The 70,484-nt window shown below is 43.0% G+C and overlaps 1 protein-coding gene across 1 annotated transcript; it reads right to left on the reverse strand.

Annotated features, from left to right (window-relative positions):
• Positions 1 to 438: 438 nt before the first annotated feature.
• dab1b (DAB adaptor protein 1b) lies at positions 439 to 24,372 on the reverse strand (the record flags this gene model as incomplete). The annotated part of the gene is made up of 13 exons (XM_080034100.1): positions 439 to 528; positions 1,367 to 1,485; positions 2,693 to 3,346; positions 4,393 to 4,501; positions 4,814 to 4,861; positions 6,834 to 6,893; positions 9,155 to 9,220; positions 11,174 to 11,212; positions 11,654 to 11,773; positions 12,782 to 12,913; positions 14,880 to 14,978; positions 18,130 to 18,269; positions 24,303 to 24,372. The coding sequence occupies 13 exons, from the start codon at positions 24,370 to 24,372 to the stop codon at positions 439 to 441; spliced, it is 1,746 nt and encodes a 581-aa protein (XP_079890226.1).
• Between the last annotated feature and the right edge of the window lie 46,112 nt (positions 24,373 to 70,484).

The raw sequence follows: 70,484 nt of genomic DNA on the forward strand, positions 1-70,484 counted from the left end.
TTGAGCTTCTGTCTTGGCCTTGAGAGCTTCCATCCCCTAAAAGACAAATCAACCATATCATGAAGCTGTAGGTGTGCAGTTACAACTGTCACCACCAGGTAGCAACATTGTGCCTTCCTCATATTTCTTTCTTTTTTTGTGTGTGATGCAGAGGGGCATACACATTGAACTGAACCAAGGCTCCTCTCCAAATTGGCAACAAACCACTCATCCGCGAGGGAAAATGGAGACGCACTGACAAATGAAAATATATAGCTTATAAAGAAACACAAAAAAGGGTTATGGAGAATTGAGGGAGGGATGTGGCGAGGTGCTGGGGGAGGAAATACATGAAATTCTACAATGTGAAGGTAGTGAAGGTAGTGAAGGGATCACACAGGCAAATTAGATGGGGGGGGGGGGGGCGACATGAAATACTCACTCAGTGTTTGTTGTCTTCTAGCTGTCTTCCTGTGGACAGGTCTGATCCAGTGGAGGATCAGGGGCTTCACTGGGCACCGGAGAGATTGTCCTTTCAACAACAGAGTCCTGAGAGAGAAAGAGAGAGACAGAGAGAGAGAGACAGAGAGAGAGAGAGAGAGAGAGAGAGAGAGAGAGAGAGAGAGAGAGAGAGAGAGACAGAGAGAGAGCGAGAGAGATAGAGGGATAGAGAGAGAGAGCCATAAAATTACTATTTTGCACGTGACATGTTTTAGCAAAAGCATGTGATCAGTTGCAAAACGTGCATCTTTTTCTCCCACATTTTATGTCAGCTTCCGTACTAACATTAAGGATAATGAAAACCACTACGGCCTACGCCTTCAAACATAATTCTACCTTATTATAAATGATCTAATCAAGACACTTAAATCATCTGTGTGACCCTTCGTGTTTAATTGACTTGACATTTTTCTTCTGGGTAAAATCAATCCCATTTTCCCTGTATTAATCACATGGCATTCTATCCTGTGTGATTATACTGTATGTGATGTACTTGAGAACAGATCATCCGTATGACAGTAAAAGATAACAGCATATAGGGCCAGTCAGTTGGTACACACACACACACGCACGCACGCACGCACGCACGCACGCACGCACGCACGCACGCACGCACGCACGCACGCACGCACGCACGCACACACACACACACACACACACACACACACACACACACACACACAGTATATAACTAATATAATGTCCACAATGTATATATCGTTCATATTGTGTATTATCTGAATATTTTTACTTATTCTATTGTAATTTGATGTTTTGCTTTGGAATTTTTTATTTAATTTTTTTACTTTCATCCCCATAAAGCCCATTTTGAATTGAATTGCATTGGCAAAAGAAATTCATTCATTCTTATTGCATGACTTCTCACCGATAGGTCCTCCTTGGCGCTGCCGTCTGCGTCTACAGGGGAGTGATCAGTGGGAGGGTCACTGGCCTGGGAGGGGGGGCAGTCTGAGGACGAGCTCTGCTGAGGGGCCGGGGTGGATGCTGTGAAGAGAGGGAAGGTTCAGTATAAATGCATGAAGGAAAAATGATGCATTAAGACGAAATCTAAACTTAAAACTAATCTTCTAACCTTAACTTTTATGTAAGCTCATTCTTATTCTAGTGTGCAAGAACAAAGGATGTTACAGATAGTAAAGCGCCATGAGGCAAATGTATGATTTGTGATATTAGACTAGGCAAATGAAATGGAATTGACCTAGTCTAATATCGCTGTGTAGAGTAAAATAATACTAAGTATCTACAGCCATGCTAACATGTAGCTGTTTACACGTTATAGGGTTTACCATCTTAGTTTAGTGTCTGTTCAGACTATAGCATGTTAACACTTTCCAATAAGAGCTGAAGCGCTTCGGATTAAATGAACATTTTGACTGATTGGTGGCACTAAAGTCATGCAATTGCCTATGTAATGTCCGTACCATATTTCAAAGCAATCCATCCAACATTTGTGGGACATTTCAGTTAACACCACATATGTGAACCTCATGGTGGCGCTAGAGGAAAAGTCAGGGGATCACCAGAGGCAGTAAGATATATCATCTAGGAACCAGGAATGACTGTACAAATGTTTGTGCCAATTCATGGACTAAATGTTGACATATTTCAGTGGGTAAGCAAAACTTTGACAAGCTGTGGACATGGATCAGACATCAGGGGAATGGCCTCAGGCACCATGAATGTCTAACATTTCATGAGGAAGCATCTTATAGATGTAAAGATAGCCCCAGGCCAGTCTGGAGCAAAATGGCAGATTGATCGACAGGGTGCCATTCATAGAGCCACAGTTAGAAATGCTAATTAAAGCTATAGTGTGTAACTTTTTTCCTGTAAATGAATGTTGGTTACATTCAATCTCCACAAAACTCGCCCTGTATTTCTAAGTATCGCAGGGGTCCTGAAAAATCCCAAGAAGCGCCCAGGAAATGTTTCAGTTGTTGATTTTACTGCTAAGAAAAAACATGGACATACAGCAGAAGGTATAAAACCAATGTGCTATCACCAAAAGGATTACCTTATGTAGATGCCCCCAACAGTGTTATTGTAATTCCTCATGGGGGCGACACACAAAGTTACACATTATAGATTTAAAACAGTTCCCCTATATGCAGTCTTTTTAATGTGCTCTATGCAGATGGTGTGGTACCAATGATTGTTTACCAAGCTGTGACAAATAATGAAGCCCACTTACGTGATTCAGTAGACGGTGACGTGGATGTACCCGGGCTCAAGGTCATCCTAGATAGATCAAGGTCACTACAGCTCCCTTCCTCTTCCTGGGCGGTAGCAGCAGCTGAAGGCGGGGGCAGCAGCTGACTGCAGATCAGTGTGTCCGGTACGCTCATGAGACCTGGGGTCCCACACCTGCTCACTGAGGCTGACGCTAAGCCAGGTCCAACACCTGCTGCTCCGGCTCCCGATGTAGAGGGGCCCTCGCCTGCATCCGAGTCCATGCAGAGGCCTTCCCTGCCCAGACTCAGCTGCCTGTGGAGCAGGGAGGGGTCGGCCGTGTGCTGGGGGCTGGTGATGGCCGAGGAGGGGGCTGATAGATCGCAGGCTTGGGGGCACATGGTGGTGATGGGTACCAGGCCTTGGAGCATGGCAGCTGGTATGGCGTGTCCACCAACCCCTACGGCCTGGGTGGGCATGTAGGCCGCCATGGCCGCCCACTGCTGCTGAGTGGCGGGGAAGATGTTGGCCTGGCTCCAGATGAGAGGCTGACCACCGGGGAGGACCTGAGCCACCTGGAGGGGGCCCTGCACGGGGAAGGCTAGAGTCTGAGCCTGGCCAGGGAACGGCTGCTGAGCCCACTGGGCCGCCTGCACCGGACCCATGGTCATGTAACCTGCAGTGGAAACAAGAGGAGGGGGAGAGAAAAACCCATTACAGGATGTTCAAGCTAGAACAGGAAGTGGAGATTAATATGATTAAATGCACAGAATATATTTTGTGTCCTGTGATTCATTCATTATGTATCGATTTTCATATCGATATTCAGTTCCTCTATTAAAGATAAGCCTTTCTAGAGAACGCCTGTTGTCAAAATAAGTTTTAGTTTTAACACTGGAATTATTTCAGTTCACACACAGTACGGAGAGGTGTCAGAGGATCATGAGGAGATATTCACAGCTTTTGACAACAGGTATCCAGAATCTCCCCAAACACTGACTCCATCTTTAAGGGTTAATATTTCTGTGTTACAATCTTTGACTAACAAGGTTCATATGCAAGTTGATGTTGATTAAATCCATTAATCTCCATGAATATTTACATATCAAGTTATCCATGATATTGACAGCGCAAAACTCAATCGACTCCCTAAAAAACAATCCCCCTCTGAATATGTGATTCTTCTCATATTCATTCATTTCTGTCCAATTTCTCTTGCGTTTGTCTTTAAATTTCTGTTGCATTTGTATTGAAAGAGCTTCCTTGTTGGAGTTTGGTGCCGTACAACATAGGGGATTGAGGGAGTCGGCTTTCAAAAAGCACTGACTTCATAAGCTCAGTTATCATGCACAGGCACATTGTTCTTGCATTAAAAAAAAGTTCTCTCTTCAGTGGGCTTGAATGCTGTTGGAAGTTTCTTGAATGGTTCTTTGAAAATCTCTATGTCTGTGCTTTTTCTCGCTAAAATATTCAACATCCCCTGCATGGTCAAATTTGAAACTTGACTTTACAGTATATATCCGTGGGTTACAGCATAATCACGCACCACTGCACCGATGTGTGGTCCTAATAAAAACTGGGATAAATCCACAATCTGCATAATGTTGGCAGGGTTTTTCCACAAACTAGACATCAAAGGAAGACATCACCACCAGTCTTTTTATTCTCTTTCATGTGCTGCATTGTGGAGAAGATGCAGGCTCTCAGTCTGGGTTTAGCTACCTGATGGCATGGAGGTGGGGCTGAAGGGGGCGTACATCTCAGCAGGGTTGTGTTGCTGCTGGCGGCTGCTCCTGCTAGGGTCCAGTGTGTTGGCAGGCGATGGGGGCATCTGGGAGGCCGAGAGCACACACACACACACACACACACACACACACACACACACACACACACACACACACACACACACACACACACACACACACACACACACACACACACACGTCACCACCACTATCAAAGTCACCTAGAAGTCGCCCTGTGCTTATCTCTAACCTGCAGTGCTGCTTGATATTCAGGCAATTTAGATCTCTGCAACTGTCCTAATCAAATGGCCGAGCATCATCAGATCAAATATAATAAACTTGCATCAATTACACAAAATGAATCAGGGTTTTGGTTTGTGTGAGGTACAAGCACTCACCGAGGGAGGAGTGGACATATCGCCGAAGAGATCAAAGTGGTTGATATTCTGCGAGTGGAATCGAGGGACGAGGGAGAGAGAGAGAGAGAGAGAGAGAGAGAGAGAGAGAGAGAGAGAGAGAGAGACAAAGTCCAGTGATACATCAGGACAATGAGATTTGCACAGTCATGAAACCTTGGGTTCGTCTCCAGATAGGGCAATGGCGGTTTGCACTGGCGGGTAGGTGTGGGGAGTGAAATCTATTCACAAAGGCAGCTTGTGCTGCGCATGGCAAGAAACAAACTATCCCCTCGTTTCATTATCAGAAAATGGATCTAAAATGAATCTTTCATGGCTTGCTATAATTGAGTGGGTAAAAGGCTATTCAGTCCTATAAAACAGCCTCTGATTAGATATTCCTATGTCTGCCAATCAAGAGAGGGCCCCCAGTGAGAGCCTGGGCGGCTTTATCATGCTGATTCTACTCTCTGTGTTTATTTCATCGAATGAATGAAAGAAGAAGAAGACGCTCCTGGAACCACCCGACCGAGACAATGAGGCCACCTCACCCTATAGGCAGACGTAACCCCTGCACTGGTCCCCTCTGTCCTCCATTTGCACCACTTAAAGGAGAGAGGGACGTGGCTATGTAAGGGACGATGTGATGGCTAAGTTGCATGAAATGTCTCTGGGGCCAAGCACAAGCAGACAATGAATCACCGTAAAAAGCACAAAAACACACAGAACACACAGGACTTGCATGCTATAAATAAACAGATATATGTATACAAACACACACACATATTTAAAAGAAAAAAAGGGAGGAATGGCAGCAATCAAGGTTGCTGCTAAAAGGGTGTTTATGTCCTCCGTGAATAAGCCGGGGACATGGAGGGTCGCGCTATGCACAGCCCTTTGGGACCATTAAGGGGCACAGAATGAATAGGAATTTAGAAGGAAGGTAAACAGTGTAAACAGAGGTCTCTCCCTGCAGGCACTGACACACATCAGGGGAGCTTGAAGGCTCTCGAAAAAAAAAAGCTCCAACTGAATGAACAGACAAGCAGTAACACTTAGAGATATGGAAGCGCGGCTACTTATACCGGCATGGGCTGTTTGGGCGAGATAGCGAGAGGGGCCGGGACAGTTTATCTGTTTGATATGCTGAGCAACAAGCACTTTGTCAGGGCTGTTTTCAGAAGTTGTGCTGAAAATTCTCTCTGGGTGAATGTTCTGGCGACATGAATGTTTAATAGGCGATTTGAGAGATATAATGGCATTTTCACTGTATGGCGGTGAAGAACTCATAAACCCTATATCCAGGATAAGATGAAATATATTTTCAGTCGGATGAAAGGGGAGTGCGGATCAAAAATGCTTTTGGTGCTGCTTTCCTATTAAATCAATTCACTGCAGAAAAGTATATCGCTCTCCATTAAGGCACAGCCTTTACAAGTGTTTGGTGGCCTTGGTCGTTAGATAGCTGAGACTAGACTGCATGCAGCTCAACCCAACACCCAACCAACCTACAAACCTCTCGTCCTCATACTCAGAAGAAGACAGAACAGCCACCCCTTTATTCCTCAAGATGGTCCACTGTACCAGTCAGACGACACCGGCAAACAGACTCTGATCAAAAACGGATTTAGTCTGGACTATCTGGTCCCGATATGCATGAGATTTTGCACAGGATTTGATTTTGGATACGAAGCCCGCCTCACTAATGTCCTGTGAAATTGCTAACATGTCGGACTTTGCTTGACCAATCAATTAGTCATATGTACTGTATTCAAGCAGGCCAATGTAGGTCTGTTTCATCATCGTCACAAAAAAAGCAGATCGCTGACGAAGACCCGGTTCTTGGTTAGGTAAATGCCGGTTGGCTGTAATGCATAAATACAACTATAAAATACAAAATATAAAAAGTGGACGCTGTCAAAAGGGGGGGTTGTGGCACTTCCGACAAGATGATCTTTACGAGAGGTTTGTAAGTAAGAGAGTAAAGGAACAAATAATAAAGAAATTAAATAAAAACACCTACAGTCATGAAATGGCGTTTTGGGACATCATAGATCCCTTCCTTCTGCTGACCGGTTGGGACCTGCATTGGATTGGAGGTCGATTCAAACGTAAGTAACAGAGCAACACCTTTTCTTTAATGTTTAGGCTTGGATATTAAAAAAACAGGAGCTTACAGGACTAAAAAACTTGTCTATTCTGGGAAATGAAAGCTCACTGCACCAATTTCAAATGTGTCCTCTTTTATGCATTGTATCTTTTAGAGCAATGGGATTATGCAAATTCTACAGCTATTTTATTGAATCAATTCTGCTTAAATCAATATTGATTGCAAACAATGCTTGAGGACGGCGCTTGCTGGGTCTGCGAGGTTTAGAAGAAAGCCTATTGTTATTCTGCAACAGCACATCTTAAGTGGTTCATCTGACAATACAAAAATGCCTCAGCTCTGGCCTCTTTTTTTCTTTGCACGCTTGCCTCACATTTATTCAAACTGTACGCTGCTCCTAACCTAGCTGCCGTTCTCTCCTGTCGCTCCCTCCGCTGGTTAACTTTCCGTCACGTTTTCCCAAAGTCTTATTGATCTTGTTTCATTCTGAGATCAAATAGCATGGCATGTGATTAATCTCTCTCTGCATCTTTCATCTTCAGAGGAACGCAAGATACACAGAGGCAAAAAAAGGCTGAGGAGAGGGAGAGAAAGGGAGGGAGGGGGATAGGATTAAACCATCCGACAGGTCCCTGGAGTCCTAGCTGGTCCTTCAAATGGGCTAAAGCCCAAAGGTCAAAGTGTTGGGTATACTGTATAAAATGAAGTTTGAACTGTCAAGACTAAACAACTGACCTTGAGTCTTGGCTCTGTTTTAGACGCTATATGCTATACTTAAAGCCTTTTCATTACTAACATCTTATATTCCTTCTGATTATTTTCATGAAATAATTATTTCGGCAACAGCCATCCAATATGTTTACATTCTGTAATTACCTCTCGCCCTAGTAGTTTTAATTGGTCCCCTATTTCCATGCTGAACTCAAACTGCCAACATATTCAGAGGAAACAATGTGGCATGTAATCAAGTATAATTATCTTATCTCATTGCTATCAGCTACACTGTGTTGTGTGCACATTCTGTACAGCATATCGAAGGTGTATTAAAGGTGGAGTCAGTGATTCTGTAGAATGCTTGTCGTCAAAAGTCAGTGTTAATACACAGCCTAGGCTGTGTAAACTGGTATGTAAAGAAATATAAACAAAGGGGTCATCAAAAAGCTAGCTACATGCCCATTTACAAAGCTGAAGCTGTGTATTAACGCTGGATTATTTTCAGTGCTCACACAGCACCGAAAGGTAGCAGATCTTAAGGAGGTATTCACCTATTTTGACAAAAAGTGATTTTGACAATAAGCATTCTCCAGAATCACTGACTTCTCCTTTAAGTTAGGCTTACTGGAAATGCTGCAGCAGCTGCTTCACGTTAAAAGTGACAACTGGCAAGACATGGGCTTTGGCTTCGATTGTAAAGAAGCCATGGGAAAGGTTCCCCCCGTGTTTACCAACTACAAAACAAGACATGGTAATTCTTGCATTTTTTGACACCATATCAGTTTTAACTATTGCAAGGAGCGGTGGAACAAGAAGGAGCAGCGTCAGTGAGATGTGAGATAAGAAGTGTTTCAGGTGACAGGCAGACTGCTGCACACCTCAAACTCCTCAGCAACGCAACTACTGCAGGGAGTAATGCTAGTGTAAGGACCAGTGTCAGATAAGTCAAGTGACACGCTGCACACCAGCTTGGCTTTGTAGCATACTGCTGTTGTGAGCAAAACTACTCACGGTTACAATTATTGACTGACTTCTTTTTGCAAAACGAATGAGTTTATTTGGCTATATACTGTACACAGATACATTAGTTGCCCTTATATTGTATTTTAGATAAAGCAACTGCTCAAAGTGTTTGCGGTGTTAAACCAAACTCGCTCTTAACCACTGTTTTTTTTCATGTTTTTCCCACGTTTTCTTTTGACCTGTTTTTTTACCAGGACTAAAACGTTCTTGTCTTGGATATTAACCATTCCATAAACCGAAGCCCTTTTAATACATCTCAATAACTTAATTTGGTTATTTCATAAATGGCTTTTCATCTTCAGCCACATGAAAAAAGAAACCTTAGTTTGATCTACTGTTAAAAAACCCAGAAATCCCTTTCTTCAAAAAAAACAATCTGCACTTAGTCTTCTTTGAGAAAGGTTCTATAAAGTCATGTTGTTAGTACTGACACTATTATCATCTATCACAGGGAATGAAGTGGGAGAACAAAAAGGGGGCAATTCTTGTCTTTGTACCTGATACACGCTCTCCTCTGACTGGGGGCCACGGAGGGGTTCGTGTCCAGCCTCAAACACTATATACTAAAGAACAGAAGTAAAGTGGGCAAAGCGTAGAGAGTGATGAGATGGGAAGGCAGAGAGAAAGGGTTGGCATATAAAATAGAGAGATACAACGAGGGAGTGATACATGATAAGAATAAATGAAAAGCACAGGGGAGCGAGGATGCCGTCGAGTGGGGAACAAAATGAGATCAGGAATATGGGAGGTATACGAAATGGGGCATGGGAAAGAGATGTGGTGGAGATGAAGAGAGAAAGAAAAAAGGGTGGGAAAAGGAAAGAGCACAAGTATAATAGGTCAGGCAGTAGTTCAAGGCAATGTGGAGGTCACAGCTAGACGTTTCCCTTCGACATCAGCAATGTGACGCTCCACCTCTTGGAGAAAAAAAATATTGGCTTGAGTTCCATGAGTCTCACACATCCTCAAAAGGGACATTAACTCCTTAAGGTTGACGTTTATAGGAAAGATGCCCTTGTGGACCTCAAATTAAAGGAATAATTTGACATTTTGATCAGTAGGCTTATTCACTTTCTTGCCGAGAGTAAGACAAGAAGATTTGGTACGTTTCTTATGTCTGTAGAGTTAATGTGTCAAGGAGCTGGTGCTAGCTTGGCATTAAGAGAGGAAACAGGCAGAAACAGCTAGCCTAGCTCTGTCCCACTGAAAAAGAAATTGTCTAGCAGCTTAAGGTTAAAGTGTCAACAGAAATGATGACAATTTTTCTAGTAATATGGGAAAAACGGACGAATGGATAAGTTAACCAATTACGGTTTCATTGCAAAGTCTTATCAAACGACCTGTAAGCTAACTACTAATTTGCAGGATCACACACTGTAACCCCTGATTTTTGAGTAGTACTTACATATATATATATACATATATATATAAGAGTATAAGAGTAGAAGAAGAAGTGACAGTTAAACTGCTGGCACAAACTACATTAGCACACCAACATTTATAAAAAAGGTTAGCTAAGTTAAAATGATGTGCTGTGTGGATATAACATTAGCGTTACTTTCATTTTGGAAGGAATGATCATTAGCATTACAGCTACAGCTGGGAATAAACAAATTAGATGTAATATTTATATAGTATACAATACATAATATTAGTGTGCTTTTCAGATGCTGGCGGGTGTATATTTTGTTTCCTTTGAACAGAACAAGGCTAGCTGTTCCCCCCTGTTTTCAGTGTTTAAACTAAGCTAAGCTATTGGCTGGCTATCTACAGATCATAGACTGTATATACAGCTACATATTTACTGCACAGGCATGAGAGTGGCATTGATCTTCTCAGCAAGAAAAAGTGTGTTTCCCAAAATGTCAAAGCACTCCTTTAAGATTCTGGCCACACTCTGGAGTTTTGTCAACCAACATCAACACAATCGAAAGCTGCAAATGGAATGATTCAATGCAAAAAACACACTTCAAGAGCAAAGAACAGAGGTGATCTGGGAGGTGGTTGGACGTACCACTGAACATAGCATTCAGAGTAAGAGTTAGTGTTGTCTGTATTCAGTGTGAGCAAACACAGAGATAAAACGAAAAATCGTGTTCAGCCAAATAAATGCACGGGGCTAAAGTGGGAGGAGGGGTAACAATCAGTCAGGGGAGGGTTGGGGGGGGGGGGGGGGGGCATGTCGTTGGAAGAAATCAGAACATTGACACAGATCAACTGAAAAAAATATGGTTTTACAACACTGCACCGGCCGATGGAAGTTGAATGGTTGAACAAAACTGTCCACTAGAGATGGTCTACTGTGTATTACATGGAATGGTGGAATATAATGCATCATTAATTCAAGCAGATCAGTGACTGGAGGAGATATTTTTTTAAATTAAGGATTTATTTTGTGTTTGTTTGATGTTTGTTTGTTTGTATTATTCCAAGCTTTAAGAGTGAAAACAGCACTAGTTAAGCTAGAACAGCATGATGTGTGTTTGGTCTCCTGCTCTGTGTGCCTACAGACCTACCTGGTACACCGGATCATCCACTTCGTCCTCCAGGATGGTCTGTGAAGTGGTGGGAAAGAAGGCAGACGACACAGTTTTTTTTTTTTCATCAGTAAGACAGTGCAGCCCAATTTAGCGTCTCATTGGAAAATAAACGGAGGAAGCTCAGAAAAAAACGTCTGTCTTTTCCTGCCAGCAAGTGTAATTACAGGCTGACAGTGTGCTGTGTTTTAATGAAACAGTGGTTTCGCGGACACACCAAAAGCTTACATTTTCTATCATACGTACCTGACTAATAAAGCTGTTGCATATCCATTATATTTAGATATTCAACATAGAAATCAATGGCGCCGACAAACCCTTCAGACGAATCTTGAAAGCATTTAGTTTTCTGCTGTGTGAATGAATCGCTGGCTGTGTGGTGACCTGTGATCTCCCCTCCGCATAAGAAAGGAAAAATAAATTAAAAAAAGGGAAAAATGTGCCCTATAGGCGTCCTACCTGGTAGACGGCCTGCTCACACTGTTTGTCCTTCTGGGCCTTCTTCTCCATCTCTTCACGCTGCTTAATGTCATAGATGAGCGTGAAGAGGTCGCGCAGGTCAATGATGAGAGGTTCCGCCTGGGTAAAATAAGATAAGCTTCTTGATTTTCGTTGCACAAAACTTACAACGAAATTCAGGTGCACTCAAAGACCGGACTCAATAAAATAGATGATATATAAGTATGCATTAATTCCATTCACTTATATACTCACATTCTGTATCATACACTTATACACTCATTGCAAATGTATGCAGTTAAATTGGATAAAAGTGCTCATTGATACTGTTGCACATAATGTGTTATTGCACTTTACAGCTGTATTTGCATGTAAACAATGGGTATGTGAGCAAAGGGGGTCACTGTAGCTAGCAGCATGCTGTTTACAGAGCATATAAGTTGTGTATTAACACTTGATTTTTTTTCAGCACACACACAGTACGGACAGGTAGCAGAGGAGATATTCACTGACTTGGAAAGTGAGTTTGACAACACTCTCCAGAATCACTGACTCCAGCTTTATCTAGAGGCTATAGGATTAAAGATGACGAGTAGTTGCATGTTAAAATTAGCATTGGTTGGTTTCCGAGATTGTGCACAGGAGTAAACGCCAAGCACTCAACACTGAGCTGAACAGTTTCTTTTTCTCCATTTCTAGTCAAACCATCATTTGTTCCACAGCTTTCCAGAGCTCCAGAGCTGTGGTTTAAGGCTTGTCATGGAACAACTTGACTACCCAAAGACTGTACGGGAGACTAAAAAAGTAAAAGATTTATGTCTTACATTTTGAACGAAAGCTTTATAAAATATATTCTATCAGTAAATGAGAAATGAGACCATGTAGCCAGGCCTCGCAAATCCACACTGCTTAAATATTTCATTGTTAGGCTTGTGCACTTGAATGACTTGGTATCAGGCAGGGCTCATTACGTAAATACAGCTCGAGTCAAATTTCCACATCATATGTTCATTTCAGAGGTACAATTTGGAAATAAAAAAATGTTGATGACGTCGAATTTGCCTATGAACGCCTGTGGTCAGTTGAGCCTTGACTTAAACAGCTCCAGCAGAGCGGAGAAGTACTCACCGACGCTGCGGTCTTGATGGCCACAAACCTGTGGTGGCCCTCCTTCCCGCAGACATAGCCAAAGGCCCGATTGTCTCTGGTGTCCTTGGCGATGTAGCTGATCTCGTGGACCGAGTGGTGATGCAGTTGCACCTAGATGGCACAAAGTTGGAGTGGAAAATGTGAAATCCACAAAAGGCCATCGCGGCCCATGTGAAATACAACAATAACCACTTAATCTACTGTGGGTGTTCCTTTCCCGAATTCTCTTGTTTTATTTGAAAGTCTGCCTCGTCTTAGCATTAATGTTGTACAACTACAAGCACTATAAACTGTGTTGGAAGGAAAAGTAGGTCAAACCTGCTTTAAACATCTTTGCATATTGTTAAGGCAACCAACACAGAGCGAGCCTGAGCGTCTCTGACAGAGTGCGGAGAATTTAAGCACTGTTCAGATCTGTATATTATATATTATATATTAGAGGCTATAGTTTCTATCAGAGGAGTCCTCAACAATATAATTCAGTAGATTGATGCATATTTTATGCCATTGTGTCGGACAGCTCTATTTATGTCCTCCTTTCATATCATTGTGAATGTTTTGATAAAAAAATTAGTAAGCAAGAGATCATCTCGTGCTCTGACACATGAGGCGAAAGAAACAGAAACCACAAAGCTCACAAACGTGCACGCATATCGACACACACAGAGTAATCCAGCTGTCACTCAGGCACACCAACCTGCCGCTCCACTATTAGCAGAGATGAGCTCAGGCACTGAGGAGGAGCGTTCATTTGGATATGAGCTGATATTCAGTGTGGCGCGTCGCTTGTAACGCCTCGGATTAATGCAAAATACAAAACTAATATGACTAGTCTACCCGATTCAGCGCGGGAATCGTGTCAGCTTTACATAAAGTATTTCAATCTAAATGCCTGCTGACGCTGCCTGAGCTCGAGTGATCCCCCCCATTTCCACCATAATAACTCAATGGGGATATTAAGTGTTGAGTGTTATTTACTGCCAGTAATCAGTAAATAAAATGAGCAGCATTAGGGGCCTGATTTCCAAAACAACAAATGAGCTTGTCAAAAGCTGTTGAGCTGGTTGGTGGTGGTGGTGGTGGCGGGAGGCTTAATGTTCTCTTTCATTGCAGGCGAAAGACCCGCCAATATCACCGCCAGTCATATTAGAAAGAGATATGATCAAAGATAGGTTTTTTTTTGATAATTCTTTTTGGGTAAATAGGCGGTGGGTGGTAGGGGTGGGGGTCCGCCAGCCACGGGACAAAACACTGTTGCGTAATTATGAGTTTAGCGCTAACGACAGCCGAGGTGGAGCCATGGTGTAATTAGCATTAGCGGCAATGATCATTAAGGGGCGGAACTGAGTGCTAATTATCGGTTAGCGCTGATGAGCAGAGTGGGCCTATCTAGCCAACACTAGGCCCCAGGATGGGGGAGCGCCGAGGCCCCTCCATCATCCTGTAATGGAACAGCAGGCCTTCTGAGTCCGCCAGGGGGATGGAAGCCAGGACGCAGGCAGGAAACAGCCCGTCTCATAACATCACCATAACATTGCTCACTGCGCTATCATTAGCAGGCAGACAGGGGCCTGAGTGATTTTACAGTAAGTGGGTCCTGCAGCATACCCCAGCCTAATCTGACTGGGGTATGAGTTAAACCAGTTGACTCAGGGTCAAATATCAAATGAAAGGCTTGTAATTTAATGGTGTCAAGTTCAATCTTTATAAGCTAAAGGCCAAACTGTCCAGTGTAAAAAAGCGTGCTATGGCTTTTTTTACATCGATAAATTGCGGAGGGGGGGGGGAGGGGATCTGGATTCTTGCAAATGTAGCGATGGAAAAAGGGCCAATTTTACTTCAGCATATAACCTTGGTGAATCATCTTCCTTTCTGTGCAGGTATAGTAGTAGTGTGGCTGTGCTAATATGTCAACCGTGCCAGCCCACGCTTACAAGATGGCGGGCCCTGGCAGCCGCTGTGAACTGAACCGTGTGAGCGTCTGCCCTCTGGATGTCCTATGCTGTGGGTTCCACGGTGCAGCAGCTGGCCAAGGCCCTGGTGCCACGGGGCCCACATTCGCTGACATGCTACTCACCCCCGATCGTTCGCAGTAAATCTTGATGCCGCCGAACGAGACCGTCAAGAAGACTCTCTGCTTGTGCTCCCCTTTGGAACGTGCCGAGGAAGCCATTCCCTGCAGGAGATTAAAAGGAAAAACAACGTGAGGAGATGAAAGGATATGAGCTCGGCGAGAAAGACAAGTGAGCCTTCCTCTCTTCCGACTCAGGTGAGTGTGACAGTGGGAGATATGGGGTGTGGGTGAGGGGTGTGGGGGGGATTGTAGGCTAGGGTGACAGTAGTTACATAAGGTGTGATAGGACAGAATGTTCTTTCATGTGTCTTTTCATGAAGCTTCACTCCCGATGGAATTCACACGTTGCCTTGTGCTGCGACTTATTATTATTTCGGCCTTATTCTTTCTTTCTTGTTTTCCCCCCCAGGCACTTTTTTTCTTCCTCTCGCTTTTTCTCTCCCTGTTCTGGAAGTTAAGTCTAGTGCACTTCAACGTGACATACACAAGTGCTAGCTAACAACAATATGGGCGAGATTCGCTGACAGAACGGATCACGCTGCTGCTGCTGACCCAACCCCGCTCGCTCCCACAACGTCCCGTAGTGCTGAGTGAACAACCCATCCAGCCTTTGAAGTGTGCTTTTCCCATGGACGTCAGCAGCTCCCCTTTCTTACATTCTCTCAACTCTAATCGAGAAAACAATTAACATTTCCACCGTGCGCCTGTTTGACGCGACCCTTCTGCCTGACACGTCTTTCATAGAACAAAGCCTGAGAGAGAGGAGAGGAGGGAAGCAGGGAAAGGAGGCAAAAAAATGCACAGCCCAGTGATGTTGAGCGTTGGTCGACTTCTTCTGTGTATCAGCAAGCCTTTGCCTCATCTCCTATTAAAGCCCGCGGAAAACCAATTTCACAAAATCCTTCCAACTATGTAATATGGGAAGTTTTTTTTAAATGATAGTAAGCATCTGAAAAGAGTTGGCATATGTATCAATCCAAATGAAAGATATCGTCATTTAAGTTTGGTAAACTTTACAGAAATTTAGATGGGGGTGGGCTATGATCTAGTTCTTAGCACTCAATTAGTATTCAGCAGTTCTCTGCCTGAACGTTCTGTAAAAACAATGACTGTTGCCATGGAGACCGTTTGCTACTGCCACACCCACTCCTGTCAAACAGAGACAGTAAAAAAAGGTGTTTTTTAACCAACTGTTTTAATATTTATGATCATTTATTTTCAACCGGATTTTTTTGAAAGCTTTTTGAGACACCCAATGTTTGATATCATATATAGACTTTAAATCTTACGACCAGGTTTCCAGAGGCTTTAAAACCCGAGCCATTAATCAGCATCAAGCTCTGCCTCGACAGGGAGGTTTTAAAGAAAAACTATCCATTCATACTTATATACAGAAATGTACTTTCATATGAGAAAAGGGGGAGCTGATGGGATGGCAGGGGTACAAAGACGGAAAGGGTAAAGAGAGAGCGATACAGAGCAGAACAAGCAACAGGGATGAGGAAGAAATGAAGTGAGAGAGAGAGAGAGGCGGGCGGGCGAGAGAGTCGATGGATGTTGTCAATCAGCCATCGGCTTCTCCATTTGGTGGATTAGTCCTCAAGGCAGCAAGAGGCAGCTCAATAGAGACCCTCGTTCCCTCCTCTATTCCCTGTCCAGATAATAGCAGGTCTGAATCGACTGCTCCGTTGACTGTAACTGACTGGTGGTTACTATACTGGAGTCATACGGAGTGCAATGTTAAAATGTCAGGTGGAGGCGGGGAAAACGTTGTTCTATTGGACATATCACTCGGAATGGATATGGGTGAGGAGAGGCTTTGCCTTCTGGCTATACAGCTCTTCACTTTGGGGCTTCCCACACACTTAATCTCCAGCAAAGTCTGTGAGAGGATACTTAAAAAGCCATGCAGGCTTATATATATATATATATATATATATATATGTGTGTATATGTATATATATATATGTATACGTTCTTTTTTTAAGGGAGAAGGATTTATCCCGTAGACACCTACTGCAAAGATGCTTGTGTGCTACTTTTTTGCCCCAACAAAGAGAGCATTGTAACCTGTAATCGCAGTTGGCATTACAGAGGATGCAGAGTAAACTTTTGAGAAGAAGAAGCATGCAAAAGCATGTTTTTCAAGTCATACGTAATTTATATTTATTACTGACTGTTTTCTAACCCCAAGTCTTGGAGCGTCTGCTGACTTAATTAGGTAGCTAGCTACAGCTGATAAACCCCGCTAGCGTCAGCCGTCATTTCAGCCGACTAGATTGACAGTCTCTGGCTAGAAATGGAAAGCCTTTTGTCTACATCTGTCTGATATCAAGGAACCATTGTTTTGGAAAAGACTCAGAATTTCAAGTGGTAAATCTACCCGCGTTATCATTGCAAACGGCAAATGCGCAAGAATGGAAAGCTTGACAGGCGTAGCAGCAGTAAATAAGGGGAACATTTTATTGCACAGTATGCCGACTTATTGTGCTGTACAGTTACTCTGGGGCTGTATTTGAATTTATCTTTTTACTTAAAAAAACAAACACCGGGTAAAATATTTTCTGGGTCACGTTATCACAGTTTGCGAACGTGCCTCGAATTTAAAACCACGGTCGGTGTTGTAAATATAGAGGGCTGAGGCTGACATGAGAAGACACACAGGAGGCAGACAAATGGGTGTTAGGGTTGCATTCACATGCCGGAACATTTGAGACATACTGTGACATACTGCTTTAAGCATCTCAGAATAAGAGGCCAGTTTGCCTCCAAGGTAGAAAAAAGAAAAGGCGGTATGAATAAATGTGTATAGCTTTGAGCAACACTAAAAATACAACAGCTTCTGGAGGGAAAATAAAGGACAAAGCTGCTACCATTCAAAGCTGCTACCTAAGATATCAAACCGGCCTCGCAGTAGCTTTTTGTACGTGACAAAGGAGCTACTGGGATAATAAGGATGGACCTTTATTTGATCCCTCTGGTCAGGTTTTTACAGAGCTTTATTGAGTCAACTACAGGACTGGACAGCTCCCATGACTCATTCAACAGACAATACAGACATGCCTGAGCATGCCTTTTCCAAATCTGAATGATAAAAGTGAAGTGGCTCAATGATGTCCCAGTGCACACACACACACACACAGAAACACACACACACACACACACACACACACACACACACACACACACACACACGCGCACACACACACACACACACACACACACACACACACACACACACTGAAGTCCGCACCTTCAGCTTCATCATGGAGTCCTGGCACAGCTTGTCCCCACGCGCCGCTGTCACCTCATCAATCCCGATCAGCTTGGCCTTGTAGCGCACGCCATCTCCACGGAAACGCTTAATAAGCCCCCCCTCACTGCGGTCCTGACCTGCGGCGGGAGAGACGGAGGACAAAAAAATAAGAAGGAGGGAATGAAAGAGACTGATTACAGGAAACAAGGATGTGTGAGCTCAAGTGAATCCTATACTTTAGAAGTCTGCCCTGTGTGTGTAGAGGCAACTGTGTGTGTCTGTGTGTCTGTCTGTGTGTGTGTCTGTGTGTGTGAGAGAGAGAGAGAGAGAGAGTGTGAGAGAAAGAGAGAGAGAGCGAGAGATAGAGTCTGTGTGAGTGGAGTATGGAGTTGGCTTCTCTGGTATAAATATTTATGGAATAGGAAATACAGAATGAAAAGAAAATTAGCAGCAGTGGGCGAGATTTACAGAAAATTGGACTGGAAATTGAAAATGAAGCTGGATAAAGCCAGTGGACTAAATGAGAAAAAACAAGTGGAACATTGAGAACACTCTGTAACCATCACCTATTGCAGGGCATTGTGGGGGCATCGACACAGACAGCTCGGACGGAAGGGTACGGGGTGTCCGAGTGGGGGGGGGGGGGGGGTGCGCTCACTCCTACGCCTCACCCACGCCCATAGTTCCCATGGGTGCTATTGGCGGGTGACGAACCACCTTGAATGGCTGCTATTGAGGGGAATCATCGCGGTCCAGTGCTCACCCACAATCCACCAGGCCCTCCCTGGGTGATGGATGTTGGATGGTGGTGTGAGACAGGGGTTGGGAGGGGGGCTGCATTTTCCAATGTGTCTGGATGGCCTCTGGGCTTTCTAATGTCATCCCGTGCCTTCTCCCTCTCCCATTCCTGTAGCTGATTATTCTGTCTGTCAATCTCTGCTGCTGCCCTGACACCACCTTGACACTGACACCTTTCTCACTTTGTCCCTGCACTGTCTGCCGTCGCACGCTTTCTTGATTAAGAGGTGTGCGAGCCTCGAGTGCTGCCTTCGCGTGTCTGCAATGTATAGACCCTACTACCCTTTCATGTGCCAGGTTTTGTCAGCCTATAACACAAAAAAAATTAAAAATGTAACAGTTTGCTGCCGCATTTACACAAAGAGATTGCAGGATTTCAAAATCAAGGTCACCGGCACCTTGGAGAATTTAACAGTTTTCCAGCCCCTTGCTCACTCAATTCTAGGTCATGAGCCTGTACCGTACATCCGTTTAAGTGGCTGGCTAAGCTGTGTGTGCGAGGAGAGAACAAGGTTTATCAACCCTAATTACAAAAACTGTCAGGCTGAAATTAGACATACAAGAATACAAAATACAAAAATTCCATCCAGAAACAGACATTATTGCCATCCATACTAAATCTACTTAATGACATATGGAATTGCTTATTCCATCCCCGCGGCCTCAAAGGAAATATTTAAAAGAAAAATGAGAAAATTGACTTATAATGATCAAAAAAAAAAACGTTCACAACCTCCCTCTCACTAATTCATGAGTGCTCAATTCTCTGAAGGGGGGAAGAGGGGGCTCGAAGATGCTAAAGTCATTAAAGTCTCCAAGCAAGGGAATGTCAAATCTGGGTCTAATTCAGACTTGTTTCTCTGCCAGAGGATAATGAGTCTTATATACAGCCACCATGTTCCTCCCAACATTAACCAGACAGCATGGCGTGCGCACAGCTACCATGTAGAGAAATTAACATTCCCACTTTGATGACAAACTCACTAAAAAGACTCACTATACACACTGCTATGGTTAAACACTGCAGGACAGATGCAAGAGCAGGAGGACTCCGACAATAATTACCGCTGTACGTGACTCAACCCAACCCTCATACACAGTCTCTAGTCTATTCATACACTATTATGTATTCCAATCTGATTTTACTGACTCATACACTCTCTGTAATGTAATGTAAAATGCATGCTGCTCCAGTTGCATTTTAAACACCATCAGTTCCAATTCCAGTGCAGCTCTCTCGTATTCGCTTTAACCAGACTCTGCTCTGTGCCGTTTGTTTCTTTACATTTCGGCGTGCCATTTTCCCCCTAATAACACTTCAGGAGAGATTTAGAGGTTTATGCGCAGATCCTCCAGAAAGTAGGCCTTGCATACGGAATGAGAGCGTTGACATAGTGGCATAACTCGTACGCTACAGTACGTGCTCTGGGTTCAGATCAAGACGAGGAGCGAGTGTGTTTGAAAACTAAAGAGCTGCGGGGCAAGCTGTTTCATGTTGTTACACACTGTAAGAAAGGGGGGAAGAGAGAGGGAGAAGGTGTGTGTATATATCTGTGTGTGCGTGTTGGGGGGGGGTGACACATATTCCTCTGACTTTCTGAATTTACAATTACCCAAGGTTGAACGGTCCTCACAATATTTCTGGCCCATAAACCCCGATGCTCACATTTTGTCTGACAGAGGGCTGCCTGAAGCGTTGTCTACTGTTGGTCTGCATCTAAGTGGATCCTACACACACACTCCTGCCATTTGGGAATCTTGCCGGTCCGAGATGCACAAGTCCTCTGGTTTAGAATCCAGCCTGGGAACTTTGTCAAATATCTCCCCTCCTAATATCTCCTATTGCCCTCATTTTTCAACTCTCTCATAATGACTTATATGCCAAATATTCAAACATTGAGCTGATATCTAAAAAGCCAGGGACATCAGAGGGGCCTCAACTCAAACGCTATTATCACCCACCTGACATGCAGGCCCTGCACCAGGACCATGGCGGTGACAATTACTGTTCGCCCTGCACCATACTGTTTCATGGCTTGTCTGTGATCACAGTGTTGCATCCTCCCTCCTTGCCACACTAGAATGGGGACAGTTGAAGGGACAGATGGCAGCAGATGGAGAGTCAGAAGTGCCCCTCCAGATATAAGGACTTGGCAAGGAGGAACTTTTTGTCGGGAATCCGGGCATCAAGGAAGCTTAACCTTGTGAACTTCTCTGAGTATGTTTCCGTGTCAGCTTGTGTCTTCCCGTCAATATCCCTGTGTGCTAGTAGTAGTGGGCCAGTCAGAGACGCCAAACAACTGAGCCATGATGATTGGATGAATGTACGGCGATGCCTACTGACCTACGCGTTCACCTAAATGCAATATTGTTTACCATTATTTTGTGCGTCTCTGCACAGGGCACTGATATTTCTAAGCAGCGGTAAAGAGAATGGATGTCTGAGGAAGGCAAATCTGTCCTCGCCATCTGCCTTCCCCATGTGCACAAAATAATTGTCATAAGCCTCAGCAAGCACACAGATACACATTTACAAACGTTAACAGCAGCACGACCAACCCACACCGACGTCGAAAAATTCAACCGCCCAACTTTGGCTTTAAAGACCGTATCGGGGTTTGGGTTTTAATGGCTGATCGTTAAAGCAGTTAGAGAGTTAATGACAGGTATTGTTCACGTCATCAATGTAGTGGATAGACCGTTGAATCACTGCAGTTACATGCAGGTATTGATGTTTTCTTGGTGGTGATGGGCAGGATCATTCGTTAAAGGTGTGGAGCTCCACAATGCTATTGGCACATTCATGAAGAGGAGGTGTAATGAACAGAAAGCGCACCGGCAAATGATTCGGTCAAATGTGGGGAATAGTGTTTGAGCAGGGTGGAATTGTGGGTATTTTTTTTTTTACTGCCTCTTACCATTTTTCCAATGTATTAAATCTAGTATGTGTGGTGACTGGTGATTTTATCTGCCGTTTGCCTCTCTGCCTCTTCTCTGTTCGCTGCATCTCTTTCCTTCTCTCTCAATGTCTCTCTGTCCTCTATTCCTTGTCTCTCTTTTTAAAATGAATCGTTTTTGTGTGAGTGTGTGTGTGTGTGTGTGTGTGTGTGTGTGTGTGTGTGTGTGTGTGTGTGTGTGTGTGCGTGTGTGTGTGTACGGATTACAGTGGGAGAGCAACAGTTGCTATGGAGATAGAGTAAAGTCCTGCATGTAAAGCAATTCTGTTGATGGAAAGAGAGTGCAGCTTTGGCTTTGCTGTGGCAGAGTTTTACAGTTAGGTTTGCTTTTTCCAAATGTTTTGAAAAAGGAACGATAAATGCTATGAGATCCCTCAAAACAAAACACAACATAATGGCTCCGGTTTCATATCCCTCTGAAATTTGATCCTCAAGTGAATAACAATGCTCTATGCAAATATTAAGGAGTGCAGGCATTAAACCATAAGGCTGTGAATATGCAAGAGTTTACTTATTATAAAAAAAAAAAAAAAAAAATGTAAAAGACCAAAATCACCATTGAATTGTACCAGAACAGGCGATAAAAGTATTATTTAGTAACAAATTACAAATTACAATTGTAGCTTATGATTAAATTTTTCAGTGAAAAAGGGTGTGAAGGATTCAAATGTGAAATTCAGCTACAATATAACAGTTACTGATCAGTAATATTTTGTTACTTTGACATTTTATGGGAAAAGACAGATCTAGTACGCGTTAGCCTGGCTCAGGTGCTTTAAGTATAAGGAGCTAGCTATGGCCTTAGCCAGAAGAAGATCATGCCTACTGGTAACTAGAAGGGCCTTATTTACATGTTGTATCTAAGTCTTAGCAGCTAGCTAGCTACTGGTACAGCTGGAGGCTGTCTGAAACCTGCAGTACTCACCGGGGGATAGTTGATGGTTAGCAATTAGCGCCATTATTTTAGGCTTTTTTGCTTGTTAAATGACATTGTGTAATTTTCTACCAATAGCCTCTTTAATGCATATTGACATTAGGAGGCAGTATCACACTAGACTATCCCACTGCTGTAAATACTGCACTATCTGTGGCTGTTTTAAGAAATTAATTAGCCTTAAAAAAAGCTAGATTTGTGTGAAACAATCTTCACAAAAATTGAATTTATTTATAGTTATTGAGAAAACACACAAGGGAGGGAAGTCAGAAAGTGTTAAGAAATGGACTGATGCTTGCTTTTGCATTTAAATCACTTTGATGAAGAACAACGCCAACCCTATTCAATAAATTGCACCCATTTCAACTGTTGCTTCCCACCCATATGAATATAAACAGTGCTTCAGCTGAACACATTCCATCAACCTGATTCTCAGTAGTGTCCTTCACCTTGCCCCGGCCTCCTCAAAATCACCACTAGCTGTGCTTCGTGACAGTCTGCATGCATTTACGCTGCCCCATTTCCATTTATATGGACCTAAATAGCATCTTTGCTGATTGTGACAATGTTCCCTGCAGCACATGTGATTAACATGGTAAAGTCAGGGTCTGATAGACTGTGCTGATAGCCTGTGCTGATAGCCCCCTCTGACGAGCCGCATGGCCACGTGTGTAATAGCTCCCTCGCTCAGAGCCCCCCCAACCACACCCCCCAAACTCCACTTAACTCAAATCAATGGGCCCTCCTCCAGCCCAGCCATTTATCTGAGCTATCCGACAGGGCCAGTGGAACAGCCACCGAGGACCTGGCCCCGCGGCCTCGTTACAGCCCACAGAAGCCAGATTTACTGGACTAGCTGGAGTGGCTTTATTCATGGATGGAGAACTGAGAAAAAAAGGATGAAGAGAGCAAGGGCAAACGACAAAGCACCCTCTTCTTGCTCACTTTCTCCCTCTTCACCAGTGAATCTCACTCTTTTTGTACCTGTCTATGCCCTTTTCTCTCCTCCTCTCTGCCAATTCCATCCAATTTCAATCTCCCACTGAACGTTGGGAGAATGCCTCGTCCTATTACATCACTTTTGCTGTTCATCAAAGCGACAGGGTGTGAATTACCATGTCCATGACACCTAAATCATGGCACTACCCCTGGGGCAACATGGAATAGCAGCTACTACATCTGGATCCTCTGGATGAGACAGTCAGCCTCTCGGCGGGCTTGACTTGAGTGAGGTTTTTCTCTGTGTAGTCCAACATTGTTTAGATCCTTCCAAACATGACTCCCATTGCTATATGTTTATCTAGTGGTCTTTTCGGTACATTTCCCTCAACATTATATATCTGACACTTCTTCTCAATCCACACATTTAAAGACACCATGTTAACTTAATATATCCAATAATTTACAGAATGACATAATTGCTGTAGTAGTGTGTTACTGTGGCAGCGTTGAGAGTATTTGGTAAGTAAAACTGTGCATACCTTTGATCCTCCTGGACTCCCTTCGCTGGCTGGCTTTGACACCCGGCTGGACCTCGGCCTCCGCGGACATCCTCCACTGCTGAGTCCTTTGTCCCACTCACAGAGGATCCACCATGGGTTAGCGGCACTCAAGCTAATCCTCCCAACTCCCAGTGTTCGATTCCAGCCCACTCCACTCTTTCTCACGGTCACCCTTCGGTGGAGAAAATCTTGTTCAAATCCATTGTGAGATGTCTGGTACTCTTCAATAACTGAAGATCCAGCATTGATAACTACACTCCATCACTGTTGGCCCATGGTTTTTTCCGAGTATTGCTCAACAACACGTGAAAAGATGATTAAATGATGAGCTGGGTGATCCTCTCGGGAGTAGCCTCAGATCAGATTTGACATCTTCTGGAGTGTAACGTAAGTTCTCTTGTGAAGGTCAGGTATCACATGGTCCACTGTTGCTCTTTTCTGAGGGTCCACCTCTTACTTCTGGAGTTATTCCCCCCAGGGGAAACTGCAACATTGATTGAATAAAATATTGTTCTTCAGAGTAGGTCAGGAGAGGATATTTTTCTTTGGTTTGGAGCTATTCAGATGCAGGCCGACAGCCCATCACAGACACTTGCTCCGAGCACTGCAAGGCAAGGAGACAGGGATGACAATTAATATTAAGCTGGAGGTGGTTATAAATTAAAATGACAAACACATGCCCCTTGATTGCGCATTACAACATTAATTTCAAATACAAAATGGCAGGCACCAATTTAACAAATCAACAAAGATGTTATTATCTCTTCTGCATCATCAATTCTTAATGAGAGTGCAGCAAATGTGTGCTGTTCGTTGGCCACCCTTGAAGGAGACCTGTGATGACGCTCTTGTTGTATGTACTGCTTGTGAGTAAATATGGAACATTAAGGCATGACCGGTGCTTCTGTGCATGCAAAGCAAATTTTCAGAAGATGGATTGTAAATGCTCCCAGCTCAGGCCAACAGCACGAGAGGAGGGGAAGTAGCAGATAGCGGTGAATGACGGCTGTTTCAAAGTAAACTCTGGCGAAAATCTTGGCACAGCCGCCTATGAACTGGTACCCCCCACATTGTGCTTTAATGCCCTTGAATCCTCCACCGCAAACATGGGGGCCGTGCCAAGCTGGCACCGTGGCTGGCACCGCTTCTGTTGGCATGGTGATAGGCCATTGTTGGAGGAAGAGGCCTTGAGCCTACCCTGGCCTAAAAAAGAGCTGGAGCACATCGAGCCCACACTATCCTATGTGACAATTTGTGACATTGTGAGTGTTTGGTGAGAGTGAATGAGAACGTGAGTGGGATTTAATTGTCATTAATTATATATTTCAAGCATTTTTGTCAGGTAGGTTTATCTCTGTACATGGATCATCCTGAAACTGTTTCTATTGTAGGAATTATATGTGGTTTGTTAAAGGGCAATTAGGTACAAAAAGTATATCTTCTCACTTTTTGGCACAGGTTGAGACAATACTCTGAAGGTGTGTTCAGACTGAAGGTCCTCAAAGAAAATGTCATTTCTCAAATTCATCAACATTTCTGTACAAACTGTATATCAACTAAACGTGATCAGACAAATGACTGACTTTCAAATATTACTACGTATAAGCTGGCAACGCACATACCAATAACTGTGACTGATCTCAGATCTCCCCATACACTAAAGAAGTCTTTCTCTTAATTTAAGTTTCTATGGAAGTATATTCATAAATCATCAGCTCAAGTGCAGTTAAAACAAAAAAAAAGCTGAAACCTAGCGTCTTGTGTCTCTGCCTGAATTTGTGTCCCACCCACCTTGCTTCATCACCAGTTGTGTTTGGTAAAATAACAGAGGTCATTTAAATTGTATTTGTGCTACTCAAATCATTTAAACTTGGCAATACCAAAATCAACAGCAATATGTCTTCTGCAGAAACAGCGTCCCTGCTAAATCCGGATAATCCACCAGACCTCAATGTGTACAGTTTTCATTGGAAGGGCTTTCTATTGAGAAAATAGTGCCTGAAAAAGCTATTCAGAGTCGGGATTTTGGATTATCCACATAACTGGGACACTGTCTCTGGGCAGAGATGTTGCTGTTGAGTGTTGTGTCGTTTTCCAATGTTTTGAGAACCCTGGGTGGAATTCCATTTACCGTCATTGTATTGGTTTCGGTCACATTGCGTTACTTAAGTAAACCCTAGGAAAACAATCTCAATGTCTCTCTAGTACCATTCATGCAAAATGTTCCTGTATGCATATAAAACAAATTGATCTATGAGATAGTCTCTCTGCCTCCTTCTCCTCTGGCAGACAAGTCCCTCAACTCTCCTATTATTCCAAAATGAACTGTGATGTTAAGCCATTTCTTTGAACAACAGGTAATTGTGGTTGCACCATCTCCACTGGCTCTCCTTGAGCATGGCCTTCTACACTCTGTGTCACCCTTTATGTGTGCATATGAGGCGGATAATGTCACCCAAGCCCATGGCGAATGGGCCGATCTCCCCAGAAGTACGTCTCAGAAGAAGCCTCAGAGTGTCAGTGATGGGAGAGGTATTTTCCATGTCACAAAGAACCTTATCAGAATGTAATTTTCATTACCAACCAAGGAGATATGCCCCATTGTATTAGACGGAAGAGCGATTTAATGAGATGTACGGCTGCTTGTCAAAACCAATGCTATCTAGGTCACCCAGACTCCCCAATCTGCTCTGTGTTTTAACAGCTCCCAGTGTCTCTTATGATTTGGGTCAGAGTTAACGAGCATCACTCGTTTCTCCAGCTACTCTCAACTGCTAGGGGATGTCAAAAGCCCTTGACAAAAGCCACCGTTTATTTATTAATTTGTACATTTTGATGCTACCTCTGTCAAGTGCAAAGGAAAACTTCCTTGAGGGAAGTCATTTTCTTTTCAGCTTGCACTTCTTTATTTCCTTCCATCAACCCGCTGCTGTCTTTGTCTCTGTCTGGTTGTATTTGGCAAATCATCTCTGGGGGTGCTTGTTTGCTCCTTGCGAGTCGGAATATTTACCCTGCGACTGGATTATTGAATAGGAACGTTCATGTTTTGAAATTCAGATGTATGGCAATCTCTCTTCTTAAACAATAAGCACATCAATCATGATATTTCAGGAGAGGTGTTTGAGTGTATAGCTTCACAAGGCAACACTAGACCCTCTGGGCAACATGCAGGTACATATATCTTGTCAGGCAGTGTCAGTGTATTGGGTTGAGATGTGAATCTTTTTCATGAAGACAAACCATTCTTTATTGGTTGTCTTGATCAGTCCGTCAGAAAGATGCCTCTAACCTTGAGTGAGTTGAAGAGCAGGTCAATCAAAACACTCTCAATGTCACTTTGTCAATTGACTTCAAAACTAACAGTGTTCTTCCTGCTTTCAGTCATTGATTGCACATGCAATCAGGAGTTTGCTCAACATGATTATTTATTTGCAATATAATAGGGATTATAATCTAGATCTTTGATTTATGTTAGAGAGACAAAGCGCTGTAAATTACCAATAATTAGAATGAGTTCTATCTTTCTAGTCGACTCCACAAATTTCAATGATTCATTAAGTGTAATCAGATTTGCAGTCATGAATACAGTCTCATAAATATAATGGGCAATCACTGAGCACACGTTGCTTTTCAAATCAGATCATTCTTGAGATTTTATTTTCAAAAGGCTCCAGCCTCCCAGTAAGTAAAATTTCCTCCTGAGACTGATGTTTAATAGACTGCACAATCAACCTCATATTGTGAGACAAGCCTCCGTGCATCTTGGAAACAAAGGTGGAACAGCCATCTATCACTGGATATGGCCAATTACACCTCCATTCACTGTGGTCCCGACGGAAGGCGCAGTCTGTGCTCTCCAGCTTGCATGTGACTGTGGAGTGGCCCGGACCCTCTCCGTCTCTTCCTGGCAAAAGGCTGGCATGGCCCGGGGCTGGTGGAACGTTTGTTCGACAGACCAGACTTGGCACCTCACTCTGGTCATCTTTGTTACAAAATGCCCCCCAGCTTATGGAGTGGGACACGACTGTCACAACCTGGCCCAGCAAGCTCATCTGAATAGCCCCTGCTGTGTTACCTTGTGTCACCTATGGAAACAAAGGCCATCCAACTTCTGTTATATCCTCTCTGTATTGTTGTGAAACGTTTCATCTTTCCAAGGCTGGAATTTTTTCCCTATTCTACATCAGCTTTTATCTACACAATCTACAATTAGATCGTCCCATGTGGCCTTACAAGTGGCTAATAGCCCTTGAATCTAAGATATGTTAATTTTCCTTTTTTAAACTAATTAGATTCTTGACTAGCGAGCACTTGATTGGCATATGGGACTCTCCGGCAACGCTGCAATCTATTAACACTTCTGACCATATGATTCAGTGAGTTAATCATCTTATAGTCATGGCAAGCTATAGAGCCAGAGACTGTATCGAGACCAGCTCTTTAGGGCTATACTTAGGCGCAGCAGTGCTTCAAGTCAGTTGCTAACGAGAACACGCTAACATGAGCTAACACGCTGATGTTAAGCGTTATGCTCGGTCTACAATGTTTACCATCTTAGTTAAGGTTGTTAGCCGGCTAGCATTTGCTGTTTAGCATTAGACACAAAGTAGGCTAGGTACTGGTTTTTGTGTCATTAAGGAATGTATCTTACACATTTTTGACAAATTTGACCTGACGTTATTAAAATTTATCCTGTGGGGAACATGAATATGCACACATCAGTGAAATCCATCTAGTAGTTGTTGACATTTCTCTCAAGACCACGATTCCATACTCATGGTTGTCCTAGAGAAAAACTAATTCAAGTCTGTTTAGGTTTCATTGTCAACAATAGCCTATGTCTCCAATGGGTATTTCAGTCTGGATCAAATGGGGTGGACTGACAGGCTGACATTATCATTCATAGAGCCACATCTGTAGTATGACTAAAAAGCAAATGATGTTTGGAGCATCAGGGCTACAGAGGACGGTCTAATGACTATCAGTGATATAACTGAGTAAATCACCAAGATTTCTTTGCGCCAGCCCAAAAGGGAGCATTTACATAAAATGGAAGCAGAAGAAAGTGGGACAACTTCTCTGTAGTAACATCGTGCAGCATACTATAAAAAACTAAATCATTCCTTTTGATTTCTGCAAGGATTTATTTATTAGGCAAAACTGAAGTATTGTAGCCAAAAAAGAAGAAGGACCTTTCCTTTCTTCTTCTCCTCCTCCTCCTCCTCCCCTGCCTTCCCAGCCTTTCCAGGGGGAACTGATAGCCTCTGAGCTCAGGCTGTTCAGCCACGGCCCATTAGTTCACCTCATTCTGACAAGATGGAGGGCCTCTGACGATGGAACAGTCAAGTGTGCAAGCGGGCAGGATTGGAGGGGGGTGTATGAAAATACATACACAAAAATATTCAGTTTGGGCTTTTCAAGCGCTCTCATTTACTTTCTGACGGAAAAGAGAGGCCTCATTGCTTCGGGTTGAGGGGCTTCAGCTGGTAAACTAAATAAGCGTTGCCACACAGTTGCTTTGCTGTGCAGATTTATGTCACCAAAGGCCTCCGAGCTGTGCACTCGCTTAGGCGTGGCTCAAGCTAAGCAAAGGGCAGTGAGGAGTTGCCCTCTGAAGTGTTCCTGCATTATCCTTTTTACCAGCTCAGCTGCAGGATAATAGGCCCAATTTAGATGGAAGAAGAGCGAGAAGAATACTGTATGTGTGTGTGTGTGTGTGTGTGTGTGTGGTAGAGAGAGGGAGGGGGGCCAGTCTCTTCAAGTCTGAGACATGACATAAATGAACAAACACACTCGCGCAGCGGACGTCTCCAGATGCAAATATTAATGGGGTTTATTTTGATAGTATGCATCTCTTAGGATGCTTCTGCCTCCGTAACAGACATATTCAGGCTAATAAAGTGTCACTATCTCCCTATGGTGAGGGTAAACAATAGCAAGAAAACAAGACGGGGTACATTTCCTCTTCTATTCATCTAAACACAAACAGTGGAATAGCCGGTTTCACAGTCCAGGACTCCTTTCAGAGCAGTTCATCGGTCGATCTCTCTCCAAAACACCTCCTCTAATGTTAGTCTGTCGCTTCCCTGAGGAGTCTTTAATTCACTGTTGATTTGGTCTGCTGTGCTGTGGCCCAGCATCTGAACAGTGTGTTACAACAGGCTATTTACCACGTTCGGTGGGAGAGAACTGGGCAAGCTCCAGAAGGCTTGGACAAACAACTATGGTTTCCTCACAGCCACTCTTTTTCTCTTCCTGTCTTTCTTTCTTTCTTTCTTTCTTTCTTTCTTTCTTTCTTTCTTTCTTTCTTTCTTTCTTTCTTTCTTTCTTTCTTTCTTTCTTTTTGATTTGCTCCATATTTATTATTTTTAATCTCTACAGCAGTTTCTTTTTGCTCTTTTTCAATTCCACATTTTCCCTCGTTCTCTCTCCCTCCCACTCCTGTTCTCCTCTGCCCTCTTTCTCTTTGTCTGCCTTTCTTCCAATATAATGTCTGTTAGTGAAAAGAGGTTGAGGCTTTTTTTTATTTTGCTGCCACCCCCACCCCCACCCCCTGCCCTCTTTTGTGAGTTACAAAAGCACGGTGCATACCTTGGTTTGGTCATTATTTCATGGGGAGAGTAATTAATGAGACAATTAGTTTTTCTTCCTCTCCTCGCCCTGTGTTCTCTTTGAACTAAATAAATAGCCAAAAGGTGTTCTCCCTAATTGCACATGGGTCACGGATATAATTAAGAAATGCAAGCAGCCTCTTTATGAAACTCGACTGTGAATAACACTGTCCATGCCTGTTTGTTCTGACTGTATTCATGTCTCAAAAAGACACATGTTTGATCCTGCAGCATTATGGACGGGCATAGATAAAAGTTGTCATGATCAAAAAACTCAGAGCACAAAAACATTACCTGCAGTCTGTGGGACACTGTGGCATTAATGAAGTTGAAGGGAAGCATCAAAACAGCCATTTCAAAGCAGGAACCTTTTTAGATTCTCTACTCGCTTTCTCATCGATGTTGTCCTGATGTGACACACACCACACACACACACACACACACACACACACACACACACACACACACACACACACACACACACACACACACACACACACACACACACACACACACACACACACACACACACACACACACACACACACACACACACACACACACACACACACACACACACACACACACACACACACACACACACACACACACACACACACACACACACACACACACACAATGTTGAAGTAGTTTCACTTAATGTAAATGGAAAGCAGTGTGACATATTATTCATGAACCAAAGTCCAACTTAAGTTTGTAGTTCCTCATAACAGTATTCATTTTTAGCTTAATAAACGGACTATATGAGAGTATTTGGGGTTATGTATTTTTCAGGGTAGATTTTATTTGGAAGACCAGGGGACCTGACTTTTTCTTCCCTGACATTAATATTTTATTGCAGCCTTCCCCTGAGCTGCACAGAGATGCCACCGGTGCCGAGTTCATTTAGTCACTGACTAATAACTGCGCACTAGGCAATCCTTACCGTGCCCAAGTATATTTGACCCCTAACGTCCAGTCTGTTTGACTACTGCGAGTGCTCCGTACAATGCTCAAGCAAGGTACAACTTTCTTGGCCGTGGCACTGTTGGAAGTTGGTCTGGACTTTTTCTCAGACTGGCAGAAATATACCTGAAAAATACAGGAGCGACACTATACATGTAACGGAAAGCCAGCATGTCTAATGCTTTCCGCTGAGAAAATAAAGGTGGGCTATTTAGTTTGCTTCCATGTCTCTAACAGTTCCTTGCAGGCAGCTGTAGGAGCCATTCAAGGCACAGAAAGAGTATTTTTTTTCAAATAAGAAAACGCTACAACCTCCCAATTAGTGTTATTTTACAATGGTGTGATTTTGGTTTTGGCAGCTGAACTGTAGATATCATCGTTTCCACAAAGTCCTTTTTACTATTTCATCTCTTCTCTTGGGGGCTCCTTTATTGTAGCTCAACTCCTCTCCCTCTGCAGTAACAGGTATCTCTTAAAGACCTACTTTAAAAGAAGCTAGCACAACTACACATTGGCTACACACACACACACACACACACACACACACACGAAACCTCACACACAAACTGTCTATTCCCCTGACTACAATGCAGTATGTGCGGGTGTAATTAGTGGATCTCCCACCACACCTCAACGTCTTCCATTAATCTCTCATGAGTGATTAGGGCTGCCGCGACGTATGGTACGGCGGGAGGTGTGAAACTGGGTGTGAAACTGTTGTCATCTCATATGTTATCGCACTCTGGAGACTTCATGGATTAAAAACCCACGCCGGGCACAGTCCATTGGCAGCTAATCATGCCGCTAATGATAAGTGAAATATTCCACTGCCACCCATTACAATGGCAATCGTAAGGTCAAGATCTCACACGGATCGCAGTGTAGCGCAAAACAAGAAGTGCCGCTGTTGCCTCCTCCAAAGAATCTGTTTCTTCACTCGGCTGCATAGACGTCGATTACGGGGGGGATGGGGGGTACATGTACCCCCCACTTTTCGTCAAGACTCATTTTGTACCCCCCACTTTTTAAGCCGGACATGGAGTGCGTCCAGCCGTATTAAAACACAGCGTCAAGGTGTCTCTCTCTCTCTCTCTCTCTCTCTCTCTCTCTCTCTCTCTCTCTCTCTGTCTCTCTCTGTGCGCGCTGCGCGCGACCGTGATTGGCCGCCGCCTATCCTTGTTTCGGCACTAGTAGGCTTAGACCGTAAACTTTTTTTAAATAGCACAACAGCAGTGGATACCAACGACAAAACAGTGAACATGCTCCGAAGTCTCCGCTAGTTTGCACACCAGAGAAGACTGATGCATTTCAATCAGCAGCAGAGAGTGGCTTTAAGTGTCCCGTTGTGAAGTGTAAACTGTAGGGATTACCATCCTCTATGCCCACTAATGACTGTAAATGTAGCGGACACTAACAGCAGCTTGTGTCGCGGCACATGGATACTGACGATGTTGTTTATCAAGAATTATTACATGGCACTTTGAGAATCCTATGTAAATCACAGCATTCTACAGGTCTGTTATTTCCAGCAAGACAGACCGCTGTCAAGGGCCGTTGCTAAGGACCTACGTCACAGTTTTGATGGATAGACGTCCACAAACAGGGCTACTACTCGTTCAGAAAACAATGGAATACTTTTTCAACATGACTTTGCATGTGTCAGGAGAGCAGGGAACACAGGAGTCATGGTTAATGTCCGACAGGACTCCAGTCAACACGACGTGAGTAGGCTACTTTGGCCGCATATTGACAGTTAGACAGTAACTTCAGGCTGCAGCCTGCAATGTAACTGTTCCGCAGTCATTTTCTTCGTGAATTGTGTTATTTATGTTGGGGGATGATGCTTGTTAGCTAGATGGAGCTCTTGTTAAACATATTGGCCGATTACAATTATTATTTGTACAGTGTGCGAGTCTTGAGTTGTGTTAGCAAAACTGTAGCTCTAGCTAACAGCTGAGCCGGAGCCTCCGGTCAGCTGAAGCAGACAGTCTAGCGGGGCGAGCAGACTATTCCCCCGTTACTAGGTCGTATCCTTGGTCGTTCCTATTTACTGGTGTATTAAACTACGTTTTCATTACATAAGAACCTAGTGGGTTTGCAATGACTATTCCAGTTGTTAGACAAGGTCTCAGGGTTGCTGGGGAAACGAGTTGTTTTTTGTTAAACTCTTCTAGGTTGGCCGCAGCTTGACATAGTTACCGTTGCTACTGAGTGAGTTCCGACCATGTAGCGGACTCTTTTTGGCTGTTAAAACCATAAAAACAACATGTTGCTAAAATTAATTGCTTTATTTTTTGTAGTAGCCATGTAATAAGCGGGATAAAGTATGTGTCACAACAATATTACTCCGCCTCGGTCTCCATGGCAACCTAGCTTGTAGTAGGTACCGACCTGATGTCAGCCTGATGTATGCTACTAGCTAGGTTGCCATGGTTACCGAGGCGGAGTAATATTGTTGTGCGACAGTCCAGCCGTGCTTCGGCTTGATTTGAGCACGGTCAAAATGCCTATGTGTCAGATATCAGTGTTTTGTATACATTTTATTCATTAGTGAGCGGGTATGCCGTCTTTCAGAACCGTTCATTACCTGCACTAAAGAGAAAAAAAGATGTTTCCTCATTGTCCCCCCCACTTTTGAAAATGCACTCCTGAATGCCTGTTTGTCCCCCCCACTTGTTTAGCCAAATCGACGTCCATGCTCGGCTGTGATGTTTTTGTAGAAACCCAAAGCAAGAGGCCGCATGCAAGCCTGACTGAAGCCTTTTGAATATGACACTTGATGGCTGATTAGAGCGCAACATCAGGGTAGCCTCCAACTGTGATGCTCTGATGAGAAGTGATCTAAAGGGTCTCGTCACAAGACGTCATGCGGGCCGCTGTTGCAGCTGTGCCAGATGCTTGCCGCTCAGTGCAACTCCACATCAACATTTTTTTTTGTCTTTTCCCTGCAGGCGCCACTAAAAGAGTTCTCCATTTAATAAATGTTTTTTAAATAAAAGGTACAAAGTCAATTACTCAACCTAGGCAATCAAATATCATCAGCCATTAAGAGGGATTCATTCTACTATTTTTACTTCCACTTAAAGGTGCTGTAAGCGGAATGGTTCTTTTAGCTAACTTCCTGTTAGTTACTGCAGTTAGAAGTCCCCTCGCTCGTCCCTACGTCACCACATTAATGCACTGCGGTCTTCAAGCATCAAGTTATCTAGCATCTGCTCAGATCCATAAGTGTGATAAAACATGATAAAAACCATCAAAACAGACATTGGGAAGGATTGTTAGCTGCTCCGCCATTGTAGGCGCATAAACATGCACCCATGTGTTGCTCTGGCGCGCACCGGCAATGAGACCATGAGTGAGACGGGTTTCGGCTTGACTGAGGGATCGGCTTTATGAAATGCGCACATCATGTAAGTGATCACTGTATGAATAAAGAGCGATTTAACGCTTATGTTAACATAAATAAACCGCTTACTTCACCTTTAAGAAAGTTGAGTTGATTGTCACTGAGTCAATCCAGTCAGCTCCCTATAGGGGAGACTCTAGGCTGGATGACCATTCGCTCAAAGTGAGCAACATGCAGCAGACCTGAAGGATCCAAGTTCACTGTTTGGCAACATACAGTGAACTGAAATAGCATGGACATTAAGGCAAAATCTGTATTATGAGATGAGGTTTTGTAGAAAGTCCAAGACTGAGACTTCAAGGTTTCAGTTTATGTTGTGCTAAATGTAAGAAATGGCCGCACTCCTTATCAACGAAGATATAGCATATCAAAAATTGTTTCACTTCTGCACTATTTTTCCTCCCTGCGTTAGTCGGTCAATAAGCGGGTGAGCAAAACTATCTCATAGAAAATGGATGTGCTGCTTCACATATGTTTTGTGGAATATGGTATGAGGTCTGCCTGGATTAAATTCAGTGGCAACGTGTTTTATTAGGAAATGCTTTTTTTTGTCCCACACACAAGTCATGTTACGCAACTAAAGCGCTGTGGTTAAAATTAGGGCAAAGCCATGGTTTTGGTTAATGAAGTAGACAGGTTGTGTCTTATACTTACGTCATCATGCTTTAGTTGCTACAGGCGGATAATGCTTGACAAATAAGATATGTCCTCCTCTGTAAAAATGTTGCAGATATGTTCTATGCATTTTGGTATTCTGCAGAAATGTTCCTTTAAATGTATGTTTTCTTAGTTTATTTATTAAAGAAAAGTATGTCAGGTGCATTAACGTTTCAATAACTACAACTTCTTAGTGTTGTTACTGAAAGATACATTTAATTGTCAAATATAATTAATCTTTCCTCTTCCTTTGTCTTGTTTACCATGTTTGCCACATGAAATTGATGACTGTCAACGATATGCTCAGTTGCCAGTTTATAAAGCTAAAATGTATGCAGTCAGACCTGCCTGCAGATAATCCTATACCTTCACGCAGGTCATAATGTTCAAACTGTTTTTAGAAAGGTGTTGATTCAGCTGTATGGTGATTTCCCAGGCTGCAGTTTCCGGTACAGTTGAATTGCATTGCATTACTCTGACGAGGGGATATTAAATATACCACAGCCTCCAAAATGCCCATAAAATTATATCGACACATCTTTTAAAGAGTTTAATTAAAAAGATGCTTAGGTTGCGCGCGAGTGAACCAACTTTTGCCGTCATTAAATGTACTGTTAACTGAAAATGATTTAAACAGGGGGAATGTGCTGTGCTCAATAATAAAATTAAATAAAACATGAATGAGGGAATAAGAAATAGCATGAGAATTGAGTTTGATTTCGGCTGAACTAAACATCTCAATTACCTCCGGGGGGGGGGGGGGGGGGGGGGGAGCACAGCAGTAAGGATGTGTGGCAGATACAATATTTAAATTGACTGTCAGTGGAAGAAAAAGCCCTGCTTAGCTTATGTTTGATTTGATATTTAGCACAACACAAACACGAGTGCACGCACAAATGCATCTCCGCCTGCATGGTGCTGCCAGACCCGCCACACTATTATAATCATCAGCCACATATGGTGCTGCTGTCCCGCCTGTGGGGAATAGGGGTGGTAGCCTGGACCAATGGGAGGAAAGTGGAGGACCTCACTACTCAGAGGTGATGAATGCTCTGCTGCTAACGGAGACTCCCGTAGTGCATCTGTAAGGAGCAGACGAATGGGGAGGAAAGGCTGATAAATTGGGTCACATGAACGTAGCGTTACTGGGTAATGCGGGGAAAAAGCGCTGGAGGAGCGCAGTTGGGTGGCTGCCTGCACGTGCCTACAACTAGGGCAGAGCTGCTACCAACTTGACTCCATTGCCTTCCTTTTCCTCTGGCTCCCCTCGCGAGCTGCTGGCATTATTGAAAAGTTACGCTTTTTAATTAGCAAACACATGCTTATCTTTATCCCATTTCTTGAAGCCAACACCCAAAACAAATCTCACAAAAATGAAGAATCGTGCCAACTGGAATACAACCTATTTTTGTTGATGGTTTACTTTGTGACCTTTGTTTTTGGTTGTTGTAACTTACAGTATTTTTCTAAATGGTGGACGTGAACCAATCCTAGGTTGATGCATATGTAGGAAGCCAATATCAGGCCTTACGATGAACACGTGTAAAGGTGGTGGGTTGTAGATAGCCACATTTGACTTGTTATCAGCCAGACAAGTTGTCAAAAGCGTATTCCAGATTCCTCCCTGGCTTAATCACATTAAAAAGGTATGCAGCGTTTTTTTCCTGTTTTAACATTTATTTTTAATCAAGTGATTTATTCCCTTTACAACCTGAGGAATGCTTTAAAAACTCTTATGATACTATCTAAATAATTCACACCGCAAATTTTGGTTTAAAAGTGGAAATATTTAAGAGCCAAACGTGACAAAATAAAAAGATTTGCATCCTGTGTCCCTGTGTTAACTGTACCTCTGATACATGTGGGGGACAAATTCCCTCCTGGGTCATTTTTGGGGGTCTTTATAATCAAATCCCTTTCCTTTATCCTCCTATTTATGAGTTCAATGTTTTCTATGACTCATCCTTTCACTTTCTGACAAATTCATCTTTTTAACCAATCAAATGGAATATGGGTTGACCTGCTGAGCAATCCCATATACTGTAAAAGCGCTCTTGGGTTGTTAGCATGTGTTTTTTTTTAGTAGCAAGCTATAGCTAAACAACTAGTGATATCAAGGGTCAGGGGTGTGTGGTTGAGGTTTAATTTATTAATTTCTTTCTCATTATCCATCTCCTGATCTACCAGTGCAGGTGCGTGTGGTGATGATGGAGGCCAACAATCCTCTGTAGCTCTGTAGAACTAATTATTCTCCACAGACCTGTGATCTAAAAAGCCACTGCCACCTTTTAGCAATCCAATCAACTCCATAAATGATATGACTATTTCCCTCCCATCCACCTGTTCCTAAAAAAAAAGGTGTGCCACAGAATCTTCTGAAACCGCTGTTTAACTGTTACTTTAAGACCACATACTATTTAAAAGACTTAACACCAATGGCCCAGTGCTTAAACATCAAATTAGCAGTGGTGGTGACATTTAAAATCTCGGAGTCAGTCGAAGATAAATATCAGATGCCAGCTTACATGTAAGGCCAGCATGTGAATATGCCACGTAACATCACGTATCTGGAGTGTGTTCATAGCCCTTGTTGTACTCCTAAAGGCTGCTCTCTTGCTCCAATCTAATTCTGTTCATTTGGGCTTGTGGAAGAGTTTAAATTGTGTGGTATGGGCCGGGCACGGAGGAGTAGGAGGATGGGGCAAGGGGGGTCCTTTACCTTGGCGCAGATAAGAAGACAAACTAGATTTAAGGGTCGGATAGATCTTGTCAGCAGCACACGCCGCCTTCTTGGCAAGCGAGGCGAAGTCGATATCGAGCAGGGGGGGGTTTCTTATACCTCCCAAGATTTACAGTATCTGGAGCTCCACAGCCTCATACGCCAGTAGATGGATGCGTATTTCATAGCGAGCCAACTGGCGCAACATGAGTTGAGCTGAAGGTCATTGTGACTCATTTCAAAGCTCAGAAGCCGGGCGGCTGGAGACAGAACCTGCTAAATCTCTAGCACACTGTCTAGTTTTAAATAGTGCAAAGAAGACACATGCTTTGTGAGAAAAAAAGGAAGCAGACTGCAGCCCCTGTGCTGTGTGCTGATACTGTACTGCGTCGATTGCAACACACATGTTCAGACCGTACACTGCCAAAGACAGTTGAGAGTACAGTCGTACAAGAGAGAGTGGGTATACAGATTGCCGTAGAAACCTGGAGGCATATGGCAGGGCGCCCCATGCCTCCCAGCTAATTGAGTCCTAATGAATCAGTGGTTTGGCATGCTACACGTCCCTTGTTGATGGCTGGTGTCATTGATGCATTGAAGATCCTCTGCTAGCGGAGCAGGCTGTAACGGCCGCTCAGTCTGAACGGGGGAGGCAGGGCCGACACTCCTGGCTTCACACTGAACACTTTGCTCCCTCACTCACTCACCACCAGATGTTACAGGCCAAGGCACAAGGATTACTGTGCCATCCAGCTAACACACAATGGAAATAATTGTGTGACAGGCCGGCAATTCACTGACTGCCCCATTTGACTCCTGAAACACTCTCTGTAGTGGCGGGGGTCGCTGCCTAATTGTCAACTCAACAGGGTCAACGCGATAAGGGACAGAGCTGTGGGAAAACGCTTGAAGTCAATGGTGCTTATACACACATCTATTGCTGACTCACTTACGCTAAACATTACACAAGCCTTGACTGACATTAGCAAGAATTATTGACTTAATTGTTTATTATCTTTAAACAAATTTCTTGTGTTTTTTCTGCTTGAACACATACTTTCAATAATCATAATGTAAATGCAACACGATAAGGTTTGATGCTGTTGTAAACAGCAAGGTCCCAGTTGTATATTTCTAAATGGATACTGGAAAGAATTTAATGAAGTCATATGTGCAGCGAGATGTGAATGGGCACTGAATGGAGTCTGGATGCATAGCCCCATTGCAATGTGAAAAAAATTACTCAGTTAAATGTGCAAAGGGGGCGCCCTTAGCTCAGTTGGTAGGGCGTCCCCCCCATGGGCCTCGGGCCTCGGCCAGCAGCGGACCCGGGTTCGATTCCAGCCCGCGGTCGTTCTCTGCATGTCACTCCCCTCTCTGCCCCATTTCAACTCTGTCTCTACACTATCAATAAAGCATAAAAATGCAAAAAAAATATCTTAAAAAAAAAAGTGTGCAAGAGGATATCTTCTATTCTGTGAGGAGTGTATTCAGTTTAAGAAATGTGGGCTTATTTTTGATTTCATTACTGTAAGAGCTTCATCCCAAACATATTGGAAAGGAAATGTTCACTTAGCATTTTTCCAATTTAATATTTTTTTTTATACTCCGCAAAGTTATTCAAGTAATAGTTTGACATTTTGGGATATAATCCAATTTGCTGTCTGGCTGAGGGTTACAGAAGATGACAAGATCTGACAAGATGCTGTTGTCTTTATGCTAAATATGAAGCTGGACCCAGTGGCTGGTAAGTTTAGCGTAGAATCAAGACTGGAAACAAGGGTTACAAGAAATATAGCATGGCTCTGTCCAAAGGTAACACAATCTGCCTAACAGGCATAACAGGTTATACATCATTTGTTTTATCTCTGCAAAGGTTATGTGCTGGACTATTCCTTGACACAGTGTCTTCAGTGGTTTCTTTGAAAACCCCCAATGTCACAACAAACTGTTGTTTTTACACTTAGATTTGGCACAAAGATTCCTCTTGTGTAACTCTCTGCAAGAAAGCGAACAAAAAATATTTCCAAAGACTTCAAAGTCTTACTTTAAGCGTCCCATGGGGGGATCCCAGTTCCTTTTCTATAGCTATACTCTTACAGCTTGCAGTTTGAGTCTTTGCCTCTGAAACTATTTGGATGCCACAAAACCTCCCGTTGCACTCTCAACTTCAGATGCCCCTGTCATCTTGATTACACTCGCAACAGTGCGTGTGCATCACTCACTCACTCCTTTCAACTGAGCCGCCTCGGATCAACTCTGACCTGCCTTTTGCCTGGGGTGGCCACATCTTCACTGATGAACACACTAGATGTGATAAGGCCACCAGTAAGATGAAAAAACTCAGACGCAATCGTTTAAGCTCATTAAAACTCATTAGAACTCCTTTTTAATAAAAGATTCAAGCCACTCCAAAAGAAATGTGGGTCTAAAGCTGAAAACTAGCTACTTTATAGTGACAGCGTAACCCCTGTTTGTTAGATGCATTATGGCAGAGCACTTGGGAAACCTCAAGGGAGTTCAGGTCGAGGTAATGCCACCGTCAGATGAAAGGAAACAACAAATGTGATAATACACCAGGCTTTTTCAGCATACAAAAGGCAAGAGACAACACACTGACTCCGGCGAAGACAACCTCCAAGGATTTTAGGAGTGCAAAAAAACAAACAATCATCCCAAATGTTGTCCCTGCATTGTTGTCATTGTGTTGAGACAACGTGAAAAAAATAAAAAACAAAAACACTTTCACTATTTTACAATAACTGCAGAGGGGGGAAAGGCATTAAGGTCTTAATCGGATAAGATATAGCTCCCATATCCACTGACTCGCTGCTTCTCTCTGTCAGGAGCTAAATTAAGTGTCTTGATTCCACTGGGAGAAGCAACAAAGAAGCCCCGTACTGGAGAAGTTAATGCTCTCTAGCGTTTTGTTCAGCTCCATCTTAAGCCCCCACAACTCACACTGGGACCCAAAGAACTATCTTGGGGATGACAACTGGAAATTGTTCCATGTACATGTGCGTGTGCGTGTGTGTGTGTGTGTGTGCGTGTGTGTGTTTGTGCATGTGCACCACATGTGTCCTACAATCGAGCCAGTGAGTGCAGCAGCAGCTTAGGATCTGTTGCAGAACATCCTCTGTAAGGAGATTACGAAAGGCAGTTTGGCAGAAGTCGCCGATGAACTTTGGCACCAAAGTCAAAATGCTAACGCCGACCTTTGCTTGTATTACCACCAAGCCCCGACGTAAACAAGACGCATGGCCATTTGAGCTCAAACCAGATGTAGGTGAGCCACATTATTTCACCGGAAGCATGTTTTATCGCTGCCAGCTGTTTTGTTACTGCTTTTCCACAGCAATCGTCACAGCCATTTTCCATCTAGGCATGCGCTCTTACATTAGCATTCAAGCAGAAAATGCAGGGCATCATGTGATAGACATATGGTCCATCACTGAATTGTGCATTCGAACTGGTCACATTGGCTCGGTTTCAGAGGGATTTGAGTTTTGAGGCAATAAAAAAGGAAGGAAATTAACGGGTTTAGTAGTACCCCACTCTTTTACAAAGCATAACTGGATCTTCATTCACTTTTATTGAGAAAACAAGACACAACTAAGATAAAACGACTTGTTAATATGAATATTGTAACAGTGCTGATTGGCTCCTGGTAGTTAAATAAGGTCATTGTGGTTGTATAAATAGCCAAAAAACATGTTAGACCAGTGGCGTACACAGACTCTCAAAGGGGCAGGGGCGAAAATGTAAAAGGCCTCCCCTAAACGGCCCTCAGACATTGGTGTGAATATAGTTTTGGATGAATTAGTTTACAAAGGCCACACGCACCAATAGGGGAGAACGGAGTAATATGTCACACGGGTTGGTTGTCACAATCGTTATATCTCGGAACCAGAAGGCGCTCTCTGTGAAATTTTGGTATGTAAATATCCAGAATTGGGATCAGAGGTCACCTAAATAGTCTTCCTTGGAGTTATACAGCTGAATTTGAGGTGAGAGGACTGTTTGTGTTTTTCATGTCACATTGAAAATATTTTGCTCCTCAGTATTTTTCTTCTAGGCCTTTACACAATGGGTTTATAACGAAACACTTGTTACTCATACAAAGTGTGAAGGGTAAACTATAGTTTAGATTGTGGTTAGCAAGCTAATTAGTTGTCAGATGGTTGTTGGCCTTGATGCTAGCAAGAAATTCAAGTTGGGGTTGGTCGTCACATTTTTTGGGGGGTTGGTTGTCACATGTTGTCACATCTCAAGGCTGCAGCCAGAAAAGGAACCCAATAACGAAATAAATTGTCAAGCTGTATCCTCACTGACACCCCAGAGAAGGGAAGAATAGAGCAGGAAAAGGCAGCTATCATGCAAAAGAAAAAAGGGCAACAAAATCAAAACAACCCAGTGCATCCCAAACTAGACCAGCTGCCAAGGCTACAGTAAGTTATGTAGGCCTATTTGTCAACTTGACAATGCAATTAAACTTTCAAATTTAGTTCTACTTTCTTGCCTTCTTTTTAAGATTATTCCCATTAAGATAACATTGTGACAAACAACCCCATAGTGTGTGACAACCGACCCCTTGATGAGGTTGGTTGTCACAATGTGTAAGGATGTCTTTGATGATTAATTTCTTCTTTATTAAAATAAGATAGAAAAAGTGAGGGGTACACATTTCAAGCCAACACCTTAAGTCTCAATTTAATGTAGAAATAACTATTGAAAGATGTTTAGGTGATGAGCAATTCTCACTAGAGTAAAAAGTGTGCCTACTTACCCCGTTCTCCCCTACACACACACACACACACACACACGCACACGCACACGCGCACACGCACACGCACACGCACACGCACACACACACACACACACACACACACACACACACACACACACACACACACACACACACACACACACACAGACACACACTCAAATGTTCCTCTGATGTGATCTTGGTGGCAAAAAAATGCATTGAATTGTCCTATAATGGAACCCCTTCAAACGAAAACAACTAATTTTCTCTAATGTTAAATCATAGCTGTTCCTGAGCTGTGCAAATGCCCCTTGTATGACCTCAGGGCATGTGTTGAAGTCCCATTAGCCGGCAGGTTAACTGGTTCAAATAACGATTTAAAAAGGGGCACCCATAAGCTCTATGTACCAAAAGGGCAGGACGGTTGCCCCCCTGCACTTCCCCTGTGGACGCCACTGTGTTAGACTATGAAAAGTCTAACACACACACACACACACGCACACACACACACATGCACACCTGAACTCCACAATTGAAGTATTCGTCCCCATCCCTACACTAACCTATGAACGTGAATGCAGACCAGAAGACTCCCTCTCCTCCTGGCCTATATGCACTGCTGCTCAGCGGCAAGGCTGCCGGTGCCGCTGCGCCGCGCTGTGCGCTCCCATCCAACCATCCATCCACAGGTCCTCATCCCCCAGTGCAGTGCGCCGAGAAGGTTCCAACCGTTTCTCTCAGCAGAAATCAATACATAACATGTGCGTCATCATCCTCTCATTCACTCAGCGTAAAGAGCAGGTTAACACGCAGTCGTTGGAAGATGACTTACTGCTGTTGCAGCAGGACATCTCTTCATTTGAATATTTTGGAGTGGGAGGGGGACACGGAACCGACGTGGCTGGAAAAGCTTTTAGCCTCTTCGGATACTTGCATCTTCACATGCAATCTTATAAGGAAACAAAACCTTTGTATGTATGTAGCCCAAGTCATGCATCGTAATTATTTCGAAAACAAAATGTAGCCTACTGTAGGCTGCGTCTCCAATTTGTGCGCAATTCAATATGGGACAGCAGGTTATCTGACAGGAGACCGGCGTTTGCGCTTTAAAGGACTCCACATACAAATCCACCAAGCACGATCGATGATTTCACTCACGAGCTTTATTTCTTCTCTTTTTTCTTTCGTTGTATCATATCCTACATGTGAGTGTGCCTCAGTAGCGAACTGCTCGTACCGCAACCCATTTTCATTTCGGCGGCCAAACGGATCCTCCTATCCATAAATCTTGACATGTCGCTGCGCTGCCTCATTGCATCCTCAAACAGCTCTACAGTTTCACAGTTTTTAAATGTAAAAGAGTCTCGTTAACGGACAAGCCCAGAAACTGAGATGTCACTCACCTTTTCTCAGAGGATGCTTCTCCGGAGTGTCCCATTTAAATGCGTTTTAATCCACATCCGTGTCCCCTTCATTTGAGCGCTCTATATATTTCCCCCCCATTGAGTGAGTGTGAGAGAGAGAAAGAGAGAGATTGGGAGAGCGAGAGAGAGAGAGAGCGCGCGCGAGAGAGAGAGAGGAACGTGTTTAAGAAAATCCATTTGTTAATTCCATTTGCCGGACACACACAAGGTGAAATCACATTGCCTTGCTTTCTACATGTTCAAAATTCTTCCATAATTCTATCTTCTCTTCCTTTCTTTTTTTTCACCCCCCCCTCTCTTAATTCTCTCCAGCTCTGAAGTTGCCTGGTTACCCCTGTTTCTCATTCAAGGAGGCTGAGGGGCTGCATGCAGCGGCCAATCATAGCAGCAGCCGGAGAGATTAACTATTTCTTGGCTCCACTGTTCTAGACTCGGGCTAAAAAAAAACGAGGAGAGTGGGCGGGGAAAACTGGGCCCCCAAGTGATAGAAAAGAAAAATTAAAATGCACAGAGAATAATGTGGGATCCGTTAGAGGGAGAGTGTGTGGAAGGAGGGGGGTGGGGTGTGTGGGGACGGAGGGGATTAAACATTTTCGAAAAAAAATAAAGGGATGGAGGAGGAGGAGGGACCAGTTGCCACTTCTCACAACAACAGAGATGTAAGTGAATGATATTCCTCCAGCCTCGCAGGATGTTGTAGCAGCAAACTGCGGTGGTGGGAGTATGAGCAAGAGGCATATGGGGGCTCCCCTCCTCCTTCACTGGACAATCGCTCTTTAAGGAGCATGGATCCGTCTCATTCCTGAAATCCCCAAAAAGCAATCCATCAGGGTAATTGATCGGCCCCCTTTAACCAGCCATCCGTCACGCCAAAGCCACCCCCCTCTCTCCCTCTTCCCCCCTGTCCCACTCCAGTTGCCTCATCATAGGCCGTATTGATTTCAATTTCCCCCTCCAGCCGAGGTGAAAGGTGCAGGGGAGCGAGCCCGGCTTCAATCACTAATACGCCGGCACGTGGGGGGCATAATGACCCCCCACCTTCCTGCTCTGCCACTGAGCGGGCTGGTACATCCAGGTCAAGCCCCCTCACACACACACACACACACACACACACACACACACACACACACACACACACACACACATACCCACACGTATGAACAGCTATGCTTGTGAGGACATGCATTGACATAATGCATTCCTTAGCCCCTTACCCTCACCATCCAAACTGAATGCCTAACCCTAACCCTTAAAACCCTAACCTAAACCTAATTTATACCATAACCTTAAAGCCTAGTCCTAACCCTCAAACAGCCGTTAAAAGGTCTGTCCTGAAGTGAGAATTGGCCAAAATGTCATCACTCTTGAGGTTTAGATTCAAATTGGTTTTCACAAAAATAGTTGTACAAGTACACACACACACACACAAACAACAACAAAAAAACACACACACCTACAGTATACTACATGGGCGGCCTGGATCTTTGTGAATGGCTAGGGCCTGCCTTCAGACTGGCCCAAACAGGGTGTCATGCTCAAGTGCTGGTACATTATGGGGGGGGGGGGGGGGGGGACAGTGGGGGGTCCTGTAAGTGCAACAACAAGCTTCTCAAAGAGACATTTCCCAGTAGGGGGTTGATTTGGGGGGGCGGTCACAAGACTGTCTGGGACATTCCAGCAGATAAAAGACAGCATCAAATGTTTTTTTGTTGCATCTTAAATGTCAAACCATTTTGTTTTTAAAAAAGCATTTTTGTATTGTTCCGAGTTACAGTGACAAAAAGAGCCAGTCATGTCTCTCTCGTTTCTTTGGTACAAAAAGCAGTTCAGACACGACAACAAAAACTTGCTCTTTTCATTTTGTTGTTGTGTTGCAGGCGGCGAGTGTGATTGATGTATTGCTGGCTTCCCTCCATCCCACAGATTAAGAACCAAAACAACAGTGTTGGGGTCCAGCCTCGCTCCCTCCCTACCAATATAGTGCAGGACGAGAGCTGTGTGTATGGGTGTACAGTTGTCCACGTAACACACATGAACACTGGCAGAAGTACACACACACACACACACACACACACTTATCCGTTGATTGACGTCTAGCTCTTGGCTTGAAAACAGCTTAATCCTGCTGCTTTCACAGATGGACTCAGTCTTCTTCGTTTCAGATGGCGTCACCAACTATGGTATTGCTATACACTTACTGTACACACACACACACACACACACACACACACACACACACACACACACACACTGTACACATGTATTTTTGTTTACTGGGGAGGTAGGCTGCTGTGTGGATTCTAATCCCCTCTGTAACCCTCCCTCTGTTTAGCAGCAGCCACCCCTGGTGCTGCACACACACACACACACACACACACACACGCTCAGACTACTCTTTGGTCATTAAAAAGCACAAAGGAGGTCAGTATCAGGCAGCTGGCTCCTGCGAAGCGAGCGTTAATCCTCATTTTCAAGGCCCAGAGACAAAAGGAAATTTCGCATATATGAAATGTTACACATGAGCACGTCGCTCTTGTGCCACCTTGCTCATCCATCCATTCACCTTCAAAATAACTTGGGGGGGTAGAAGAGTGTGTTGTCGTGGAGTCTCTTCCAAGGTTTCTACGGTGTATTATTAGCATGAATCAAGAGCGGGAAAAGATTAGACAACACCCTCCCCCCACCCCTTTTCCTCCACCTCCTCCCTAATCGTATTCCACTTTCTGCTTTGATTTCCATGTAGATGGAGCCGTGTTGATAACGCTGGGGTAGTGCCCCCCAGAAATGAGGCAGTGCGATAAGATAAGGCCAGCAGATCCCCTATCCAGACAAAAAAGACAAAGAGAGGAGTCGTCACCCCACATGGCGGTTAATCTCCATTCAATTCAGAGATTACCGCAGTCAAGAAATCCTCATCGCCGCAACCCCGGCAAATGATTACTCATCTCCCAGAGGAGAGATGGTTAACTGGTCAACCCCCCCCCCTCCCCCACCAACCCCCATACAAACCTTTGAGTGAAAGCTGATCAATAACTAGTTCCTCGTCACAATGACAGACAGAGTGAGTAGCAGCTTTGGGATCATGACATAACTTGTACTTTTAATGGCAGAAAAAGCGCTAACTGGACACAGTTGACAAAATCGCCGATTTGCTACAGTGCTTCCTGCTTCGCAACGTGGGCCTTTGGTTCGCTAAAGACCTGACCGGCGCTGATTAGGGCCATTCAGCTGTATTCTTGACACAAGCAAACAGCCACAGAATGAGCGTTTTATCGAGGGAGAGAGGGCCCGCTTTCTCTGTATTGTGCCGGGCCCACACCGAGTTCTATGCTAATGGGCTGTTTTAATCAAGTCTAATCTGATTGTGGTAGCGGTTGCGTGAGCGATTAGCATTCAGATAGGAGCGGCGGGGTGGAAGCCTGACATGGATAAATGACATGTGACCCCCTGACCCCTGACTGAAAAAGTTCCTGTCCTTTTTATCAGACTCAACCCAGACCTGTTCATTTCCTGTAGCATGGATAATCATAATGTACTGAGACACCAGCAGGTCTGGAGAGGCCATCCTCCTCAGGAAACCAAGCACGCAACACCTCTACTAAAGCAATACACTATACACACAGTTTTTATTGAGGGTTGATGAGCGAGTTGTTCCGTGTGCCATGCTATTATTTAGCATAGTCGCTTTTGTGTGATGAGTAGTGAGTTAACATGTAGAAGCATGATAGCTACAAAGTGCACAATTTCTATTACACTGTTTTAGAGTTTCACTAGTCAATTTGATTTTGTTTTGATAGTGCCTCATATTGTGGAGCATTTAGCAGCCAACCAGACAGACATTAAAGAGCATTATATTACAGAGAAATATGTCCCGTAAAAGAAAAAGAGCTCCAAGCCCAACCCAGAGGACCCTCCATAATATTTTATTTTATATTAATATTTTTATGGAAAATCCATGTGTCCTTCTTCAATAGCTTCTAATTCATCTGACCCAGTGTCTCCAAATTATTTGTTCACATTAAATTTCTCAGATTTAGCCTCTTAATTTTCCTCTCAAAGTGCACCAGATTCATGCATTTCACTTTAAAAAGGTTAAAAAAATCTCCCGGGGGGACATACCCCCGGAACCCCCTAGGAGGATCTGAATCTCAGCTGTCTAATATTTTCACACAGCTACACAGTGGAGGCACTAGCGGAAAACACTGGGTGTGTGAATGATATTTAAAGAGGACCTATGATGCTTTTTGACTTTTATGACCTATAAACGTTGTTATGATGATTCATAGTCATGCTTAACCATACTAAATTATCAAATAATGACTTACATGCATTTCGACGTATTCCCTGCTGACCGTCTGGGGTGTCTGTGCAGAGCACTAAACACTATTCTAGCCAGTCGAGAAGTCACGTCTTCAAAGCGGTCTACCCTTTCATAATTTGTGACGTCGCATAAAAATTTGTGACGTCACCACGCGGATGTTTCCATGTATGGTAATGCTGTCACTTCCCTGTTCGCGTCTGCCTCGCGCCCTTATAGGTCCATGCTCGCGCTTCCTGCCACTGAAAGTGTTCCGGAAGGAAGGTAACCAATCACAACGGAGTGGGGTTTGCAGGAGGGGGGGGAGGGTAGCGGAGATGGCCGATGCACAGGCGGAGGGAGCGGAGATTGCCGAAGCACACACACTCAAGTGTTGACAGGACGTGCTGGATCGCCAAAATAAGAGAAAGAGCTTCCCGAAAATCTACATAGTTTTTTGTGATGTGATTCGTGTCAGGTTGCTCTATAGCAGTGTAAAACAAGAAATTAAGACCAGAAAAGTAGTATAATAGGTCCTCTTTAAAAGGTGGAGTCAGCGATTCTGGAAAACAGCTGTCGTCAAAATCAGTGAATATCTCCTCACGATACACTACCTGTGCAAATTGTGTGTGTGCAAACAAATCATTTGTTGTTAATACACAGCCTAGGCTCTGTAAACTGGTATGTAAAAAAAGGATACATGAAGAAAGAGGGCCCGACAAGACCGTTTACAAACACTTTCTTTTTTGTTTCAGCGCACACACAGTACAAACTGGTAGCTGATCATCATGAAGAGATATTCACTCATTTTGAAAATAAGTGATTTTGACAACAAGCGCTCTCCAAAATCACTGACTCCAACTGCAACTTGGTACAGAGCAAATAAGAAAAGAATGGGAGACTAAATATTCGTCTTACATTTGTGAGGTGGACCCACACCCAACTAAAAGTGAATGCTAATGTTTGCCATGTAACCTCTTTAAGTCAATGCTGAATGTGTTTACAGCCTGTTCCAATGCTCCAGAATGGCCAGAAAATCAATTAAATACTGCTTTTAGCAACTTTCCATTGTAGGACTAGGTGTATTGTTAGCTTCTCTTTTTTTCTCGCATTCAGTTGTCACTAAATCAGATGTGTAGATTGGAACATGGCATGAAGTGAGGACCAGCACAGAATAAACTCAGCCACACTGACTGCTGTAAAACATATCCGGTGCTAATGCTGGCCAGGGTTTTTTTTAACAATGGCCGTGTGTATTGTGCCACACGTTGGAGCTTTGCTTTCTGTGTCTTGAAGCTCTCTGCCATTGTCGGGACTTGGCTGAGAGTCTGAAAGCCACAACACACTAGCTCATTAATCTCTGTAGCCACAGCAGCTGTCTTCTCAAGGTCACAAAGGTCTGGAGAGAATCTTGCTCATAAAACTTGAGACTATCAGACCATGAAGAAAAAATTCTGATGCAGCATCTCAACCGGCTTTTAAAAACCCTCGCTTGTGAAAACGGGCCCTCTGCTTTTCGGTCCGTCTGTGCACAAATAAGTCCTACACTCCATTTTATTGGTTTAAGGTAAAAAGAAGGTGTTTCATTTTAATAACCTTTAGATTGCTTGAATTTGTGCCTGAATGCAATAGGTGAACTTCAAACAACAGAACTGGGAGCGGATTTTGAGGATGTAACACATCTGATTCATTCCCATGCAGCCTTTTTTTCAAAATGCCAGCTTTGATCTCTCTTCCCTTACAGGTTAAAAAGAGCAGAAGTGCAGCATGGAAGCATTGGTCTGTGAATACATGGCTTCACATGGTTGGAGCTCAAGATCAGGGCGTGACGGTTTATTAGCGGCTGATATTAAATACCACCAACAGGAAAAAAGCAGATGGACAATGACCGGTGCCAGTTTTCATTTTGGGAGGGAAAAAAGGCAACGGATTTCTTATCCATCTGTTGAAGCTCACATTCTTAATTAGATAGCTAATACAATGTGGTTACATTGCATCTGTACACTATTTGAATACAGGGTATAGCGTACATATATCTTCTGCCAGTTATTTGTACCTTGAACATCTTGATTATTGTCTATGGTATGAATTTGGCAATAGTCTTTACTCCAAGGGCCAATCACATCTTTTCTTTCTATTGTTTGTCCTGTACAGATGGACCGTAGACATTGTATATCATATGATTAAAGCTATAGTGCGTAACCTTTTAATATTAATGCATGTCTGCTACAATAAAGCCAATGTCAAACAAGTTAATACAAAGTTGATTAATCAGCTCCACAAATCTCTCTCTGTATTTCCCAGTTTGACAGCATTTACACACTTGTGTCACCCGCCCACACTGGCGAAGGAGGAGCTCAGGAAAATCCCAAGAAGCGCCCAAGAAATGTTTCAGTTGTTGATTCTATGGCATAGAAAGAACCTGGACATACACAAGAAGTTATAAAATCCATGCACTACTGTATCACCCAAAAGCTTACATCTTGTAAATGAGCAGACAGTGTTGCTGTCATTTCTCAGAATTCCTCATGGGAGCGACACAAGTTACACACCAGTTAGCTTTAAGACACCTCAAGTGGTAAAGTGACCAACAGGTTGATCACCCATCTCCTGCTGTTGTAAGCCTGAATTGAAGTGAAAACAGTGAGGTTGTCCACTGTCATTTGTCCAATCAGCAACCCTGAGCACAGAGCGGCTTCTCCTGGGTACCATGGAACCACAGGACACCTCGGTCATGTCCGGTTTGTCAAAGAGCTCCTTTATTTTAGCAAGTGCACTGGGTGTTTAAAATCCCAGCACACACACACACACACAGGCGCGTATTGTGCACGCTCTCTCCACCCACACATCACTGTGATCAAATTGTCACAGGGGCCCAATAACAAAGACACTGTGACAGTATGTGATTAATTGTGTCAAAAAAAGAAAGTGAAGTAGGGTAATTGAGGGGTAAGTGGAGGAAGCCAAAGTTTGCAGGTGTCAGCGTAACTTTGTCTGCCATCACAAGACCATGGGGAAGTCATTCATGGGTGGGTGACGCTGCCAAGTCAAGGACAAACACCATATAATTACCCCATAAATTTAGGAAGTGATTCATTCTAAATTCCAGCTATTTAATTAAAATATGCAAATAGACAGCCATCGCAGCAACATGCAATGCAGTAAGATGAGTGAGAAAGTTTAGCATGAGTTCAGTCACTTCCTGACCTTAACTGCCTAAAGTCAGACTCAAACACACACACACACACACACACACACACACACACGCGCACACACACACACACACACACACACACACACACACACACACACAAACACACACACACACACACACACACACAATCACACACATACACAAACACACACACACACAAAGCATCTGTCTCCATTGCACATTTGCACCATCGCGCATCACTGACTTACTGAGCACACTGGGGTCCAACAGTGGTGACTCAAGCAGGCTGACTCCTTCAAAGCAGAATAAGAGTTGGGGAGCCATTACTGATATAATTGGATTTAAATCCAACCATGTGAGTGGAAAAAGACTTGTAACCACCTCGAAGAAAATGGAGCCAAAATACAATCAGTGTATTTACTGCATTGCATAGAAGGGGTGTGTTGTGTTATTGTACGGATGTGTGTTCACCCTGCACACCTCTGCTCTGTGTGTGAGACAGTGTTTTTTCTTAGTGTGTAGCTGTGCCCGTGTGTTGCACATCCCAGTGCGTGAAATCCCAAGACACACACACAAGTGCCAAATGAAGGAAGAGAAAGAAATAGAAATGGGGTTTTCCCTGATGCTCTTTAAAAAGGAAGCATCAGAGAAGGACAGACTGAAGACAGTAAACGCAAGAGAGGAGGCAACCACGGCTTCATCCTGCCTCTCCACTTTCAGAAATAAGCCTCTCAAATTGTATGTGGGTTTTGTCATTGCTGCACAGCAAAACATGTCCATCTTGACAGGACCTCCAGCCTTTGGAGCCTTGAAACTGACAAAAAGGGCCTTCACACATGCAAAGGAAGATTAAGATAATCTCAGGAAGATAGAACCAGGATGCATGCGGACTCTAGGAAGTGCTTACTAACTGTTAAATTCGCAAAATGCTTAAGTTACTAGTAGAATAGTTTATGCAGTGAATCTTCATTCACACAAAATAATGGTAGAGTGGGAAGAAGAGAAAAAATCGTTCATTATTTGCACTTAGGAGTGGTCGGGCAATATTCCAGGATTGTTGACAAAGTCAGGAGTTTGACGTTTATTAAGTCACTTGTTTTAAATGCATTTCACTGTGGTTCAAGGATGTCTTGTGACCATGTTGACTTTATGAAATAGTCTGACATATAGCAGTTAACAGACATCACCAGTTTTTTAAAACAGGTTTGGAAAAAAAATTGTAAACAAGTCAAAAAATGTAATGTCGAACTAACCACACGCATTCATTTTGGTTTCTCAAGGAAAACAAGATGTTAAGACTCAATCCTAGATAAACGACAAGCTAAGATGGGTGTATTTTGGAGCGCTGAGTTGATGGAGGGGGGAAACCCAGTTAGCATTTGATTTTTCCATCAAGTGCATTCAAACGCCTTCAGACGTCCCGTTCAGAGCCCTGACAGCAGCAGCTACATTCACATCTTCCCATCATCACACTCCTGTGCACATGTAGACAGATGGGTGCAGCTGCCGCGCACCTCTCGGTGTCTAGCTGACATATATATTTAACCACCCACACGTACTTTACATGGCAAACACGCACGCAAGATGCAAATTGCGGCACACTGACACACAGGTATATAGGCTTTTCCACTCACTCTTTTCTACATGAGCAGGGCTGCCCCAAAGCTTCTCACCAGAGATTTTTTGGAGTTGAACTGGTGCAGGGCCCAGATTGAAGGCTTTGATCATCATTATCATACAGGAGTTCAGTTCACCAAGATGTTGACTATGGGTTTATTTAGATGCCGGGGGGAGCTGCTTTTGGACAAACACACACACACACACACACACACACACACACACACACACACACACACACACACACACACACACCCACACACACACACACACACACACACACACACACACACACACACACACACACACATCACTACAGAGCCTGATTCTCTGACATCTGGATTCTGACTTTTTCCTCTCCTCCCACCGTATACCCATCGCCTCATATTTTCCTAAATGTGCCAACCTTTTGTTTGGAGAGTTTTTTTATCTGGCAGAATATGAAGCTTGACAATACAGGGAAATTATAATAAGACTCCTCTTCTGATATTTTGAGGCTCTGACCCAGTTTTGATTTGTTCCACGGGGGCAATGCATCGCTTCAGAACGCAACTGCTGTGAAAACTTCATACACAGTGAATCTGCTCTACAATTACACCAGGAAACTTTCCCTGCCGCAAAACAAGTGATGTCTGAGGATATATGGATAAGTGGATTTTTAATTTGAGCCGGCCAAGTTAGATAGTTGCAACCTAAGTGCCTGTAGGTAAATGAAGAAATCAGCCACAAGATTGAGACAGTTGCTACACGTGTGTGTGTGTGCGTATATGCATGTGTGATTGTGTGTGTGTGTGTGTGTGTGTGTGTGATTGTGTGTGTGTGTGTGTGTGTGTGTGTGTGTGTGTGTGTGTGTGTGTGTGTGTGTGTGTGTGTGTGTGTGTGTGTGTGTGTGTGTGTGTGTGTGTGTGTGCGTATATGTATGTGTGATCGTGTGTGTGTGTGTGTGGGTGTGTGTGTGTGTGTGTGTGTGTGTGTGTGTGTGTGTGTGTGTGTGTGTGTGTGTGTGTGTGATTGTGTGTCTTTGAATGAGAAGGGAAGGAACTGGAGCTGAGGGAAGCAGCGAGTGAGAGAAGGGGAGTCCAATGAAGAAGACAATATAAGAGCAAAATGAAAAATAGATAGAGAAAGAGAAAGAGCCAGATGGAGGTTTTTCAATATTCCGCTAACTGCTGCTATCCCTCCACACACGTACTGTGTAGCGTGACGTTACAGAAGGGGCTGCTGCCATAACCCTCTCTCTCGGTGAAGACAGAATGAGGCAGATGTGTAATGGTGTAGGAGAAGAACGCCAAATGTCAGTCGGTAATGGGCGGCCTGTTATATTAATCACAGTCAGGGGCCTGCTTAAGACTGACTAACCAACATCCTTTGGGGAGGAGGAGGAGTGTCATAAAAAATATTGCAGCAAAAGGAGAGCCGTGCAGCAATGCAGCATGAAAAAACACACTCCATCTGCAGTGACTCAGCCAGAGAATCTAAGTTAAAGGGGGAATATGTTTTGCCCTGTCTCTCTCTCTCTCTCTCTCTCTCTCACTCTCTCTCTCTCTTTTTTCTTCTCGTCTCTCCTCCGTCTGTCTCGCTCTACACACACTACTATACTCTTGGGTTCATAGACTCAAACTTGCTGTTGCACATGACGGAGGCCTGCGCACACACACACACACACACACACACACACACACACACACACACACACACACACAGGTTCTTTCAGTCATTATCTCTAAATAGACGCACCAATTCATGCATGCTTGCTCAAACAATAACCACTGTCTTTTCTTTTTCGAAACCAAACAGCAGATGTAGGAATTTTGCATTTTTTCTATACCCCTCCCTCTCCACTTAGCTAATCTGTTAATTCTACATTCCACCGGGTTGAGACAGACAATAAAGGATGACGTCGGAGCTTCAATGGTAAAACCCCCGGCTATCGGATCTACATAGTGAGACCGTCTATTGTTACGGGGCTTTCTAATGTAAATAGGCGGTGTAAACAACAATCACGACACGCTACTGTCCTAGATAGATACTACGGTGCACTGCAACACAATTAAGCACAAAGACCTATGTATGCATGACCGGGTACACTCGCAATTATACTTAGCAACAGACCGTAGTAGTGGGGGCAGAGCACATGCATAAACAAGCATGGACTCTCATTTGGATGAAGTCTACAATGAGGAGTATAGGGCCCACTGTGTGTGCGTGTGTGTGTGTGTGTGTGTGTGTGTGTGTGTGTGTGTGTGTGTGTGTGTGTGTGTGTGTGTGTGTGTGTGTGTGTGTGTGTGTGTGTGTGTGTGTGTGTGTGTGTGTGTGTGTGTGTGTGTGTGTGTGTGTGTGTGTGCGCGCGCGCGCGCGTGTGTCATTCCTCCTTTGATGCTGTAATACACTGTCCTCCACTGTCTGAAGTGGGATATAGGACATTGTTTCCTTAATAAAAGCCTCCACTTCTCGTGGGGGATGTAGAACTTTGCATAATAATGTCTGCTGAAGGTGTGCGAATATAAATCCCTGTATTTATGAAAGCACTCAAATCTGTCGAGCAGTGAATGGAAGCACGTTATCACTTCTTCCTATTTGGCCAAGGCAGTTTCGGCATGTTTATACCCAGAATTCATTGCCTTTGCATGACTGCGCCCCTTTGCCGTGATGGGTTTGTCGATTTTGTGTGTCTTGTCTGCACACGTTGCATTCAAAATCAGTGCACAAAAGTAGGAATTTTCTTTTATGGATGATGCATAGGCTAGCTATACATATTTGTGTCCTGCTTTTGACCGTGTTCAGGATGTGACATTTACATGGAACATACACTATAGAGCAACCTGGTTTTTCCTACATGATTCCAATATTATCCAGCTTTCTGATGATCTCATCACAGCATCCCGGTTTCATTTGGCGTACTCCAGAGCGCATACAGCATTAACATTTTACAGCAAACATCATGACTTTTCCAATGCCACATTCTCAAACCAAAACCTTAAGACAGTGATTATAAGCAGCATGTGAAGGGAAGGCCAGTCATGCCAGCCTTGGAAGGTTGTAATTCAGAGTTGACAATAAACGCAAAATCTGACAGCAACTACATACAGTATATATTTCCATACTGGATGAAAAGAACTACAGAAGCGTCAACAAACCTGTCAGCAAAATAGGCACAAAGCTGAAATTGCTTGCAGTTACATCTGAGTGAAATCTTTATACAGTATGAACAGAAATACAGTTGATTTGGTTGATTGTACTGAAGCTATACAATGTCTCAGCTTTATTCAAGTGTAAGCCAATGCATTGTGACAGTCAGTACTTACACTGTGACATGTCAAAGTGTCTCTTGTGAATTGATGGATTACTGGGATACCAGTGTGCATTTGAAAGCACTCATGCACTGCTAGATTGTCTATGTCATGTCCATACAGCTCCACATCTAACTGAGGGTTTCATGTAAAAAAAAAAATCACAATCTGAATCAGGGGCCTTTTGCTTATTTTGGCCACACTCTACAAGAGCATGCAGACACCTCCCTGTCAGCACTGATTTAGTGTTTAAAAGGAAAAAAGGTGCCAGGCTAGGTAGATTAAAAAACATAGCAGTTACTGAGGATTGCTCATTCATAACATGTAACATATAGATCAAAGCTATGGGGAAAAAAATGAAAGGTTTGAGATTCTTTTGTCAAAACAATCTCTTGTTTGTCTCTGATTTGGCTACATCTTGGTTTCATGTAACTCTAAATTGCATTTAAATGGCTGTATTTCCATGGGCAGATCCTATTTACACACTGACTTGACTGACTTGCCTACTGTACATGTATATACTACTGTACTGCACACATGTTGCAGTGAATGCTTGGGGAGCCTGGTGCACATAATCCTGTACTAGAACAAATAATGTTTCCCTCCCAATGACATACTGACACCCTTCCTGACATCAAAATAAATTCACAGTTGTGCACTTCCCGCACATGCAGTCACGTCAGAGAGAGAGAGAAAGACAGAGAGAGCATGACAGCCTCTGCTGCGGCCTCACTCATCCGTGGCCTGCTCCCATGCAGATGTGCTCTCTACCTCGTTAACCTCCACCAATGGGAGCTGCCCGCGCACAGCTGTGCAGCCGACATGGCCCTCTGCCTCACCAGACTGCGGTGCTGGCACGAAGAGACCCACTGGCACCAAGTCAACACATACCCACACGCTCGGACACATGTACGTACACATACAGTACACGCTAGTGCACACAGACACACACACATACACACAAACACACAGCGCGTCTGGAGAGAGCTCAGACATGACTGTGTTTCTAAACAGGATCCACCTCTGCTCAGACTCAGAGCAGCACGATGCACAGTGTGCTGCCGTGAATTACACGCAGTCACCTTGTTCAAGGCCAGAAATAAACAGGTAATTTATTGACAGGGGCGGGTTTTCTCACTACATTCAATTACACTTTGCAAGGGGCTCGTACAAATTTGTACGTGTTCCTATGATGCTCACAGCGGCTCTGCATCCTTGCAGGGCTGAAAACTACTACCACCACCCGTTGTACAGTAACCATAGCAACTACTTGGGGCTAGCAGGGCTTTGAGGGGAGGGAGGTCAAGGGTTGAGTTTTGTTCAGTGGAGAAATCAAATCTGCTCTCCGCAAAGACAGCAGCTCTGAAGATTGATGTCCAGCAGGAGGGGAGCCTGTGGGGGGAGATGCTGTGTGGGTTCTGGGCTGCTCTGACCCGGGCTAAAATCTGCTGGCCACACCCCACTGTGACCCAGTCCCTATCTGAGCGATCCAGACACTATCCTGTTTGCTGAATCAAGATGTTTTTTTGTTATATCCGCCTGTGTCAATGTCCTGAAACATCAGAGGGATCTGAAATGTTGGATTATTTTTGTCCAGGGTACTCTCTGTCAATCTTTTTTTGCCGTCTGTTTTTTTTCCTCTTTTCTTTTACATCAGAAGCGAGCCTACAGGTGGTCGCTTACTTTACTGTAGCCATGGCAACTGCCCACGGAAAGCCAAGAGGAGTTTGACTGAGGAGAAGAGAAGGAAAAAAAAGAAAAGAAAAAAAACATTCACTTACCTTTGGAGGGGCAGCTCCTTGGATGAGCGTGGGCAGATTCTCCTTTTGCTACATAGGCTACAGTAAAGTGTGTTTCAGGCTGTGACGGACCTCTGACTCAGAACAAAATGGGACTCTGTAGTTGAGAGGGGGGAGGGGCAGTCAGCCCAGGTGGACCACATTCATTCCCTTCAAGGCCACAGTCCACAGATGGGCTGTGCCAAGAGGAGATGGGGGGGGTGGGAGGGGGGGGGGGTAGTCTGGAGCTGGGCACAGTCCTGGCACGGAGGAGCTGAGCCATCTGCCTGTCAGGACTGCTCCGTTTCAGACCCCTTTTGCTCTGGCTCTCTCCACTGTTCCCACCACAGATGGACAGCCTTCAGAAAGGTGTTAGTAATGCCTGGGCTGTATTGCACTGAAACTGGGAAGGCCCCGCTTCCACCACAGTCTGGCTATCATTAAAGCAAAGAAAGGCCGGAGGAACGCTAGCAGTGAAATCGGATGTATATTTGAACAGGTTGAAAGGGGTTAAGACGCAGAGCGGGGATCTGTCAGTAACCGATATTTGCACACAACATTAAGCAAACGTTAGTGTGTGGATACTCAACCCAGTCTCACAGTGAAATGTAAAATAGGTACATTGGTCCACAGCGCAAAATGTAGAGATTTCACAATACAGGCCTTGAAATTGTGAATTACCTACATTTGTTCCCCCTATTCATTTCTAATGGCCAGCGTACATGTCACGTGACTTTCAAATCCTCCCGGCCGAAACGAAACCCAAGCTGTGACCGCCATTGCCCCAGCTTTTATTCTGCAGATTTTTAAGATGTATACGCTATTAAATGGGTTTTTGATAACATTGTTAGTGAGAAATGTGTGTCTTACTCTCACAATCTTCACTCAGTGAATGTATACGATGTAGTTTGATGGTTATCACGAATATTATTCTGGACATCGCCAAGAAAATGTAGAAATACAACATTTCTTTCAGGTCGATATAGTGGTTGCTATGCTGTTGCTATGACGCTCCTGGCGCTGCCTGAAACCGGAAACAGGAAGCGTTTGAATTATTATTATTTCTTTGCTGTAAATGCTTAATTTGTTGTTCTCTCATTTAAAAAACACATGTTTATTACAGAGGAGGGATGACGTCTACAGAGTCGCCTGCTAACAGCTCCCGTGACAGTTATGAACGTTTTATATTTTCGTTGTCACCATGAAAGCCAATCAAGAGAGCAGAGCTCAGTCATCCTCCACGGTCAGACAGGAAGTGAAGCGATAAATTACAAAGTAAAATCAGTTTGACACTTCCGGTTTCACCATATGTAATGAATTTAGCTTTCTTGATATGTCATTTAGAGCGATCTGATGATTCTGATCACTCGATATTGCGGACTTTACAGTTAAAATAGCAGGAGAGATCACTTTGCTTGCTTTTTAACCTCTGCATAATCTTGTGGATTAAATTACTTTTTATTTTATTCATTATTTTACATGAAATTACCTTTGAGGGATATCCTTGACACCTATTTTTTTTCTCACCTGCACACTTTGTTACCTTTTACCTTTTACGTTGTATCTTATTTTCTATTGTCTATATCTTTTTAGTTTTTTTATTGTGCAAATAAATTAAATCAAATCAAAAGCATTACACCGGAAACAGGAAGCGTTTTGATGACTTTCGTTTTTTATTTTTATTTTATTCTTTGCTGTAAAAGCTTAATGTAACTGCTAAATTGTGTTCTCTAATTTTTAAAAAACATGTTTATTTAAGAGCAGGGATTACGTCTCCAGAGTTGCCCGCTTACACCTCCTTTTTTATCTCGCAAATAAATTAAATCAAACTTACATTCATCATAAAGAGAGAGAAGAGAAGAAATATATATCATGATTTACTCTCTTCATTGCATTTCCTTTAGACGGACATGCCCTTGAGTGGTGGTGTCTTCTACTTATAGAGCGTTTTGAAATAGAAGGGTATGAAACCTGCAAAATATATGTATATTATTTAAAATAGCAAGTGCTAACAAAAAGCACTTTCCTTGCTTTTTAACCTCTGTATAATTTTTATTTTATTCATTATTTGACATTAAATTACCTTTGAGGTGAGATATCCTTCACCCATTTTTTTCTCACCTGCACAAGTTACCTTTTACCTTTTACTTTATATCTTATTTTTCTGTGGCCTATTTTTTCATTGTGCAAATAAATTAAATCAAATAATAAGCATGATGGTGAATTGTAGGTGTGTTTAAATGTAGAGTCGTAGAATCTTTACACTGACAACATTAAGACCTTTCCAGCGATGTATTCAGTTGGTGTTCTTATGGCAAGGTTTTGATCTTCTGGGCCCTATTTCAGGTAGCTGGTTTTACATACTCTGAGTTTAATCCTGCGCTCTGAGTTGGTCAACTCAGAGCGCAGGGTTGATGAGTAACTCTGGGTTTTCGGTTACAGAACAGTGGATCAGCGTTGGGTCAATCAACTCTGAGCGTGTTCACTCTGGGTGGAGCGTGTGCATAAAAGCCATCGTCAATGGATCGCTGATAACATGATTCACCATGGAAACAGAAGAAACAAATGCGTGATCCTCCCACTTCTCCACTTCTCACTCCCACTGGAGTTAGAAATATTAACGAATGAGTTTATGGTAGCCTATGGAGAAGAATTAACGGGGATATTGTCACATAACTCTGATCTAATCTCCTCGGCAATTCAGAAAAAAACAGAGCAATCATTTCGCTTCCGTATGAGAAGCCATAGTCTATTTTAAAAAGTTACGCATATCAGCAGTAAAGTAATAAAGCTGGCGCAGCACAGCATTTCTGACAGTGTTTTATATTTGCTGTATAATATGTTGGGAAGCTATAGCCTAATAGCCCACTGTGCAGTAAACAGACTGTTGCTTCTTTAAAATGGGGAGTGAAAGACAATTAAGTCCAGTTAAAAACAATACAAATAGGTTTATTAATCTGAATGTAGAGCATGTCACGATGTGTAAGGTGGCCGACTATATGAACGGACTGAGAAGGCTACTGATCAGATAAATGATCGGTCAAACGTAAAATCATCAGGAAATGATAAAAACATCCCGATGGAGATTTCTATGGAGTGATTTTGCTTCAAACTGGGACGCGTGTGACAGTGACACTCTTTCTTCAGTCGGAGCTGCAGCGTAAAGTGAAAACAAACTCAGGGTAGGTCTAACCACCTATCCAGCAGGTTAGACCCACGGCGTATGTTGCCGCAGTAACTGACTCTCGGTTGCGCTGAACCTGCTACCTGAAACGGAAAACCCTGAGTTTCCACTAACTCAGAGCGAACAAACTCTGGGTTGACTCAAAACCAGCTACCTGAAATAGGCCCCTGATCACTTTTAAAACCCAATAATGAAAATGAAGCTTTTTGTTTGCTCATTTGTTTTCTTTTGGAAATAATAATCCAAAGGATGTCACTTTCAGAGATTATAATGCAGAACGCTATGCATAATCTAAAATACAGGCCTAAATCAAATATACCTGCATAGATGGATGGATGGATTTGTAGATGGATAATATAGGCCTACTTTATTTATTGCCATAGGGAAATTGTAGCATTGAAGCAGCAGTTATTGTGGATTGTATTGCAGTTGGCAGGAATGACTTTCTGTAGTGGTTGAATAGCTGAAGGAGCAGTGCTGTCCATTATCTTCAGCAGCTTGTGAATTATCATTCTCTCCACAACCAACTATGGGCCCAAATAGGTAAATAATGATTTGCTCATGAAGTACAGTCTGCTCTGTCCCTCCATGCACAACCCCCATGTTACATTTGCATTCTGTTGTAGAAGTAAAAGCAGGTCTCTGTAGCCCTCCACCATCTCATCCTCTTCCCCCAGGATTCGAGTAGCCAGGCATCCTATTGTTTTCGGCCTAGTGCTCCATTTCATCCAAAAATCCACAACCATCTCGTTCATCTTCCTCCCACAACATGCATGGCACAAAACTGTGCGATGCATGGTGCATGCCATGCATGCACCACCCTCAACTGCTGAATATTCTGAATATCTCATTAAAATAGGCCTATGAAGAGAGTGCAGGGATTAAATGAGGGGCATGCAATGAAACATTTCTTAACAGTCTTTAGTCAATTTGGCCATGCTTTCTCTCTCTCTCTCTCTCACTCCTCACACTCACTCACTCACTCACTCACTCACTCACTCACTCACTGTTAACATAGTCTTCAGTCTGATTGACCATGCTCTCTCTCTCTCTCTCTCTCTCTCTCTCTCTCTCTCTCTCTCTCTCACTATCACTCAAACACACACACACACACACACACACACACACACACACACACACACACACACACACACACACACACACACACACACACACACACACACAGTAGGGCTTTAGTGGATGATTTGGTTCAATAGGCCTATTAACTGATATAATATATGTTTTTAATATATTTTATTTCATAATAAATATAATCAGCCACATGAAATTACATTAAAATCAATATCAGGCTATAAAACAAACATAGTGGCCTTTTGATTCAGCTTGGTGCAGACATGAAAATGGAATGCGCCCATTCAGATGACGTCACAAGCTGAAAGAATGCGGCCAATCACCGGCGGACAGCTCGGAACTCTTTATATGTCCATGCCATGAACTCATAGGCATCGCTTCCATGCTTCATGGGAGCTGCTCGTGAAAAAAAAAAACGTTCCTAACTGTCACGGGAGGTGTAAGCGGGCAACTCTGGAGACGTAATCCCTGCTCTTAAATAAACATGTTTTTTTTTAAATTAGAGAATGTAATGCTTTTGATTTGATTTAATTTATTTGCACAATAAAAAAACTAAAAAGATATAGACAATAGAAAATAAGATACAACGTAAAAGGTAAAAGGTAACAAAGTGTGCAGGTGAGAAAAAAAATAGGTGTCAAGGATATCCCTCAAAGGTAATTTCATGTAAAATAATGAATAAAATAAAAAGTAATTTAATCCACAAGATTATGCAGAGGTTAAAAAGCAAGCAAAGTGATCTCTCCTGCTATTTTAACTGTAAAGTCCGCAATATCGAGTGATCAGAATCATCAGATCGCTCTAAATGACATATCAAGAAAGCTAAATTCATTACATATGGTGAAACCGGAAGTGTCAAACTGATTTTACTTTGTAATTTATCGCTTCACTTCCTGTCTGACCGTGGAGGATGACTGAGCTCTGCTCTCTTGATTGGCTTTCATGGTGACAACGAAAATATAAAACGTTCATAACTGTCACGGGAGCTGTTAGCAGGCGACTCTGTAGACGTCATCCCTCCTCTGTAATAAACATGTGTTTTTTAAATGAGAGAACAACAAATTAAGCATTTACAGCAAAGAAATAATAATAATTCAAACGCTTCCTGTTTCCGGTTTCAGGCAGCGCCAGGAGCGTCATAGCAACAGCATAGCAACCACTATATCAACCTGAAAGAAATGTTGTATTTCTACATTTTCTTGGCGATGTCCAGAATAATATTCGTGATAACCATCAAACTACATCGTATACATTCACTGAGTGAAGATTGTGAGAGTAAGACACACATTTCTCACTAACAATGTTATCAAAAACCCATTTAATAGCGTATACATCTTAAAAATCTGCAGAATAAAAGCTGGGGCAATGGCGGTCACAGCTTGGGTTTCGTTTCGGCCGGGAGGATTTGAAAGTCACGTGACATGTACGCTGGCCATTAGAAATGAATAGGGGGAACAAATGTAGGTAATTCACAATTTCAAGGCCTGTATTGTGAAATCTCTACATTTTGCGCTGTGGACCAATGTACCTATTTTACATTTCACTGTGAGACTGGGTTGGGATACTAGATATGTAATGTTACAGCCCACAGCCCCTGGTTCTACAAGGAGCGTATATACCCACACACTACAGAAACACCACCTCCCCTTGTTTTCTCTCTTTTGTCCGAGGCTTTCTTGCTCTTACACCCCATGCCTTCCTGTGTCATCTTCCTCTCCACTTTTCTCTCTTGTGTATTCTGGCGTAGGTGTGCTCAAATGCAATGTTTGAAAACACACACACCTGTCATTTTCACACCTACGTATCCTCTTAGTCCCTGTAGTCCTCCATCCATTCACCCTATTTTTATCTTCACCTTTCCTTCCTCACATAAGGGGCCATTTCTAGCCCCTTTATAGGGGTGCCTAAGTAGCCCTGTATTCCAGCACCCCTAAAAAAGAATTGAACAAAAATTGTTAATATTATTATTGCCTTCTTTCTGTGTTTTTCTTTGACATTTTAGAAACTAGATTGCATTTATGTGTGATGACATGGCAACCATTTTCAATTGTTGACAGCATTGTTTTTATTTTTTTAACTTGACATTACTGTATAAAAAAATAGATTGTGAGCTCTGCTGTAGGATGGATGATCACTGCCTCATGAAATCCTAAATTGCTTGTCATTCTTTAGTCAATATTGTACAAATCTCCAATTTGTAAAAAATTATTGACACTGCATATTGGAAAAGTCTGCATAGTTGGATATCCGATTGTTTTTCCCCAAAAAAACGGCCAGGTTCAGGTGATTAAGATTACAAAAATAAAAATAAAATGCATTCTTGTAAAATAAGCTTTGAAAATATGTATGTTAAAAGTTGCCAGGCACCCCTAAAACTCTCACACTAGAATCGCCCTTGCCTCACGTCATTTCTCCTTTCCACACGCTGCTAGCCCCCCCCCCCCCCCCCCCCGTCCCCTAATCCGTTGGGAAGCAGTGCAGCATCTCTGACGAGGTATTTCTGCAAGTGGATTTGTAAGAGAAACAGCAGTAAGCCTCCCTCTCCCCCTGTCTTAATGGCAGATTAGAGCCCTGCTCCAGCATTAAGTCGACAAACACACGGAGCCTCGCAGGCAGGTAACAGGAGGAAGGTGGAGCAGCTCAGGGAGAGAATCCACATCCGTCAGAAAAAATGGGAGCAAGGTAGGGGGGAGGGTGATGATCATAAACTAAACATAAGCTGCTTAATGTACCACCTGCTAATTCAATTTTTCACAGGAGAAAAAACAGGTATGGTGAAACGGCCACGTAAACCCCCCACATGTTTACCTTATACGTCCATGTTGTGATGGGTTCGGAGAAGTTGACCTTTTTCAAGACCCTGGCTTTGATTTATGCTCACATCAGTGCCGCGTGTTGGTTTTCTGTCCCCTGCGCAAATATAAAACCATATGTAGAAATATAGACCATGTTGGCAGTTAATATCACACAACACCGACAGCATTTGATAAAGAAATGAATGTGTTTTTATGATCTCATATCATAAAGTAAGAATGAAATCTCCAAAGATGTTTGTGCTATATGTTTTATGACATACACAGATTTTCTACAGTTTAAACTTAAATATTTAAATGGATTAGCCCAAAAAAAATTATATTGCATTTGGGAAAGCAACTATTTATTTTATCTTATTTAGCATAGTGTTCCATGTACATTGTACAAGTTAAAACTAAAAGAAGCACGTACCGTTCTTTCTAAAAGGCTGACATAGCTCAGAGAATGGACAGTTAGGCAGGTGTGTCTGTTTAGTCATACCTCCATCATGAATACCACTAGCTGATCAGTATGAAGAGACAATGGCCTTTATACTTCTGTTTCTAGTCCATGTGCTGCAAGAAAGTGATGAGGTGTATCTCACAATATAAGAAACTACCCCTTTGAGTTTTTTCCTCTGTATTATATTATATTATATTGTTTTTTTTTTTTTTTACTTTTTCTGATCACAACATTAAATGGCAGATAAAAAAAAAGTATGCGCTTCAAAGAAAGTAATGTTGCAAATTCTTTTGAAGAAGCAGCAAAAGGAGCAATTTGTTTGGAATAATTAAAACTGTTAAGATGAGCAGATTGAGCTTTGCACTGTGTTCACACTGTTCCCCACAGAAGCTCCAAGCTCAACAAATAAATGGATTTAGAAAAGAGAAACTGAATATTGCCTTTCCAAGATGGAAAAAAAAGATTAGATGGAAGTGAGAATAAATGCAGTTAGACAAATGGGTCTTTTTTTAGCCCCACGCACAGGTGATGTAGCTGAATGGATGGCAAAGTCAGTCCGTCCTTTATGTCACCCAGTTTGGTCCAGACTGGAATATCTCAGTAACTGTTGGATGGATTGCCATGACATTTCGGATGAAGGATAGTTTAGGTTCATGATCAAATAGCCTACCTGAAAAAAGGGGTATTTGATCAACCTTTGTGCTAGTTGGCAAATCCTAACATTTTAAATAAAGATGGTTTTGGTAAACATTATACCTACAGTGTGTACGCATTGTCATTCTGAACATGTTAGCAAGTTGACGATAGCACTGCATCAAAGCATGGCTTAGTTTAAGTAGCCTACAAGCTGACAGAGAGGCTAGCATGCCTGTAGCCTACACTTTACCTTTCTACAGGGTGACTTTTGTGTTTATACATCAGCTAGTACCAAAACCCTAGTTTTATTTCCATCATGTTGTAATTCTGTTCTATTCGGTAGTATTTTCTTCGGTAGTATTTTCTTCTATTGCTTTATCATAAATAGTCCTACACATAAATCAAATAGGCTTGATAAAAGACGTTTGATATTTAGATTAAACATACAGTTTGAGTTGATTGTTCCACTGGTTGAAAATGATGTTTTAAATATAGTGACTTCCCTAATAGCTTTAATCAAAGAGGGCATGACTACCTCAATATCACCACACCCACAGCTTTCACTCTTCAAAAACCAAACATTTTGTGGATCATTAGGTATTAAGTATGTAATAAATCCCTAATTGACCATGAATGATTAGGGTTTTTCTGAACCCTACACTGAGAACCAGCTGTCAGCACACACACACGCACACACACACACACACACACACACACACACACACACACACACACACACACACACACACACACACACACACACACACACACACACACACACACACACACACACACACACACACACACACACACACACACACACACACACACACACACACACACACACACACACACACACACACATCCTGGATGTGTGTTGATCAGCCAGCTGGATGTTCCCTCTCCTCTGGCTGCTGTACACATGATGCACTCAGGTGGACTAACCTCAGCTTGTGTGCTGCCAGGTAAGGTGCATGGGCTGACATACAGGGCTTGTTACTGGGTTAGCGCTGTGAACTGGAGCTGCAGCATCTCACACATCTGACCTACATTGGCATTTTATACGCAGCCTGGATGAGCTACACTCCAGTATTCAACCGTCTCTCTCTCTCTCTCTCTAGACAGAGTTTGGGATAAACATCAGATAAGCGACAGTATACTGCAGAGTGTACCTGATGTGTGCAAAGTAGTTTAACGTTCTCAGTTGGACATACATTTTTCTTGTGATTTCTAAAGGGGCTACAGGTTGCTGTTTAACATCCACTCAGGATATGATAAATGGGTATATGAAAATGTATTAATTTTGTTTACAAAATATAAGGACTTATGAGTATTCATTTGAATGTTGTTGTTGTTGTTTGTCTCATTCTCTTGAATTCACCTTGTTGTGGGTAAATAAGCACAAACATTTACTCATACTGTATAAAATATAGGTATATATATTATTTTATTGATTAAGAAAACACTGTAAACCCGAATGCACAAAATCCTTCTAACTATGTAATTTGGAAAGTTATTGGCATGATAGTAAGTATCTGAAAAGAGTTAGGCATATTTATCGATCCAAATTAAGATATTGTGATTTAAGTTTGATAAACTTGATGAGGCAGGATATGCTCTGGTTCTTATAAGTATTTCGAACCAATCACGGCAGTTCTCAGCCCAAACGCTCTATAAAAACAATGACTGTTGCCATGGAAAACGTTTGATAACGGTCTAGACAGTAAAAAAAAGTGTTGTTAAATTTTTAGTTTTATAATAGTTATGACCATTTATTTTCAATCAGACTTTTATATAAGCTTTATTGAGACCCCCAACTTTGATATCATATATTGAGTTTTACTATTTTAGAACAGGTTTCCAGAGGCTTTAAGTAATTGTTCAGATTCAGCATCCTCAGTTTTAAAGACTTCTTCCCCATCACTTCAACTTTAAATATAAATTCCTCAACAGGGCTGTGATCCAAAATCAAATCAACATGGCACTACCAGAGAATGACATGTGAGCATGCCTTACTTATTCGTAGAGGCAAGATTTGTGTAGACTGAAGTCATGTTGCAGTCGGACACGATATTCTGTCTGATCTCATAGTAGACAGATTTACTTTGGTTGAAGTATGTGGTGAGGGGGATATGTTAAAGTGAAGGAAACATCAGAGGAAACATGTAACAGTAGTGGATGCCAGAAATGTAGAGCTTTTACATTTTTATATTTTGCCTGAAATAGTTGGTTGAGATGTTCCTAGGATGGTGTGTTGCAATACTTTACTCTATACTTCCAGCTGTCTCCTCCGCTACGGAATGAGTTCCTGCTTATTTTTATTTCATTTGGATTTTTTGGTCATTTGCATGTTTGATACTTTAACCAATTTCTCTGTGCTCGACTTCAATTTAAGATCAATACAGGTACCTACTGTACAAGCAGGATTTTGTGACGTCACAACTAATTGAGAAGCCATTCATGGTACAGTAAACATCTTGCATAAATGTAATGCAAAAAAATTAAGAATATAGGTTTAATAAATTACTTTTCGGTGACGCAATAAACGTTTTAAAATAGGGGTAAGGAGAAGATATGATTAAAAGACATATCAAAAAAAGATAATTGGAAACAAAACTAATACTCCAAACATGTCCAGAAAGGATTTATAGTTTTCTATGGTCCACTATATTTGACCAGGAACACAAAGACTTTTCAAAACTTCTAATCACAACTCTGAGGGTGGTTATTAATTTAGAAAAACGTGTGACAAATTAGACCACATGTCATCAGACAAAGAGAGAACCCATTCATTAAAGGTTTTAAAACATACATTAGCCATTTTTCATTGCCTGGATTTATACAACCACAGTAACACAATGTACAGGTTTTGAACAGTGTCCGACAAGCTACTTTAAAAGTGTGATCAATTACTTATTACATAATGCACATTACTTTGCATTATTCAGCCCGGTTCTCTCAAACAGCGGCAGTGTAGTTATAAAGTATTTACTGACCATCATCAGCTAGCTTTGCCCGCCGAATGCACGCAGCATTCAAGGATTCCCATCCTAAAGGTTTTCACACACCCTCACTCCAACTCTGAACTGAAGTCTGTTGGTTCATGGATGTGGGTTTAAACCTGGTTATTAGCTGCCAGAGGGTTCATTCACTTTTCTTTTGGGAGAAGCTAGCTGTGTCCCATCATCTGCAGCTCTCCCATTTCAAGCCAAATTGATACCAACTCTCTCCCATTCATCTGCTGTTAAGACAACAAACAAGCCAACTATGTCACATGGAATTGTTGCTA

This window comes from Ammodytes marinus (genome assembly GCF_949987685.1).
Source record: "Ammodytes marinus genome assembly, chromosome: 9".
Classification (NCBI taxonomy): Eukaryota; Metazoa; Chordata; class Actinopteri; order Uranoscopiformes; family Ammodytidae; genus Ammodytes; species Ammodytes marinus.